Source organism: Dendrobates tinctorius, unplaced genomic scaffold (assembly GCF_039654945.1).
Source record: "Dendrobates tinctorius isolate UK_male_01 unplaced genomic scaffold, ASM3965494v1 ptg000065l, whole genome shotgun sequence".
In the NCBI taxonomy this organism is placed as follows: domain Eukaryota; kingdom Metazoa; phylum Chordata; class Amphibia; order Anura; family Dendrobatidae; genus Dendrobates; species Dendrobates tinctorius.
The window spans coordinates 35,683,174-35,755,262 of NW_027361733.1; the positions used below are offsets into that span (position 1 = coordinate 35,683,174).

The 72,089-nt window shown below is 41.5% G+C and overlaps 1 protein-coding gene across 2 annotated transcripts; it reads left to right on the forward strand.

Annotated features, from left to right (window-relative positions):
• Positions 1-10,502: 10,502 nt before the first annotated feature.
• On the forward strand, positions 10,503-51,124 carry GATA5 (GATA binding protein 5). 2 transcript variants are annotated; one of them, XM_073580936.1, is made up of 8 exons: positions 10,503-10,572; positions 10,896-11,504; positions 34,018-34,187; positions 36,417-36,566; positions 48,950-49,075; positions 49,186-49,267; positions 49,954-50,075; positions 50,251-51,124. In XM_073580936.1, the coding sequence occupies exons 2-8, from the start codon at positions 11,003-11,005 to the stop codon at positions 50,398-50,400; spliced, it is 1,302 nt and encodes a 433-aa protein (XP_073437037.1). In that variant the 5' UTR covers positions 10,503-10,572; positions 10,896-11,002; the 3' UTR covers positions 50,401-51,124. The 2 variants fall into 2 exon arrangements, with proteins under 2 accessions (XP_073437037.1, XP_073437038.1); XM_073580937.1 differs by lacking the exon at positions 36,417-36,566.
• Positions 51,125-72,089: the final 20,965 nt, after the last annotated feature.

Here is a 72,089-nt window from a genome sequence, read left to right on the forward strand (position 1 = left end):
TGGCCTGACATATTCCGCATATCCCTGAGCTGTAATAAAGTGGATACCTTTTATAACTCTATGGAAAAAGTACACTGAATGATACGGGATGCTATGCCTAGAAGAAAAGTCGTCCACCTACTGTATGTATCATTTTTCTTCTCTGTTTATAACCACATTTTAGACTTCATATGTATCTGACCAAGATGCTGAATAATTATTACTTCAGTAGAATCCTTATTACTTCCTGATTCTGTGTGATCATGATCTGCGGAAAAACAGATTTTACTTTTTGTGGTGATAATATTGTCTAAAGTATTGTGGAAAGCTGTAAAGTAAAAAAGTGCCCCTTCCCCTTTCCTATGTAAAGGTGATGTTGATGTTGTGGAAGTACCAGTCTGTGCCAAATCTACTGCTCCACTGTATTTTGCATAAATAAGGGATGAAGACTAACCAACCACAGAATTGTATTTCATTTGCCCCCACAATATAAAAAAGGCATATCCAATGTCATTCTCTTCCAGTGACCTAACAGCTGCAGCAAATCACAGCCCTCAGTGGTCAGATGACTGAGGAATGGACGCCACCTTCTTGTCCTGCAGACGGGCCAGGGGTTAGAGTCGGCACCCATGCCACATTTTGTTGCTTTAAAACCTGACCTGCCTTTTTAAATATTTTTTTAGAAGTTGAAGAACCCTTTAAATGTCTTTCCTGGTCTCAGTTCACAAAGTGTAATGAAAATGGTTAATATTTCCTAGGATTTTTTAATACAATATCTGTATCATCTTTAACTATTCTTGGCTTTTCAGGGCTTTCTTGCATTCATTTAATGTTGACTTTTTAGAATGTTTTAATTTTCATAAGACCTGAATTTTTCCTATATAGTTTTGATAACTGTACTGTGTGAATAACACAGTAGTGTATTAAGTCTTATTGGCATTGCCTCACAAGATATACATTACTTTCCTACACTCCCACCACCACCTAAAAATGCCAAAAATTCCTGCAGCTATTATTTATTTTGCTTACTTATATAGCACCATTGTATTCTGCAGCACTTTACAGGCATTATTGGTACTGTTCCCATTGGGGCTCACAACCTAAATTCACTGTGAATATGGCTTTGAAGTGTGGGAGAAAACCGGAGACCCCGGACGAAACCCACGCAAACACGGGGAGAACATACAAACTCCTTGCAGATGTCCTTGATAGGATTTGAACTTAAGTCCCCAAAGCAGTAGTGCTAACCACTGAGCCACTCATCATTAAAGTGAATCTGTCACCCCATTTTTGGAGTATCAGCTGCCGGCACCACCATCAGGGGCTTATCTACAGCATTCTGTAATATAACTTGTTTTTCTTCTCTTTCAAGTTACATTGGGGCTTATCTACAGCATTACAGAATGCTGTAGATAAGCCCCTGATGGCAGTGCCGGCAGCTGATACTCGAAAAAATGGGTGACAGATTCCCTTTAAAGGGAACCTGCCAACAGTTTTTTCCAATATAACCTAAGGTCACCACCTTTCAGTCCTGTGTTACTTTAAGGGGGTTTTACACATAGCGATATCACTAGCAATATCGCTAAAGCGTCACCGATTTTGTGACGCAGCAGCGATAATGCTAGCATTATCGCTATGTGTGATACTTACCTCCGACCGGCTCCCCCGCTGTCTGTCGCTGATCGCGCGAGATCGTGCAGGTCCATTTCTCGTCGGGCGCTTCCTGCTGGGCTTCCTGCTGGCGCCGACGAGCGATGCGTGGACGCGGACAGAGAACGTCATGGTCGCCGCGTCTGAAAGGTAAGTAACGACCGCTGCTGTGTCGCTAGTGAAATCTGCCTGTTTGGCAGCTCACTAGCGACCATTTAGCGATGTACCAGCGATCCTGACCGGGTCGTATCGTGGTCGGGATCGCTGGTGCATCGCTAAATGTAAAGGGGCCTTAAGTCTCTAAGATGCCCTAAAAAAAAAAAAAAATAAAGCTTTTACTATACTCACCTATTGAGGGGTCGGGTCCGATGGGCATCAGTGGTCTTTGTCTGGCGATCCTCTCTTCTGAGGCTAAGTGCAGACGTACTTTTTAGCCCTGCGGACTTTTCCGCGCAGAATTGAAGAAATCCGCAGGTCAAATGACCTACATTTTTCCTGCGGATTTCTTCTGGTTTTCTTGTGGTTTTTGTGCGGTCTTCCCCTGCGGATTTGGAGAATGGAGCAGGTGGAAAACCACACAAAAGAAGTGACATGCTGCATATTTTGAACCACAAGAAAACCGCATGGAAAAATCTGCAGCGTCTGCACAGCGTTTTTTTTTTCTATTGACTAACATGCTACTGTACATCACAATGCGGATATGCAACGTTTCTGCGCAGTAAAATCTGCTGCGGATCCGCTGGATATCTACATCGTGTGCACATGGCCTTATGATGCTGTCCTGTTTCTCTGCTTTTGTTTGGATGAATCATCCTACATTACCCACACAGTGTTCCCCATCTCGCTCCTGTAGAGGCGCACCTTTATCTGTCCTGCTGAGGGTACAGCAAAGCACTGTTCTGCGCATGCGCAGGGAAAGGCCAATAGAGCAAAGGCACATCCACACTACACTACTTTACTCTGCCCTTACCAGGGCAGAGAGAAGTGCGCCTGTGGAGGAGCGCGATAGGGAAACACTGTGTGGATGATGTAGGAGATGTCATCCACACAAAGCAGAGAGGGAAGATGCATCACAAGAAGAGAGGAGGCACCAGACCAAGACCAGCGACCCCCCATGGGACCGGACTGCTCCCAGAATGCTGTAATGCAGGGCTGAAAGGCAGTGGCTGTAGATTATATAGGAAAAACCTGCTCTCATGTTCCCTATAAGTTATTCTGTTGGAACAAAGGAAAAAAGTGACTCTCCACTGTAGGACTGAAAAGTGCCTTTACTTTTCCCATCTGTAGTCACCCTACCTAGTACCCCTATTTGCCTCCCACTGTTTCCTCTGCTCAGGTTGGCATTTCATATCCTTCTGCTTTCAAGACTACCTCTGCGGTGGCATTGGGAATACAGTGGTAAGAGTAAACCACAACTTCCCTGCCTCTCTTGCGTTGTAGGAAAAATAAAGCACTCCATATGTGCACCAATCAACCAAGTGAATTGGGACAATGTGAATGGTGCTCACCTAACGAGGTTGTCCTCACCATTTTTTTTCTCGTTAGTTTTTGTGTCATTGGTTGGGTAACAATCCATTGTATTTTAAATGTCAGAATTCTGTAAACTATATGCTGTTATTTGCTAATTAAATTTGTAATAATTGAGTGACCAATCAAAATGTATTTGTATTGTGATGTCCCCACCTGACTGTATACAGGCTGATGGTGATCTATGGCCTGTTGAAGAGGATGGACAGTCCTTGAAACGCGTAGTGGAATAATAGGCTTTATTCTACCCGGACCTGCCTTGTCTCCTCCTTGCAGTACCCAGTTGATGCGGATTTCCTTTTTCTTTTCCTTCTTTCCTGTGTTGTGGGATAGGAACGGCTGGACATGGCTTGGTTTAGACTTACAACTGAACTCCGCATGGCACTGTGACAGCCATTTTGGAAAAAGGATGAACGGAACACCGATCTGAGCAGCGGAGGCAGCAGGAGGCAGATTGAGAGCACAAAATTGTGCGACTACAGAGAATTCTGTAGTTACTTTATAGTCCCAGTGTGTATGGTCACTAAAAGGAGTTGTCCTACCTTAGGGTACAAGTATGCTCTCTATGTGACTGCAGACTTGTGAATCCTCACACTGCACGCACTGCACACTGTGAGGATTTTCCGGGGTCGGGAGCCAGCAGACATGTGACCACATGTATGTGGTTTGCATACTTCCAGACACATTCCAACTAGACTTGTCCAGCCTCACTCAATACACTTGCACTGAGTGAGGCCACGCACGTCTAGTCGGCATGTGAACACATGTATGCAAATCACATACGGAGAATCCTTAGGGTATGTGCACACGTTGCGTATTTGGCTGCGGATTTTTCCATGTGGATTTGGCTGAATCCGCAGGTAAAATGACCTGCATTTTACCTGCGGATTAAGTGCAAATTTACTACGAATTTTCTGCAGATTTTGTGCCGATTTCACCTGCGTTTTTACACTTGCAGATTCCTATAATTGAAGAGGTGTAAAAACGCTGTGGAATCTGAACAAAGAATTGACATGCTACGGAAAATAAACCTCAGCAAATCTGCGCGGAATTTTCTGCAGCATGTGCACAGAGGATTTGGTTTTCCATAGGTTTACATGGTACTGTACACAGTACACCGCATGGAAAACTGCTGCGTATCCACAGGGTCAAATCCTCTGTGGATCCGCAGCCAAATCCGCAACGTGTGCACATACCCTTACAGCACATAGCGCCAGCACCGGAGAATATTCACGTGCTGGGAGGATTCACAAGTCATATAGAGTGACTGCATACTTGTACCCCTAGGCAGGACAACCCTTTTAACTCTGCAATTACCCTCATAGGCCCTTATTTACTATAATGGGGTTTAATTGTTTTTTAATTATGATGTCCATCTTTTTATTGAACAAAATAGTACAGCATGTTGCATATTATTTACAAGAATTTTTGACAGAATGTGCGATGTAGGTTCAGGACAGCACGTCCAAAGAAGATGTGAACAAAGACTAAAGAATGTATTGCTTCATCAGGCTGTATCCCCAAAAAGATAAAAATGAGGCAGGTGAAAACCCAAACACATGGAAAAAAGGAACATTTCACCTACCACATTTTAGATAATATTAGTCTAAAGAAAAATATAAAATCTGCGTACAGTGTTTTGTCTGTTGATGTTTTTGTAGCATTTTTGGGGATCACTGATGGTTTCTTTTTGAAGGAGAAGAATAATCAGCTGAATTTGGCATTTTTCTGGCTTTTTTGTTATTTTTTACTTAGTTTTTGATTATGGGCATTTTTTCTGCTTCAATTGATTGAGCAGTCACATTTTAAGAGTTTTTTTTTATATAGCAGAAATGCCTTAAGGATTGATAGTTTTTTTTTTCCATGTGGAAAGGAACATAATCATGTGCACTGTAGGCATTTTTTCATTGAAATTAATAGGAAGTTTATTCATGCAGTATTTCATTTGTCATGTGGATTTTTTTTTTTTAGCAAAATCTGCTCTAAAATCCATGTTAAAAAACATACCCTTAAATTTATTTACCAAAAAAGGGTTAAAAATGCCGTTAGTCGACCCTTACACACCATTTTTTGCAGTAATTATATAGATAATACTATAGAAAAAATTCTATGAATATTGTGGTTTTTACCACCTTTTTTGTTAATGCTTTTTCTTGTCAAATACACATGCTATTTCTTTTCATTTATTTGTATAAATAAGCAAAAGTGTTTTTTAAAAAAAAAAGCTACAAAAGTGCATAAACATGGCAAAATCATTTAAAATACTGTTTTGTTTTTTTGCTTTTTTTTAAGGTTTTGTGACTTGAAGTTTTTGACAAGGATTTGGGGGCAGATCCTCAACCAAATCTACATCAAAAAAGTGCTTTCTATTGAATGGGAATTTGCACCTACAGTGCATTACTCACATTTTAATGTTTGGTAGAAAAAGCATCATTTTAATTCTTTTAGTTCTCTGAAAACTCAGCAAAACAACTCAATGTGAACACACACTTAAGGGTTTTTTGGACAGAAAAATACAAGTAAAAAATTCCTTTAGGCCAAGTTCCCACAATGAGGATTTGCTGCAATAACAGGAAATATTGAAAACATGGCAATTTTCTTTAAAACATATAAACTCCAAAAGGAGACAAGAACTGCAGCAGGAAAAAAAAAACAATAAAAATGCATGTAAAAAAAAAATCTCAAAAACGCAATAAAAAAATGAAGTTAACCTAATTTAGTTCATTGGTGCACAAATGCTACATAAAATCTACATCAAAAATGCACCAGATATTCACCCAACTTTTAGCCTTGGGTTACTTATGTTCACAATTAGTTTTTTATGATGTTCTAAAGCAGATTCAACTCCAAAATCCACATTAAAAAACTGAAATATTCTTTGAACAGGCTTCCTATTCATATCAATTGAAAAACATGCCTATAGTTCACATGATGCTGTTTTTACCACTTGGAAAAAGAAGCAATTTATGAAGTGATTCTGCTTGAAAAAAAAAATCTCCAAACCGTCTGAATCAATTGAAACAGAAAAAGAAACACTATGCACACAAAAAAACACACCCAAAAATATTTTTATAGCTTTTTTTTATAACTTTGACTTATAATACTAAAAATCCACATCAAAATACTGTGTGAACATACACTTATAATTAAAAAAAAACACAAAAACCTTAACAGAAAAAAAAGCATCAAACGTTTGTAGTCCCAAAACCAAACAGAAAACCACTTGTTTTGTTATAAACCATTTTTATGATAATTTTTCAGCCTGAAATTTTTTTCTTAAAAAAGCAAGAAATCTTTGTGAACATCTCCTTAAAATGCTGGAAAAAATGGATTGTAAAGGACAAGGAATTCCAAATTTGCTAACTATTGAGTTACCTCTCCCCCCTAAATGTTACTACATTACTATATAACTCTACTAGCAAATATGGATCTATAAGTAAAAGACTCAACTTCCCCATAAATGAGGGGATGGCCGCCCCAGGACCAATGTAATTAATAGATATAGGAGATTATTAATTAGAAACGTATTGTCAGGAAAAGTTGTTGAGAACTAAAGAATGTAATAAATGTAGCCCTATAGAGAGAGATGGACTGGTCAAATGCCATATGGACTAATATTTATTATTAGTAAGAAGATTTGTACTTTTATTATTATTTACTTAAGTTCTCTTTTTTTTCTTACTATCCTTTTTCAGTGAAACTACAACCCCCAGCATCTCTTGACAAGACGCATCTCCTCGCCGCATTGTGCGATAGATCAACCAGTTTTGTCACTTGCGGCTTTATTAGGAGTGATAGATAAAGTGATATATGGTTGTCTTTCCATACTGACATCTCTCTATATCACAGATTAGAAAATGTGGTTCTAGATGCAAACTAAAAATGTATCAGAGCAGAAGTGACAAGGAGCAGAGCTGGGCTTCTCCTGATTGGAAATCAATAGACAACTGAGTCAGCTCTGCTGTATGTGACAAATTCAGCTCGGCTGTATGTGACAAGGTCAGCTCTGCTGTATGTGACAAATTCAGCCCGGCTGTATGTGACAAATTCAGCTCGGCTGTATGTGACAAGGTCAGCTCTGCTGTATGTGACAAATTCAGCTCTGCTGTATGTGACAAATTCAGCTCTGCTGTATGTGACAAGTTCAGCTCTGCTGTATGTGACAAATTCAGCTCTGCTGTATGTGACAAATTCAGCTCTGCTGTATGTGACAAATTCAGCTCTGCTGTATGTGACAAGTTCAGCTCTGCTGTATGTGACAAATTCAGCTCTGCTCTATGTGACAAATTCAGCTCTGCTCTATGTGACAAATTCAGCTCTGCTCTATGTGACAAATTCAGCTCTGCTGCTACTTCTTAGTTCTCCTAGCTAAAGACTGAGACTATAGCACTGGCTGGTGGCACAAACTAGTCCTGTGTCTCCATATAGCACTAATGCTTTATGGCAGAAGCCTGTGCCAGCCAGGAAACCCACCCCCCATGCACAGGATTCACTAAAGTCATAGTATCATACTATGCTCAACATTAATACATAAGATGACAGCAATAATAAGTAATGGGGAATAGCATTTCCGAATGGTAGGAAGCATGTGTATGTATACATATATATATATAAAAGACATACTGATAGGGAATTTAGATTGTGAGCCCCACTGGGGACAGCAATAATAATGTGTGCAAACTGTAAAGCGCTGCGGAATATGTTGGCGCTATATAAAATAAAGATATATATATATAACAAAATGATGACTACTACTTAAAATACATGATTTCAGACATACAGAATGACTATTTTCTGGCATTAATTAATCATTGCACCAAATAATAGTAATAACGCATATTAGCAATGAATGCAGGGTGCTTGGAGCTGTCCCCCTCTCGGAATAGGACTCCTTCTCTTGGGGGTCACAGGAGGTAAAGATCTCCCGATGTGGGTCTCTCGGGGTGATTGGTGGAGGAGCAGGCAGCTCTGATCCCGGGAGTAGAGGGTCCTCCATTACCGCAAACCGCCCCAAAAGACAATCCTGGAAGGTAGGAAGGGGCTGACCTCAGCATTGCCCCTCTGCCAGCATGTGGCCCCCTCCCCAGAGAATGGCAGCTCCATATACTGGGGGGGGCAGCACCCTGCTCTCCTTATTTATATATGGGCCAGTGACTGGCTGGAGATAAACCCCCGGACTGATAATGGCCATTATTAGATTACACTGTCTCCAGCTCATCTGCATGGCTAATGGCGCCTTCTTCATCCCCACTGTGCACAATGAGAGATCAGACTCTGTGTCCCGGGGTCTTCTCCCCGGGAATAAAAATACAAGAGGGGGCCCCTCTGCAGTGATGTTTGACAGGGGGCAGCTGGAGACCCCCAGGAGGAAATGTCTCTCTGGACTCTTATTCTGATATATATATATATATATATATATATATATATATATATATATATATATATACATACACACTATCTTATCTATATATATATATACACTATATCTATCTATCTATATATATATATATATATGTGTGTGTATTTTTGCTATTACTCTCCAGAGTAACCTCTAATAATAAAGTAGCTAATTAAATATTAACTTGTTATTTACCTATTGACCTATTCATCTCCTCATTAGACAAAATATTAATGATCTCCAAGCTGTGCTTCATCAGCTGTTTGGAAACTACAATTCCCAGCACGCCAAAGATTAGAGAATAATTTATTAAGAGTAAAAATTACCAAAATGTATAAAAATCGGATAATGTGAAAAGTTCCTCTCGTTAAAGAAAGGGAATGCCATTATTAGTTATTGGTAAGTAAGTGGCTATACACGTTCTATAGTGCATTGGTTCTTCCATCCCCAGACAATGTAGAGTAGACCTAGGAGGAAAGTCCAGCACTTCTCGGATGCTCCCATAGCTAATGGACAGATTCTCCTACTTTCGGCAGCTGGATCCAGGGCTAATGGTGCAGTGTATACAGAGTTACATGTTGTTAGTTGTTACAATTTTCACCAAAAGGGTTTTCTATTGTCTCATGGACTTATTCCTTATACATTATTACACAGAAATTACACTGTGTATTATAGTTTTCTATCTATGACATGTGTTGTTACAGTGTACTCTGAGCTCATATCATTGTGCTCAGTGATTATGTGCTGAACTGGTGCATTTGGTAGAATTGAGCCGAGTGTTCACAACAGTTCCATGTATAATGGGAGCGCACCCAGTGGTTACAGGGATGCAGGGAGTCAAGCTCGTTACAGGGTATTTGGTTGCATTGTATTTATACGTTTTTTGTAAATTGTATTTCGTTCACATATTGTAGGTTATACAGCTTTCTGGAGAATACACATTGTTTTGTTACACTTGATCTGGCTAGCTGGACCTATGGAGTCCAAACCTGGTTACATTGTATGTGTTGTGTTATGACCTAGGGAATAGGCAATGCAGGCAGTTGTCCCCTTTATTGGTGGCACCTGGTGATATACTGTGCCCTCTGCAGGTCACACACTGGCTCCTTGTTACATTGCACCTGGGATTACTGACACATTTTATCTGATGCGGTTATTACAGGTCACACACCAGATATTATGTCCCTCTCACTGTAGGTTATTACCCCTAACATTAGAGCAAGATCATCTCTCTCATAGCGCTAACAATAATGCTGCTGCTGCTATTAATAATAAGATATTATCCTGCCACACATCGGCTTGGGAGATTCAATTATCATTTGTATTTTTTCTATAATTATGGAGGGTTTTCTATTGATTGAAAAAGCCTGAAAATCCTGTATCTGCCGCCCATTTATTTATCCTTAATGTCGCATAATAAATCTGAGCCTTGTGGAGTGACAATGCTGCCCACAGGCAGGTGACATGTAGCCTGAAACCCCTGGTGTCTGCGATCAGTGGGTTTCCCCGGAGCCGGACACATCCATAGCGGAATGGTCTCCAGCAGGTGCCCAGGTATGTTATAGAGCAATCGCACCAAATGTATAGACCCCCTATACCCCAGCCCGAGGCCTTCTACGAGATACCATCACCCTGCACACGTGACTATATTCCGATCATACAGCAGTAAATACAGACTCCGAGACAGTATGAGATGGGCACAGGTACACTGGTCCCTCACACACATACATATGATCCTATCACTGTAGATAGAGAGCTAATAGATAGGACCCAGACCCATCACATCTGGATGGAGCTGTGCCCACACATTTGGATGGCAGCAGGGTGCACACCGGGTTACCACTTGCTGGCCAGAGGCTGCCATGCTGGTGCAGTCACCAATCCCCGGGGACGCCAGGTGCTCCTCTGCGCGTCACGTGACTCTGCCCATACAATTGCCCTGCAGTAACGTGTGGCCGCCAGTCAGTCGCTCCCAGGTCGGCGGCGGCGGCGCTGCTCTGCTCCTCTCCCCGGACCGTGTGAGTAGCTGCTCTCCCCTCTCCTCCCGCCGGTATCTCGCAGCTCTCCTCCAAACCCGGGCAGGTTTATACTGGGGTGGCAGGGCGCGCTCCCATATAGCGCCTTATCGCTGTCCAAATGTTTGCGCTTCATGCCCTCACTCCACGCGAGATTTATACCCAGGGTTATCCGGAATCTCCCTGAGGCTGGCACAGGGCTGCTGCTTGTAGCGCCTGCCTATAGGTGTCCTTCATCCTCCGCGCCCCCTCCCACCCCAGATCTCAGCCCCTTCCCCCTCCTTGGCTGCACTACTCAGGTTTCTTCACTTGTGTCTCCTCCACAGTTCCAGGTACTCCAGAAGTGCAGAGAGCAGGAGGTCGTCACTGTGGACCCGGAGCAGGATCATCGCCGCCATCACCCAAGCCTGGGATTTGGATAGAAGCACTGACCATGTACCAGGGCCTGGCGCTAGCGCCCAACCACGGCCAGTCTGCCTACCCTCATGACTCCGCCAATTTCCTGCACCCCACTGCCAACCACTACATGCAGACGGCACGTGTGCCCACTGTGCTGCAGCCCCTGCCCTACCTGCAGAGCTGCGACAGTGCCCACCAAGGCCACCACCTGGGCAGCCACCCGGCCTGGACTCAGGCGGCCAATGACAGCCACGCGTTCAATGCCAGCAGTCCTCACACCCCCACGGGCTTCTCCTACTCGCACAGTCCACCCGTGGGGAACAACGCTGGGAGGGACGGAGCCTTTCAAAGCCCCCTGATGACCAGGGAACCGTATGGAAACCCGCTGGTGCGCTCAGTGAATGGCTCCTACTCCAGCCCCTACCCTTATGTCAGCCCAGAGATGCCACCCACCTGGGCAGCGGGGCACTTCGACAGCAGCATGTTGCACAGCCTGCAGAGCAGACCGGGTCTACCAGGGAGGCGACCCAGCCTGGGTGAGTGGCCGGCGGCGGCTGAGCCTGAGGCTTCTATATATGTATGTAGGTATATGTGTGTGTATATATATATAGTATGGAGAGGAGAGTCCACCTATGCTAGTATGTAGTGTGTATGTATATATATATATAATATATGTATATTTATACAGTATAGAGAGCAGAGTCCCCATAGAGTGCGTGAGTATATGTATATATGTATATATATATATATAGTATGGAGAGGAGAGTCCACCTATGCTACTATATAGTGTGTGTGTATATATATAGAATATATGTATATTTATACAGTATAGAGCGCAGAGTCCCCATAGAGTGCGTGAGTATATGTATGTATGTATATATATATATATAGTATGGAGAGGAGAGTCCACCTATGCTACTATATAGTGTGTATGTATATATATATATAATATATGTATATTTATACAGTATAGAGCGCAGAGTCCCCATAGAGTGCGTGAGTATATGTATGTATGTATATATGTGTATAGTATGGAGAGAAGAGTCCACCTATGCTACTATATAGTGTGTATGTATGTATATATATATAATATAATATATGTATATTTATACAGTATAGAGAGCAGAGTCCCCATATACTACCATAGAGTGCGTGTGATTATATGCACAGTATATATGTAGATAGATATAGAATAGATAGATATGAGATAGATGCATTTTTATATTTATATACCGTATGGAGAGCAGAGACCACATATACAGTGTGATCGTGTGTATGCATATATATATATATATATATATTATGGAGAGCAGAATCCACATATACTGCCATATTGTGTGTGTATATATATATATATATATATATATATATATATGTAGTGGAGAGCAAAATCCACAATCCACATATGCTGCTATATAATGTGTGTATTGTATAGGCAAACGCGTGGGTGAATAAAGGCCACAGTTTTTTTACTATCTCAGTCATACGACCATATAGTATGTGTGCCATTAGTAATGGCAGTACAAGAAAAATATATGATTAATACAGAAAACAATGTGCCCCTCCTGCCCATGTGCCTACAGTTCAGAATTATATATATATAGAGAGAGAGATAATATCTTCTGAATTGCAGGGGGTGCACTGTATTTTGTATTTGATACCATTAGTATTATATTTCATATCATCTCTCGCTTTGTGTTAGTAACTTTATGGAGGTAAATTGGTGAGGTCTCTGGAGGGTCTCAGGAAGGTGTCAGGAGGGTCTCCACATTGTTATAGGGATTGGGTACTTTATTCTGTTTATCTAGACGGTTCATGTTGCACTTTGATCATTGCTGCTTTTAAATACAGCGACTGCTACTGAGACTACAGGATATAAGCAGGACATTGTTAGGATATTGTGTGCAGCATGGCCTTAGCTCAGTAATGGAGTGAAGTGATGGGTGAGAAATGGAGAGGAACATAGCAGACAGATTGATTCAAAGAGACCGATCTATAGCTTGATACATGTTAGACTGATGTATATTAAATAGATGGATTGATACAACACACACAGAAAGATGCAAAATAAATAAGAATATATCTTAGTTAGAATCACATAAATAAATATGGATACAATTAATTCTAATGTTTCCCAGTGTCGCTTCAGTCTATAAATCACACCAGTAATTGTACATTGCATATATTTATAACTATTGTATATCAGTCTTGTAGAATAACATATAGGCAGAATATAGCAGGATAAGGGAAGTAACAAAGATAAATTGCAAAATACATAATGTAACAAAACAGTATTAAAATACCTACACTGACAGATATCTGGTGGTGATACGTTCATATATATTCCATTATATAATTCTATAATTAACTGCGAATATAGAAGCATTTCGTTGTGCATTTATGTATGTGTGGTGAATAGATTTGTCATACAATAAATATATATATATATATATATATATATATATATAATGTGTGATTATATATGAACATATGTGCTTCTATCTCACTATTGAATGGCTACACTTTTCTTTTCCTTGTCCTGTTATTTCAGAAAGTGATTACTAATGGATTGCTGTGATAACCTCTTAGCAATTGACATCTGACATTAGTTGATATACCTGATATTTACTGCAGGGATCACAGCAGATAATCTCCTCATTCACACTTATTACACTTGGATGATAATGTTCCCTCATATCAGAGAGCAAAATAATAATCAGATACTATGAGCATTACTATAATGCTGGGAGATGGATCTGTCAATAATTTTGTCAAGGCCTAGTCATAATGTCAAGTGGTAGTAATAGATGGTTAATTGATTAGATACATGCTATATTGTCATACAGTAATACCTTATTGGTAATATAAACCTCTTTGCACCCCTAAATGATAGTTACGCAGATATATTATTTTAATTATTATTACTGTATTACACTTCTACTATTATTATTAATAATAACAATAATAATAGTGATATTTAGCTTAATCAAAAGTTCCAATATTAACACATACAATTACTACTATATATAAATTAAAACACTACATGATATCTATCTACGTAACTGGTGGTAACATGAGGTATTTAAGAAGATATTTAACTATAGTAAATAGTAAATATATGCATTTCACATATTACTATTGTAGGTATGAACTAAATATATCACCATATATAAATAGTAATATAATTAATGAGATGTAAAAATCACATTAATAATAATTATCATTATTATTCATCAAAATAGTGCAATCACGATCTCTGCTAAACTGTTATGATCCCGGTAGTGATGATCATAATTCCATTAATATTCTTATAAGAAGAAGGTGCAGTGCTATTATTTTATGTTATTATTCTTATAAGTATGCATATTTACAGCTGCTAAATTTATGCTGACTTCTAGTGTTTTAATTAATTATTTATGTATGAGAATATACTGAAAATCTAATAATGATAGTAAACATAATAACAAAAACATTGAACTATACAATAGTAATAGCAGCAGTGGTACAAATAATAATCACTATAATAATAATAATAATTTAATAAATCCCATTGTCATACATAACCCAGCCATGACTCTCCTTCCAGCTCTGTCCCCTGTACTTCCATATACAGAAAATCACTGTATGATTGTGATTATTATTGGTCCTTGGTTATTAGCAGTAATGATTATTATGGCACAGAGAATATATGATCATTTATATTATTATCCTCAAATAATCATCAGTGTGAAATCATTTTCAATAGGGCAATAAATAATAGTGATCTTAGAGAACAGGGAGGACGATTACTTTTTATTATGTGGATGATTCTAACAAATTAGATCTTCTAAAATCGCCTATTATTGATGATATTAAGGCAAATGACAGCACAGGGACCCTTGTTGGGACCACCGCCCTATATACGCCCGATGCTCCTGGTAATGATCATTCTCCTATGTTGCAGTCTGATCCTACCGAAAACCACAACTGTGTGTCAGTGACATGGACACACTGTAACTGTAAGTGCGACACTTGTGGTGAAGTGACAGTGTGGGGGAGGGGGAGTTACATACCCTGGATCTGACAGTCGGGGGTCTGCTCTGATGTGGGAGCTACACTACACTACCCTGGACTGCTGCTTTTTAGGGATTGCCAGTCATGTAGAACTACAAATGCCAGCATGCCCTTTAATCAGAGTGCTGTGGCTGAGTTGTATCAGTGACTTTCTGGCTGTGCTGACACCTGAGCATTCAGCAGTAGTACAGGATCCTGAATATAGTGGTAATAATATATTTCAGCAGCAGGAATCAAATGGGTGATAAATGAAGATTTTTGTGGAGTTCACAAAGTACTAAACTTATTGGTCCTAAGCGTTTCTCTTATAAAAGTGGAGATAACTTGCAAAATGTACATAAAAAAATGCAATATGTGTAAAGCTGTGCCCCCTGCTGATCCATAATATAGACCCCCCTCCCCTGGGGGGTCATCATAGATTCAGAAAATGGAGGGTCACACAGCCTCCATATGACAGCTCATGGATTAAAAATATAAATGAACCTTTTTTATTCCAGATGTTGGCTCAAAGTAGGAAGTGCAAACTGCAGGTTGTTTTTGTTTAACCCTCGTGTTTTTGGGGGGCAAAGGAGTGGTGGTGGGTCCTTGCAGTTCTCTCAAATGCTTTAGTTGTACAATTTTTTTGTTCTCATAATTTTTTCTATAGGAAAAAAAATGTGTGTGAATAAAAAAAATGGGAAAATGCTTTTGGAAAATTCTTCCAAAAGTTAGTAAGAGTATGTGCTTTTTAAAGAGTAAGAAAATATAGAAAAATTTATATGTACCGTATATACTGTATATATATATATATATGCGTGTGTGTGTGTAAAAACACATATACATGTGTATATGTGTTTTGTAGGCAATTTTACATAAAAATTCACAACAAAATCCACGTGTCGCGTGTAAATGCTAACATGTAATCAGCCTTGCTGCTATGTAATACGCTGCAGATTTTTCACCTGCAAATCTGGACTAAAAAATCTGCAGCATATTCGCCACGTACACAAAAACATATCTGTGAGATTAGCTACCGATGTGGGTTGATGGATCCAGATAATTTGGTGGGATCTATCGGTGGTGTATGGTGGAACATTGGTCGTGATGCCGCAATATGGTAGAATGCTGTGTGTGCATTCATCCTTAGGCTACATTCCCACCATCAGTATTTGGTGAGTTTTGTGACACTGCAGATTTTCAGCACCATTTCTGCACCTATTATATAAATTAGGTTACTTGCATTTTTGCATTGCATTTCTGAGTAGGTGTTTTTTTTATTATATGGGTTTTTATCATTTTTTTACACTGTGTTTTTGTCTCTTTTTGGTATGTCATGTTTTAAGAAAAGCTGCTTTGTTTTTGACATGTCCTGGTATTTGGCTTTGACAATACTTTATTGATACAATCATGTGTGGACTACATGCGTTTTGATGTGTGAAAAAAATGGCCTGATTTCCAGTGTTCTGGGACACATTATCATCAGTCTTTTGTCTGTGTGTCAGTTTTTACCATCAGTTTCAATATTTTTTCACTTTGGCCAAAAATTGCAGCCGGTGAAAACAGACAGCACTAGGATGCATCTAGGAAGCCATCAGTGTGCTATCTCAAATCTTCATGAACCCTTTTAGGTTTGCATTGGTGAGTTTGATCTGTGACTTGGACCAAAAATGAACGTCTCCATTTTTTTTTAATGTGGACACCTGGTCTAAAATCCCCCACTGGATACAATGACAACTCCATAGACTATAACGGGAAAGTGTGCAATCAGTGAAAAACATCAGCTAGAATATGTATGTGAAAACGGCCATAGGCCGGGGTCAAACACGGGAATGAAATATAGTCCCATTTTGATCCCAAATACGTGGACAATTTTCATCCGTGTCCGTATTTTACATCAACAGTTTAAATGTCCGTGATCAAATATAGTTTCATAAGCATGTGCATAGACACGATTCTCAAAAAAAATGTAACCCATCTACTATAATAGCAAAAACAACTTGACAGAACGTGTACGTGAAACGTGGATGTCTGCTGAATAAATTGCACATAATGAGCATTGATAATATAGCAAGTCTTCCTTCATTTACTCACATTTATAATTTTCAATAATCATGAGGTTTTCATCTAAGCAAACGGTAATTTCCCCTCCCACCATATAGTTTCTATAAGAAGTGAGATCCCCAGTTTAAGGCCTCATACCCATTTGTGAGAAAAAAAATGGTCCGATTTCCGGACTGAAAAAACGGATGAGTATCATACGAGTGTCATGCAAGTACGATGCGATTTTTCTCACAAATCATCTGTATGACATCCGTATAACATCCGAATGACATGCGTATGCATTGCGCTTTTTTTTCTCTGCAACTATTTTTCTACAGTCATTTACAGGACCATTTACAGTGTTCTATGACACAGAATGGTAATGTATCTGTAAACAACGGACAGCATACGGATGGTCCATATTCTGTGTGATTTTTTTTCTCGCACCCATTGACTTGCATTGGCGAGTCTTTTCCGAGATACGCAGCATGCTGCGATTCTTTTCTCAGTCCAATTTCAGCTGAGAAAAAAAATCGCTAATGAGATGTCACCCACTGAATAACATTGCTCCGAGTGCAATCCATTTTTTTAACAGATTGCACTTGTCCGTATTTCTCGCAAGTGAGTATAAGTCTGTATAAGTGGGTATAAGTCCATACAATCAGGGCAACTGTTACCACCTACCTTTCGTGTCTACCTCTTTCCTCATAGACTGTAAGCTGGCGAGCAGGGCCCTCATTCCTCTTGGCATCTGTAATGATCTATATGATTATTGTCTGTACAAGTCCCCTCTTTAATGTAAAGTGCTGCGGAATATGTCGGCGCTATAGAAATAAAATTTATTATTGTTATTATTATTATTATAAGTCCTAAAGGAGGCAATGTGCTGATGATGAACAATCGGCATAAGGCTCTGTTCACATGTTAGGCCTCTTTCACACTTCAGTTTTTTGCGTCAGTTAAAATCCGCCAAAAAGGCGGACAAGCGGATCCGTTGTTAACTGATGTGAACGGATGCCACAGGATCCGTTTTTTGACGGATCCGCAAAATGAGGAAATTTAAAGGAACCGCTGGCCGGGAAAAGAGAGAGAGAGAGAGATTTTTTTTTTTGTCGGCACCCAGACAGAATTTCGGGTTAAATCAGTGTCTGGAGGATCCGCCGGCCAAAAAAACGTTGCAAGCTCCGTTTGGAAATCTTTGAGGATGTTGACAGACAGCAACATTATGGCGGATCCGCACAAAAACGGATGCAACGGACGACAATCCGTCAAGATCCGCCACTAATGAAAATCAATGGGGAAAAAAACGGATCCGCAAAAAAATTTTGCGGATCCGTTTTTTTCAAAACCTGGCGGATTTTGACTGATTGTAAAAAACGGAAGTGTGAAAGAGGCCTTAAGTAATCATCATCTTTTAGAACGGATCCTGCAGCAATCAGTTGACAAAAAAGTTGTGAAGACACAACTTTTTCTGTCCGGCTAAAAAAAAAATATATATTTCTACCAGATCCATTTGTTTTAACATTGAAGTCTATGGGAAAACTGATTGGTTATATGGCCAATTATTTTCTTCCATTTGTAACTGATCCATTAAGCAAAAAACAGATCCGTTTCCCATAGACTTCAAGGTTAAAAAAATGGTTACAGATGAAATCTTTTTTTCTTTTTTTTTTTTAGCCAGACGGAAAAAGTTGTGCCTTCACAATTTTTTTTTATTTTACGGATTGCTGCTGCATCCATTCTAAGCCCACATTCACATGTTCAGTATTTGGTCAGTGTTTTTACCTCAGTATCTGTAAGCCAAAACCAGGAGTGGGTGATAAATCCAGAAGTGGTGACGTGTTTTTATTAGGCTACGTGCACATGCTGCGGATTGCAGTGCGGATTTGGCCGCACAAATTTTGTAAAATCCGCAGGTAAATCTGCAGGTCAAAAGACCTGCGGTTTTACCGGCGGATTGCTCTGCGGTTTTGCCCTGCGGTTTTTCATCTCCACAATGGAGGAGATGGCAAACCGCAGCGGAATCCGCAGAAAGAATTGACATGTAAATTCTTTCTGCGGTTTCAAAACCGCGTGGAAAAATCCGCACCATCTGCACTGCGTTTTTTTATTCCCATAGGGAATAATGGTACTGTACACCGCAGCAAAAACTGCTGTGGACCCGCAGCGGCCAAATCCGCTGCGGAACCGCAGCAGAATCCGCAGCGTGTGCACACAGCCTTATACTTTTCTTCTGATTGTTCCACGCCTGGTTTTGACTTACAAACATTGAGGTAAAATACTGACCAAATACTGAATGTGTGAACGTGGCCTTAAAGTGTGATCCAAAAGAAGGTTGTGTGTTTTCGTGCGCTGGACGTGTTCAGACGGTGACTGTGGCTGTTCAGATATGGTCATTGTTTAGTAGCAGTATTTTGAAATAAGCACAGGGGGTTATAATGGGAAGATTTTATGTATTTGTTTCCCTTTTTCTCCTATGTAGCTCTTTTGTTGCTCCTGGGAAAAGTGTCAGGAGAAGTATCTGGTGGCCACTTGTCCGGACACTAGTAGCTAACCCCTACTCTCCACTTAATGTACATTAATGATGGAGTCGGGAGCGATTCTTTAGCCCGCCCTTTGACTGACCGTTCTTACAATTTCAGTTTAGTGTATGAGTAGCATCTGAGTATAACATATTGGTCTCCAACAGATATGGCAAAACTAAAACACCCATTATTGCCTAAAGGCTATAGACTCTCAAGACCTGATGGCAGTTGTAATTTTTAAACAACTGGAGAGTCAGTGTAGAAATGAACCATGTATAGAAGCTGCTGCAGTCTGGATAGTTAGCCCATGCCTTTCCAGCATTTGCGGAACTACAAGTTCCAGCATGACCCTCTAGCACGTGCTGAGCTGTAATATCTGGAACATCAGCAGGAGGCACACAGCAGCTGAGGCCTCTGGATAAATCTCTCTGTATTATAGTCCCCTGTGCTGCCTGGATCTTGTTCTGGAGCTGAAAACTTTGCTTGATTTGACAGGTGAAGATAAGGGAATGGCTACAAGTTCAGTTATCAGTAAATGATCACTCCATGGGAGTAATTGACCCTAAATATTAGCAATGTCAAAGTGATCACTGTGCAGAAAAGGTTACACAAGCTAACGGACAGGCCTGGTTCAATCATCACGATTTATACAATCGCCATTATCAGCAATTGCCATATTTAACTCACTGTTTGCAAATTAAACCCTCTTTAAACTGAAGCAGCTGGAAGTTTCTATCATTAATCCCCTGTCAAACCGCAGAAGTAGTATGTGCAAGGCAAGGACGATGGGGGTTGTGTTATTTTATATAATGAGAGGCCGTCTTATCACTGTTTATTCTGCATTGTCTTGAGTTGTGGTAAGATAACGCCATGTCATTTCTTTTCCATCATTTTTTCATGTTTGCAAAAAAAAAAAACACTGATGGAAGTTGTCTCCTAGCTTCTCCTAGCAAGCAGTTAGCGGAGAAAGGACAGCACAAGGATGCAGCTAAGGCCACGTTCACACATTCAGTATTTGATGACTTTTTTTTACCTCGGTATTTGTAAGCCAAAACCAGGAGTGGGTGATAAATACAGAAGTGGTGACGTATTTCTATTATACTTTTCCTCTGATTGTCCCATTCCTGGTTTTGGCTTACAAATACTGAGGTAAAAAACTCATCAAATGCTCAAAGTAGAATGTAAAAATATTCAGGATTGAGAGTCCTCAGTAGTTGATACCTTTTAATGGCTAACTGAAAAGATGGTAACACATTGCAAGCTTTCGAGACTACTCAGGTCTCTTCATCAGGCTAGACTAATACAAAATCTGAAGTCACATATTTATGCACAGTATGTGACTTCAGATTTTGTATTAAGGGCATGTCACACTAAGAGATATCGCTAGCAATATCGCTATAACTTGTGACGTTATAGCGATATTGCTAGCGATATCTCTGTGTCTGATACTTACCAGCGACCGGCTCCCCCGCTGGTTATCGCTGATCGCGCGAGAACGTTCAGGACTGTTTCTCGTCGTCAGCTTCCTGTGGCGCTTCCTGCTGTGAGGACGAGCGACGTGTGGAGCCGGGCGGGAGGACGCAGGATCGCCTGGTGTGACAGGTAAGTAGCGACCCCCGTCCCCAGAGATGTCGCTGGTGAGATCTGCCTGTGTGGCAGCTCACTAGCGACCACTTAGCGATGTACCAGCGATCCTGACTGCGTCATATCGCTGGTCGGGATCGCTGGTACATCGCTAAGTGTGACAGTACCTTTAGTCTAGCCTGATGAAGAGACCTGAGTAGTCTCGAAAGCTTGCAATGTGTTACCATCTTTTCAGTTAGCCATTAAAAGGTATCAACTACTGAGGACTCTCAATCCTGAATATTTTTCTATCTACTGGCTAACACGGTACAAAGATATACATCTTTCCTGTATCAAAGTAGAATGTGGCCTTGAAAGTGAACGTGTTTCTGTTTTGTTTGTTAGGCCGGGGTCACACTTGCGAGTGTGATGCGAGTAACTCGCGCATCAATACCCGGCACTGCCGCCGGCATTCAGGACCGGAGCGTTCAGCTGCATAGGAATACATGCAGCCACACAATCCGAACTCGAGTGCCGGGTATTGATGCAAGAAACTTCCGCGAGTTTCTCGCATCACACCGGCCTTAGGCTATGTTCACATGTTCAGTATTTGGTTAGTATTTTACCTCAGTATTTGTAAGCCAAAACCAGGAGAAGGTGATAAATACAGAAGTGGTGATGTGTCTCTATTATACTCTTATTGTTCCTCTCCGGATTTTGGCTTATAAATACTGAGGTAAAATACTGACCATATTCTGAACGTGTGAACGTGGCCTAAGGGCGCATTCAGACTTCAGTGATTTTTCTCCTATGCAAAAACTGTTCTGAGATTCATCAGTGTTTTATGGTCAGTGTGTCAGAGTTTTCTCAGTTTTTATCTGAAGAAAAATAAAACTGACGGAGGTTTCTCCAGCTTCTCCTGTCAACCAGTCCATAAAAAACAAGCAGAACACTGGTTGCATTCCGAGTGCTGCCCCATTTTGGGATGGACTCATAGACTTGCGTTGGAGAGTTTAATCCGACACTAGACCTAATATTATCCAACAGGCCAGACCGCATATCAAATGTAAGGGTTGGGGGTCACTTGGGTAATAGTGATCACAAATTTATAAGTTTTCATGTATCCTTTAATAAGATGTGTAGTAGAGGGGTTACAAGGACACTAAACTTCAGGAAAGCAAATTTCCAACGGATGAGAGATAATCTTGGTGCAATTAACTGGGATGATATCCTGAGACATAAAAATACACAAAGAAAATGGGAGACGTTTATTAGCATTCTGAATAGGACCTGTGCACAATATATACCATATGGGAATAAACATGCGAGAAATAGGAGGAAACCACTATGGCTAAATAGAGCTGTAAGGGGCGCAATAAGAGATAAAAATAAAGCAATTAGAGAATTAAAGCAAGTAGGTAGTGATGAGGCATTAACTAAATACAGAAGATTAAATAAATTCTGTAAAAAGCAAATCAAAACAGCAAAGATTGAGACAGAGAGACTCATTGCCAGAGAAAGTAAAAATAATCCCAAAATATTCTTTAACTACATAAATAGTAAGAAGCTAAAAAATGATAATGTTGGCCCCCTTAAAAATAGTCTGGGTGAAATGGTGGAGGAGGATGAGGAAAAAGCCAATATGCTAAATGACTTTTTTTCGACAGTGTTTACACAAGAAAATCCCATGATGGATAACATGATCAGGGATAAAAATTGTCCAATAAATGTCACCTGCTTAACCCAGCAGGAAGTACGGCGGCGTCTAAAAATCAATAAAATTGACAAATCCCCGGGCCCGGATGGGATACACCCCCGAGTACTGCAGGAATTAAGCACAGTCATAGATAGACCATTATTTTTAATCTTTAAAGATTCCATAATAACAGGGTCTGTACCACAGGACTGGCGTATAGCAAATGTGGTGCCAATATTCAAAAAGGGGACAAAAACTGAACTTGGAAATTATAGGCCAGTGAGTTTAACTTCAACTGTGGGTAAAATCCTGGAGGGTTTTCTAAGAGATACTATACTGGAGTATCTGGATAAGAATAAACTTATGACCCAATATCAACATGGGTTTACAAGGGACTGTTCCTGTCAGACTAATCTGATAAGCTTTTATGAAAAGGTAAGTTCCAGACTGGACCAAGGGAATGCAGTGGACGTGGTGTACATGGACTTTTTAAAAGCTTTTGATACGGTGCCACACAAAAGGTTGATACATAAAATGAGAACAATGGGGATAGGGGAAAATATGTGTAGGTGGGTTAAGAGCTGGCTCAGGGATAGGAAACAAAGGGTGGTTATTAATGGAGCACACTCGGACTGGGTCAAGGTTAGCAGTGGGGTACCACAGGGGTCAGTTTTGGGCCCGCTTCTTTTTAACATATTTATTAATGACCTTGTAAGGGGCATAGAGAGTAGAATTTCAATATTTGCAGATGACACTAAACTCTGCAGAGTAATCAATACAAAGGAGGACAATTTTATATTACAGGAGGATTTATGTAAACTAGAAGCTTGGGCTGATAAATGGCAAATGAGCTTTAATGGGGATAAATGTAAGGTCATGCACTTGGGTAGAACGAACAAGATGTATAATTATGTGCTTAATTGTAAAACACTGGGCAAAACTGTCACTGAAAAGGACCTGGGTGTATGGGTGGACGACAAACTCACATTTAGTGGCCAGTGTCAGGCAGCTGCTGCAAAGGCAAATAAAATAATGGGATGCATTAAAAGAGGCATAGATGCTCAGGAGGAGAACTTTATTTTACCTCTATATAAGTCACTAGTGCGACCACACTTAGAATACTGTGTACAGTTCTGGTCTCCGGTGTATAAGAAAGACATAGCTGAACTGGAGCGGGTACAGAGAAGAGCGACCAAGGTTATTAGGGAACTGGGGGGTCTGCAATACCAAGACAGGTTATTACACTTGGGGTTATTTAGTTTGGAGAATCGAAGGCTTAGGGGTGATCTTATTACAATGTATAAATATATGCGGGGACAATACCAAGACCTTTCTAATGATCTTTTTACTCTTAGACCTGTGACGGGGACAAGGGGGATCCTCTACGTCTGGAGGAAAGAAGGTTTAAGCATAATAACAGACGCGGATTCTTTACTGTACGAGCAGTGAGACTATGGAACTCTCTGCCATATGATGTTGTAATGAGTGATTCCCTACTAAAATTTAAGAGGGGACTGGATGCCTTTCTTGAAAAGTATAATATTACAGGGTATATACACTAGTTTCCTTAGTGTTGCGTTGATCCAGGGAGCTAGTCTGATTGCCGTATGTGGAGTCGGGAAGGAATTTTTTTCCCCAATGTGAAGCTTACTGTTTGCCACATGGGTTTTTTTTGCCTTCCTCTGGATCAACATGTTAGGGCAAGTTAGGATAGGATATGGGTTGAACTAGATGGACTTAAAGTCTCCCTTCAACCTTAATTACTATGTTACTATGTTACTGGTATTAATTTTATGCAAGTCTCCATTCTTTTGAATTGATCAAAAATCAGACATGTAAACTACCTCATAGCCTATCATAAGTACGGGGACTATCCATGAAAGGATGGCTGCAGACAGGCATTTGAAAATTTTTCTCAGTTTCATCCAGAAAAGTTGGATGATTTTTTTTCTAATTTTCATCAGAATTTCATCCATGGGCTGTCCGTGTGTCCGTCTTTTTTTTTACGTCCCTGTGACATCCGTATTCACACAACTACATTAAAATATGTACATGATCACATACAATTTTCTACTTTTATAATAGAAATCTATCTGTAAAAATCTGATGGTCTGTATGGGATCCCGTTTTTTCCACTCACCCATAGACTTGAATGTGTGAGTCCCATCCATGCTGTGATTTTTTTTTTCTCATGGTCAGTCGGACCGAGAAAAAAAATAATTTGAACAGCGCTATTGAATAACATGGGTCAGTGTGCTTTCTGATTATAAATCAGATAGCACACATGTGATTAAGGGTATGTGCACACATTGCAGATGTGCCTGCAGAATTTTCTGCATGGAATCTGCATCTCTTGGCAGAAAACGCAGGTAAAAATCAGCGCTTTTTTTGCAGATTTTGTGCTGGTTTTTTGTGGATTTTGTGCGGATTCTTTGCGGATTGGCATGCGTTTTTAGCCGTGCAGATTTCATTAATGGAATGGGTGTAAGAACGCATACGGATCCGCAAAAAGAATTGACATGCTGCGGAAAATTTACTGCTGCGAATTCCGTGTGGAATTTTCCGCAGCGTGTGCACAGCTTTTTATTTTCCTATTGAATTACATTGGTTGGTCACACGCTTGCAAATCCGTGTGGAAAATCCGCTGCGGATCCGCAGCAAATCCGCAACATGTGCACATACCCTTATACACTCGTCTGCATGAGCCCAAATACAAAGAGAGCACTTGTACGAGAAAAAGTGATGTCTGAATGAGCCCTAAGGTGCCAGCGACACGCGGTTAATAGTGTCAACCTCTCTTCTTTTTCTCTTAAGCGACAACAACATTTTACCGACAACTTTTTTGTAACTTTGTATCACTTCTTGATACAGTTATTCTTGAGCCACCATGTTAAATGTAACTTCCATATCTTCTTAAAGTATAAAAAGTAATTCAGATGCACCTCAACAAACTGTATCACCATTAACAAAAGCAAAAAAAGATGCTGGGTGTCTCATAAATCACATAATCTCCATGGTAAATAATTAAAAAACCTGTTTTGTATATGACAAGGTATCTAAAAAAAGAGGAGAAAAACACTAATTGAGGAAAGAGTGAGTAAAACAAGAATAAATAGTCGGGTACGCTACCTAGAGAAACAACATTATGGTCTAAAGAGCAAATTTGCAAGACAATTTTGTCAACTAAGTGCAGCAACAGCAAATGTAAGCTTGAGTACTAAGAGAATGTTTCCAACTGCATATAGCTATATAAAGCTGTATTGATAAATATAGCATAATGTGCAAATTCAAGAAGCACATTGGTCAAAATGAGGTTTATAGATAACAAAAAAATAGTTATTTAAGATGAATATGCATAGTATAATAATTGACATAACACAGTTCTCCTCTAGGCAACTGTCTCTATGTCCCAATGCGCATTTCACCATGCTTCATCAGGAGTCCATTTGACAAATCAGAGCAGAACGTGCTTTGGGGTCAGGGTCACAGGCCTAGAACACTATGTTATGTAAGTTATTATATAGGTATATTTCCTTTGACTATCTAGCTTGTTCTATAGTTTTCCATGAAGTTACAGCAATAAGAGCTGCATTTCATTCCTTTCACTACTGGTGCTGTTTTGCTAGTTAGCGCACCTGGCTTACTTATTCTTGGTTTACTTACTCTTTCTTCCTTTAGTGTTTTTCTCCCATTTTATTAATATACATTTCAATGTACAAAACATGTTTTTAAATTATTTACAACAAAAATTATGTGACTTATGAGGTATTCAGCACCTTTTTCTTTTTTTTGTTGGTGGTGATATAGCTTTTTGGAGACTAAGCCAAATGTAGGACCAGTGGAAAAGGCAATGATATAATTTCATATAATAAAGAACATAATGTAACATCGTGCCTATTCTTTAGATTCCCTATTCCCTTTGAATCCACTTAAAGTGTTGGCAAAAAAAAAACTGCATCAACTGTTCTTTCTTTAAGGTGATTTCACACATATAATTTTTAGAAAAAACTATTTTTTGCAGACATTTTTTTTAAACAATGTGTTCATATGTTCATGTATGGGATGTCTGCAAGAAAACCCACAAAAGCATATTTTTTGTGTTTCCTTTATTTATTTTTTTTGGTGTTTTATGGACCAGGAGTGTTATTTTCAACATGCATTATCTTAAAAGTTTGAATATAAAACAAAGAAATGCTTGAAAAAAAATGCAAGAAAATCATTATTTTTTACAAGCCACAAAAAATGTGAGAGAAATAGGTCTAATGAAGATAAAAAAAATTATTAAAGTCCCATATCAATATCACATAAAAGTTGAAAAAAAAAGTTTGACTGACAAATATCTGTCTTGCCCCAGCCAGCATGGTGGCACAGGGGTTAGCACTGTACGGTGGCTCAGTGATTAGCATTGTTGTCTCTGATTTCCTCCCACACTCCAAAGACATACTGATAGAGAATCTAGATTGTGAGCCCCAATGGGGACAGTGATGATGACGTTGGTAAAATGCAGTGGAATTAATGGTGCTGTAACATCACAAGGACACTCTTTTTTGGGATGTGTCTGATGGCATATTAATGTGCGTCAGGAAAATGTCACAGTGTATACATAAAGCCCAAACGTGGTTTGAACTCGTGTTAAGGCCACATTCAGACAGCAGTGATTTTTCTGTTACTCAAAAAATGGCCCAATTTTCATCAGTGTTTTTTTTATCCACTTTTTATCAGTATTTTGTCAGATTCTTACCATTAGGCTGGGGTCACACTTGCGAGAAACTCGCATGACTTTCGGGTATCAATACCCAGCACTGTCGCCAGCGGTTTGGACCGGAGCGTTCAGCTGCATAGAAATACATGCAGCCGCACACTCCCCGAGTGCCGGCGGCAGTGTCGAGTATTGAGAAGTGAGTCTTGTGAGAGTTTCTCGCAAGTGTGACCCCTGCCTTAGCGATTTTCTTGCATGACAAAAAAAATCCAAGCTTTTCCTATCCATTGCAATGTTAAAAACGGACATAAGACGGACTGCACATGGATGGCAATGTTTGCTGCTAATTTTTCATGGACCTATAGACTTATATTGGTAATTTTGATCCGTGACTTGGATTCAAAACGGACATTCCATTTTTGTTGTAAACCACTTGGTCTGTAAAAAAATACAAACCTAAGAACAGCCATGTAGACTATAATGAGCAAGTGTTCTGTCTATGAAAACACTGATAGAACACATGTGATTTAAGGCCCCGTCACACACAGCGATATCGCCAGCGAGATCGCTGATTTTGTGACGCCACAGCAATCTCGCCAGCGACATCGCTGTGTGTGACAAGGATCAGCGACCGGCCCCCCTGCTGGGTATCGCTGATCGCGCTCCATCGTCCTGGGCCATTTTTTGATCGTTGGTCTCCCGCTGGCCAGCACGCATCGCTGCGTGTGGCAGCGAGAGATCAGCGATGCTGGTTTCCAATGTAAACAGCAGTTATCTAAAGGCCCCGTCACACATAGGGACACACCAGGGATCCCGACAACGATATGACCTTGTCAGGATCGCTGGTGTGTCGCTACATGATCGCTGGTGAGTTGCCAAACAGGCAGCTTCACCAGCGATCAGCACCAGCGACACGCGGGTAGCAAGCGACACACATCGCTTAGTTACCCACTGTGTACCTTAGTTACCAGCGCGCTGGTGCAGGAAGCTGGTAACCAAGGTACACATCAGGTTTCTAAGCGGTGTGCGACACTTAGAAACCCGATGTGTACCTTGGTTACCAGCTCCCTGCACCAGCGCGCTGGTAACTAAGGTGCACATCAGGTTTCTAAGCGCTGCGCGCCGCTTAGAGACCCGATGTTTACCTTAGTTACCAGCGCAAGCTCGCTGATCGCTGGTCTCCCGCCTGCCACAGCGATGCGTGCTGGCCAGCGGGAGACCAGCGATCAAAAAATGTCCTGGCCATTTCAGGACGATCAGCGATACTCGGCAGGGGGGCCATCCGCTGGTAAGTGTCACACACAGCGATCTCGCTGGTGAGATCGCTGTTGCGTCACAAAACTTCTGGATCAGCAGCGATCTCACTAGCGAGATTGCTGTGTGTGACGGGGGCTTAAGAGCCGCGGCTCTTGGATACCCGCTGTTTACATTGGAAACCAGCTTGCTTGCTGGTCCTGATCGCTGGAGGGGCTGTCTATGTGACAGCTCACCAGCAATCAGCCTAACGATGTCCCAGCGATCTCATCCATGTCGGATCGTTGATGGGATCGCTGGGACATCGTTATGTGTAACGGGGCCTTTACAGACATGTGAAGGAGGCCAAAGTAAAACAATCTAGTCATTCTAAAGGTGGCGATATGACTTGGATATCTGTCGGGCAAACGTTTCCTACTATATGCATGCATTTTTGATGTGGAGAGGGGATAAAGCTGCTGCCAGGTACCCCTGTCCCTTCTAGACACCTCTCTGTCCCCCTAAGGACACTTTTGGCAACAGCTTATCTCTCATGAGAATAATGATCAGGCATGTTGAAATCCAACGGCCCAATCCTTCTTTCCTGAAACTTCTGTCATTGAGGAGAGAATCAGGACACAAAGGATGCACATCAGATGATTTTTTTTGGTCCTGACTAAACTTGCTTTTTCAGCCTACTTTTATCAATATGTATGTCCACCTTTAGGCCGGGGTCACACTAACCGGCGCAAAATACGGTCCGTAGTTTACAGGCGTAATACGCATGAATGACCCCTAAATAGTGCTCCGTATGTCATCCGTAAGCAAGGTGTGGTCGCGTATTTAGCGCATGTAAGCATCCGTATGCAATCCGTATGTAATCCGTATGGAATCCGTATGCTGAGATTTTCTCGCTTGCAAAATGGACATATAATGGAGCCCTATGACAGGTTTTATAACACAAACTAAAGAATAGATATAGACACATAGAATATATGTATGTGTATATATATATATATATATATATATATATACATGTCATTGTGACAAACATATATATATATATTTGTACTTCACAGAGTTCTTCATAGCACAATAGCTGCTAATTAACTTGTCGGCTTCTATGAAATCATTCCCCAACCCGACATGAAATGACACATGGTTTACATTCAGTAAAGCATTTCATTTCATGTTTTTTTATATGTCCTTGACTAATAATTAGATGAGGGTTTGTGTGCACAATTTGGGAATTGTAGTTTTTATTTTAAGGGGTTAATTCGTTGTTAAAAAAATGCGTGGGCTTCCCATTGCCCTGTAGCGGTGGCGAATGGGTTAATCTAACAAAGGGTTAATGTCACCTTACAATCGAATGGTGACATTAACCCTTTGTTAGATTAACCCACTCGCCACCAATATAGGGCAATGGGAAGCCAACGCATTTTTTAACAAAGAATTAACCCCTTAAAATAACAGCTACAACTCCCAAATTTTGCACACAAACCCGCATCTAATTATTAGTCAAGGACATATAAAAAAACATGAAATGAAATGCTTTACTGAATGTAAACCATGTGTCATTTCATGTCGGGTTGGGGAATTATTTGATAAGAGTTAATTAGCGGCTATTCTGCTATGAAGAACTCTGTGAAATATAAATATATATATGTTTTTCACAATGACGTGTATGTGTATATATATATATGTATTCTATTGTGTATAGAATCATAGAATCGTAGAGTTGGAAGGGACCTCCTGGGCCATCTGGTCCAACCCCCTGCTCAAAGCAGGATTCGCTAAATCATCCCAGTCAGATGTCTGTCCAGCCTCTGTTTGAAGACTTCCATTGAAGGAGAACTCACCACTTCTCGTGGCAGCCTGTTCCACTCATTGATCACTCTAACTGTCAAAAAGTTTTTTCTAATATCTATTCTGTATATATCTATTCTTTCTTTCTTAAACCTGTCAGTGTGAGTTTACTGTATCGTGCACTGAATTGCAGGCTTTTCTAAAAGACACCGGGTGCGTATTTCTCGCAAGTCACACATCTGGTCCGTGTGTAATCCGTATTTTTTGTGCACCCATAGACTTGCATTGGCGTATTACGGGCGTAGTACGCTGACAATCACAGCATGCTGCGATTGGCACGGACCGTAGAATACGCCCGAGAAATATATGGCTGTTGGGAGCAAACTCATAGAGAATCATTGGTCCGTGTGTAACGCGTGCTTTTTACGCCTCTCACTCATCCGTATTCCTCTCTAGTGTGACCCCGGCCTCAGGCTTTTATATCTGATAAACTCAAAATGTGATTTATATATATTTATACCGTATATGGTGCGGATTTAGACTTTGTTCACTTTGATGCTCTGTCTGCTGCTTTTTTTCAGCATAGATCCATTATGATCTAATTTGAGCTTTACCATAACAGATCCCTATGGAACCCATTGACTTCTATCTGTCTGTCTATCTTAGCCTCTGGTAAAGCATTGTCTACCTGCGGAGGGCAACCTGTACACTCCATTTCTACTCTTCCCTAATTTGGAAGGTGCTGTGCCATTTTGTTTTTCACCTTAGGCAGCAATAAAACTAGGCAGACTGCTGAATGCTTCCATAATTTCTCTAAGATGAACACCAAGGTGCCTATTCCATCTTCCCCTGCACAGCGCTAGTGTCTGTATACATCAAAGTGTCCATTTCATGTACTCATCTATCTCCATGTCAGGGTTGTCCTCAGACTGGAGGATGCTCACAACTTTTTGGATTGACTGGGGAATCTGCCCCCCTGCCCCTTCCTCCCACTCTCAGGGTCTGCCATTTGTCAACTGTAAAGTCTGGGTGATAGATTTGTATTGTAGGAGCTGACCAAAAACTGTCCAAACCCTGAGCTGTGAGCCATAAGCATTCCATCAGCCCCCAGCCTGCCTGTCGCCAGCAGTCAGCATGGAAAACTATGTGATGGAGTTCAGGAAAGTTTCCAAGCCCCCTCCTCCTTTTATCATCTTACAATAACATTGCACTAATCATTTATTGTCCATCTCTATGGGGGCTGCTGGGAAAGGAAGCACAAGTCTTTTTTTGGTGAGAAAGGGTTAATCTTTTCAGGTATGCACGAAAGAGTTAACAAGACTGCCTCAATCAGTCTTCATTTCCACCCCCTCTTCTCTCTGAAAATTCACCCTTGTGCCAGTGGGGAGCTATGTATCACTCACACAAATTAATACATGTTAGCGTGCACAGGGCTTGGCAGCCATACATTACACATAAAATACTGTCCTCCTGTACATTAGAGGCAGGTCACCGCCAGCACACCCAAATAGACATTACAGCATTTAACATTAAGCCGAGTGCAGCTGAAATGTGACAAAAATGTAAAATGTGCCAGTAATAGAGAAGGCCAGATCAGAAAACAACACCGCGTATTAAACATTAACCCACGCGCAATAGCGTCGCTTGTGCAGCACAAAACAAGGCGACCTCCATTCCACCAGATCCCAGAATCCAGTAACATTCCCATGTCACACAGTGATCCTTCATCGCCCTGAACTCTGATGGTTCATGTAACACTGTACTGCCATTGAACACATAACATTCATTTTCCACCCTCGGCCAGTTTTGTTGTATATTCCCTAGAGGGGTTACTCTGGTCCCTGAATATTTCTCCGCTGCTAAATGTCCCATAATATTTAAAGGGAAATTTTACCATTGCTTATATTTGCCAGAATTATTTACGATTGGGTTAGAAATGCAACCTAGACCTGCAGGTAATGTGGAGGTCTGTGGTACCAGAAAGAAGTATCTATCTATCTATCTATCTATCTATCTATCTATCTATCTATTATCTATCTATATATCTATCCCCTATCTGTCTATCTATCTATTCCATATATATCTATCTATCTATCTATCCCCTATCTATCTATCTCATATCTATCTATCTACCTATCTATTTCATATCTATCTATCTCACATCTATCTATCTCTGTCTATCTATCCCATATCTATCTATCTATCTATCTATCTATCTAATAAATCAAAAAAAGGGCAGCACTACCAAAATTAAATAGTTGGTGCAAAACCTATTCAGCAGTGTCCAAACAGCCAAATTAACAAAAGTAAAAAAAATAGGCAGCACTCAAATTAAATGTGAAAAAAAGTGGATACTTTACTGATCCTCCAGTGGCAACGTTTCAACGGTGACCCGTCTTTATCAAGCTTGATAAAGACGGGTCACCGTTGAAACGTTGCCACTGGAGGATCAGTAAAGTATCCACTTTTTTTCACATTTAATTTGAGTGCTGCCTATTTTTTTTACTTTTATCTATCTATCTATCTATCCCATATCTATCTATCTATCTATCTATCTACCTATCTATCCCATATCTATCTATCTATCATCTATCTATCTATCTATCTCTACAATATATCTATGTAACTAGTTTTTATAGATGTGTGAGAAATTGTTTAAACATTTACAAATAACTAATTGTTCTTGTCTACATTATTTTCTGCAAATGTGTAATAACTTTGTAGTGAGGAATCTGATCAAATGTAACTCATAGGTTCTGAATAATATTGTATATTGTACTTTTGTGTGTTCACCCCTTTGTTACTAATGTGGAGGACTTGTTCTCAAATAAACATTGTGTTCATTTTGTAACTTCTATTTTTATTCCACTTTGTGCTCTGTGGAATGGACAGTAATTTGCGATCAGGAAATCTTCATGCTGATGCTGGCTGTTCATTTTATTATGTGTCTGTATTCAGAGTGCATTACAGTGAAGTGAGTAAATTGAGGGTCTTTTGGGCCCACCTTTCATTATAACTTAGTCATCACCTAACCTAATAATGTGACATCTTTGTAATTTGTTCTCAGGGACATGGACTCTCTTGTTGGGACCTGGAAGCTGTCTCCGTTTAGTACTTTTGGTGCATTATGGTTTCATACTATGAAGAAGTTCAGATAAATCCCCTCTAGTTAATTCTTGGTTAGGAGCATCTTCACAGCTAACCATTTCCATTTCTCACAGATCTTTCCTCATTAACGCTACTATAATGTTATTATATGGTGGTTTTAGTGGGCAATATTGTAGGGTCTGTATTACGGCCATAATACATAGACTTCTCTGGTGATTTAAGTTCCCTTCAGTAGAACAAGGTCATGGTGGGATCCAGATTAGTATTTAGCTTGGTAAATCTTCATACTTTTACCCATCTACTCATTCTTTTTCATTTATCAGTAATTATCGCATTTCTGTCCACAGAATACCTTGAAGATTTCCATGCAGAAGGAAGAGAATGCGTGAACTGCGGAGCAATGTCCACCCCTCTGTGGAGACGAGATGGCACCGGGCACTACCTGTGTAACGCCTGCGGGTTGTACCATAAGATGAATGGAATCAACCGGCCACTCATCAAGCCACAGAAAAGACTGGTAAGAGATTCAATTCAATCATTTTTTTTATCATCTTAAGTAGTAGTCTCCAACATATGGCTTACCAAAACTACAAGTCCCAGCATCCCCTAACAGCCAGAGGGCATTGATTCCACTGTGTCCCTTTACCTATTTTTCTTGCATCAATACTACCGCGAAAATTCAGTATTTCATCCTCTTTATTAAAATCAATGGCAAAATATATAATACATGGTAGTGCAAGTCCTACAGATCGAAAACTGCTCCCTGCTCTTCTTCATGTATAGAGTCAGGACTTCACCTGTGTAATGTCCGCATGATATAATAGACATGTGAACAAGGGCACTGACATACAAAGAGGACAGATAAAAATAACCGTGCTTTTAGGTGCTGGTTTACTCCAGCACCCATAAACGCCTCAAAAAGAGGTCCTAGGGCATTCATTCCACTTTCATGACCATATGCAAGGGACAAGAGCATCCTGGATTGGGATGTCTCTCTCTAGATGCAATTGTCCCATTATAGACAGAAAACCTCTGTAATACAGAATGTGATGGAAATCAGACACACAGATATAACATGGACCCTAGATTTCTATAATTTCCAAATCCATGCATTTCTGTAATATGGTCGGGTGCACGTTCGCTTTCTGTCGTCTTCAGAAACTTTTTCTTTTAAACACCATATGGGGAAGCCATCGGCCATAGACCTTTTATAGTGCACTTGCTTTTGATTAACACCAAGAAATCAGATTTTCTGCGAGGTGCAAGATCTGAGATCTCCATGGAGCGTGATGTGTGAGGATAAAGGGTTATTGGGGGCCTCTGCTCAGGAGTAAGCCGCATTCTCTGAAAGCGGTTAGTTGCGTTCTCTCCGGAGTATTACTGGCATTAATATCAGCTTCTGGAGAATCCATCACAAGATAAAGATTTACACAGCGGAGGCATCTGCAAGAAAAATCGTACATTTAGTCTCCATTTTTTAATTCTCTGTTGCTACTATAGATGAGATTCCCTTAAAAGGCTCCACTCAGTGGTGAGCTAGCACCTACAGTGGATATGGAAAGTATTCAGACCTCTTTAAATTTTTCACTCTTTGCTTCATTGCCTCCATTTGGTAAATTCAAAAAAGTTCATTTTTTTCTCTTTAATGTACACTCTGCACCCCATCTTGACTGAAAAAAGCAGAAATGTACACATTTTTGCAAATTTATTAAAAAAGAAAAACTGAAATTTCAGTTTTTCTTTATTAATAAATTTGCAAAAATGTGTACATTTCTGTTTTTTTTCAGTCAAGATGAGGTGCAGAGTGTACAGTAATGAGAAAAAAATGAGCTTTTTTGAATTTACCAAATGGCTGCAATGAAACAAAGAGTGAAAAATTTAAAGGGGTCTGAATACTTTCCATACTCACTGTATGTGTTTTTCTGTATCGTCTCTCTCCTATCCTTCGGGAACACATTTGTCTGTATTAGAGCTGGATGCACACATTTATTTACTTTTGGCCACATCCATCTTTAGGGCTTGGGCAGGCAATCTGATCATAAAAATCAGAAGAGTGCTATCCGTCATTTGACTGGTAGCACTTGCTTCCATGTTATTCTTTGAATCCATGCATATGTCCGATTGTTTTTTCTCGGACCTAGTGGACCAAGGCAAGGATTCGAAGCATGCACAAGTTGCTTCCGATTATCGGATTGCACTCATCCATTCATGTCTATGGGTCCGTGCAAAAAATTTGGACCATTCTCAGATGACAAGTGTGAGTCTTGGGCTGTATAGAGAAGAAGATGTTTTGACAATCTCCTAACATCATGGCTGTAGTCCCATCCTTCACTTTTATTAAAGGGGGTTTTTGCTATGTTTTTAAAGTTATCAGTGGGAAGCTTCACTGCTAAAAGAGAAAAAGAAATAAAGCATAATTGCTAGAGATGAAAAAATTGATTCACAGGATCTTGGTCCAGCAGCCAGGTCAGTTTTCAATGGCCGCTGGATGGGAGAACCGAAAACCACCTCCCATATTTCCAGCTCCTCTTTTGATTAGCTGGCCTCCTGTGTGTGTCACTCCGCAAAACAATGTTGTCATGCTAGGCCAACTAATCAAGAGAAGAATCCGGGATGTAGGTATGCCGTGGTTCGCGAGTCTCCCGTCCACCGGCCATGGAATACTGGCCTGTCGGCCGGACCAGGGTCCTGCAAATCAATTTGCTCATCTATAGTAATTACCATTGCAATCTGTACCCCATTCCAGCTGTCTGTCTCCGCCGGACCAGAAGAGATGACATCGCAACCACAACAGTCTCTGATTGGTTCCATGGTCAGGTGGTGTTCAACACGTCATGACTTCCGGTCCAGCGAAAACTGTTGGAGCAGCAACACTGGAGGGAGGCAGATTACGATGGTAAGTATGCTTTCTTTATATTTCTTTCAGTAGGGTGGTTTCCCAGTGATAACTTTAAAATACAGTGGAAACTCCCTTTAAAAAACCCTTAGTGACCACCAATACAACTTAAAACTGACCTGAGATATATGTGAATAGTATCCCGCGATGGGTGAAAATGCAGCAGCTGTACCCAATAGTTGGCACCCAGTGTTGACACCAACCATAAGTGTTTAACCCTTAGATGTTGCCGTCAACAGGGACTAGGCATTTAGATGGTTAATAAGAGTGTGGGGCTCCCTCTTTAACCTCATCAGCACCCTGAGATCCTGATTGTGTGGTCCTGATGTCTGCCATGGCAATTCAACGGCCAAATATCAGCCTTAGAGTCTGAAAGCTTACAGTGACCTGTTCAGAAGTTAGAAACATTTAGGTGGCAAAAATAAAATTTTTCATACCAGTCATGTCACTTTGCATTATTTCCTGGAAAGCACCCTAACGGTTAATAAACAATATGACAGCATTTTTTTAATATGTTGAGGGAGGGGTGCTATTTTTAAAATTGTCTCACTTTTGTTTTTTTCCAATCTATAGGTCCCCCCAAAGTCAATTCAAAACTGAATATGTCCCTAAAGAAATGTTTTGTAAATTTCCATGAAAAAAATAAAAAATTACTGCTACAATTTTAAAGTTTTTAACAAAATAAAAGAGCACTTTAAAGATGATGCTGATGTAAAGCAGAGATGAGAGAAATGTTATTTATTAACTATTTTGTCAAGTTTGTGCTATTTTTTATAAATAAATGCAAACTAAAATTACCCTTATCATAAAATATATCGTGTCACGAAAAAAAGTCGCAAATTCACTGGGATATGTTGAAACATTCCAGAGTTACTGCCACATAAAGTGACACATCAGATTCGAAAAATTTGGCCCGGTCACTAAGGGGATAGGAAAAGTTATAGCTATACAGCCCAATTCTCACACTAAGGGTGCAGTCAGATCGCCGTATATAAATTGGACCTTGACAGCTTCATGTATTTCTATGCAGCTTTCACACTCGGGTCGAGGAGCCAACGGCCAGTCCATGCACTGCGTTCCGATCTTAGACCGATTTATGCAGATGTCTGACTGCGACCTAATCAGGGATGTAGCAAAATAAATATATAAAAATACACTACAGTTGTGTGTATACAGATCCTATACAGACAAATGTATCTTCATGGTAAAAGACTACATACATGCAAAGGATACCCAAAGGATAGGAGATGGAAGAAGTAGAGAAACACAATGTCTGCTAGCCATGGGGACACAAAGGTCTGCATAGAAGCTGGAGTCACAAGTTTTTTTTTTTTATTTAAGACTTGCTAAAGTTACTTTTTTTTTTTTTTTTTTTTTTTTTACATTTTGCACATCTAATAGCTTCAGACTTGTGGCTTAACAAAGTCATAAAATTCTAGCCATAGTCCCATCCCCTGATGATGCTGCATCTGTGGAGAAACATGTTGGGGGACATGTGCTCTAGGAAAAACTGTCCTGTTTGCCCTACAATGTTGACCTCCCGGGGTGTCACTAAGTGATATTTGGAAATTGTCTCTACATTATATTAGAATTGTTTAGGCAATATAGGGACAGAATGATTCATGTTTAGTTTTACCACACTATTTTAATCCATAATAAAAGTTGAACTTTAGGACTTGTCAGTGAAGGTTCCTATTGGGTCATCCCAAATTGTACAGAGTTGTATTATATAACCCTCCCAAGCCCTTACAAGATCTCCACACTTTGCACATTGAAAGCCATAAAAGTTGAATCTCGACCACCTTGCACACATGCATGCTCAGTTTAACTAAGCGTACTTTTGTTTTCAACGGGAAGAGTGGAATAAGCTTCTGTTCACACAGTTCTCACAGCAGCTTATCTTCCCTGAGAACAAAGGATCAAGGATGAAATTCAACATGCCTCATCTTGCTTTTCCCTGACATCATTTACGGAGGGCTATCAGGAAATCCCTATACACATTAGAGAGATGATCATTCTATTGAAAGTATCGAGTTTGGCAGACTTTTCTCTGTATATACAGTGCCTACAAGTAGTATTCAACCCCCTGCAGATTTAGCAGGTTTGATAAGATGCAAATAAGTTAGAGCCTTCAAACTTCACACAAGAGCAGGATTTATTAACAGATGCATAAATCTTACAAACCAAAAAGTTATGTTGCTCAGTTAAATTTTAATAAATTTTAAACATACAAGTGTGGGTCAATTATTATTCAACCCCTAGGTTTAATATTTTGCGGAATAACCCTTGTTTGCAATTACAGCTAATAATCGTCTTTTATAAGACCTGATCAGGCCGGCACAGGTCTCTGGAGTTATCTTGGCCCACTCCTCCATGCAGATCTTCTCCAAGTTATCTAGGTTCTTTGGGTGTCTCATGTGGACTTTAATCTTGAGCTCCTTCCACAAGTTTTCAATTGGGTTAAGGTCAGGAGACTGACTAGGCCACTCCAACACCTTGATTTTTTGCCTCTTGAACCAGGCCTTGGTTTTCTTGGCTGTGTGCTTTGGGTCGTTGTCTTGTTGGAAGATGAAATGACGACCCATCTTAAGATCCTTGATGGAGGAGCGGAGGTTATTGGCCAAAATCTCCAGGTAGGCCGTGCTAGCCATCTTCCCATGGATGCGGACCAGATGGCCAGGCCCCTTGGCTGAGAAACAGCCCCACAGCATGATGCTGCCACCACCATGCTTGACTGTAGGGATGGTATTCTTGGGGTCGTATGCAGTGCCATCCAGTCTCCAAACGTCACTTGTGTGGTTGGCACCAAAGATCTCGATCTTGGTCTCAGCAGACCAGAGAACCTTGAACCAGTCTGTCTCAGAGTCCTCCAAGTGATCATGAGCAAACTGTAGACGAGCCTTGACATGACGCTTTGAAAGTAAAGGTACCTTACGGGCTCGTCTGGAACGGAGACCATTGCGGTGGAGTACGTTACTTATGGTATTGACTGAAACCAATGTCCCAACTGCCATGAGATCTTCCCGGAGCTCCTTCCTTGTTGTCCTTGGGTTAGCCTTGACTCTTCGGACAAGCCTGGCCTCGGCACGGGAGGAAACTTTCAAAGGCTGTCCAGGCCGTGGAAGGCTAACAGTAGTTCCATAAGCCTTCCACTTCCGGGTGATGCTCCCAACAGTGGAGACAGGTAGGCCCAACTTCTTGGAAAGGGTTTTGTACCCCTTGCCAGCCTTGTGACCCTCCACGATCTTGTCTCTGATGGCCTTGGAATGCTCCTTTGTCTTTCCCATGTTGACCATGTATGAGTGCTGTTCACAAGTTTGGGGAGGGTCTTAAATAGTCAGAAAAGGCTGGAAAAAGAGATAATTAATCCAAACATGTGAAGCTCATTGTTCTTTGTGCCTGAAATACTTCTTAATACTTTAGGGGAACCAAACAGAATTCTGGTGGTTTGAGGGGTTGAATAATAAATGACCCTCTGAATAAACTTTTCACAATTTAAAAAAAAATTAAACAAAGAAATAACATTCTTTTTTGCTGCAGTGCATTTCACACTTCCAGGCTGATCTACAGTCCAAATGTCACAATGCCAAGTTAATTCCGAATGTGTAAACCTGCTAAATCTGCAGGGGGTTGAATACTACTTGTAGGCACTGTATATATGTAAGGTATGGACAGGACTGTAGTCGTGACCTGTATTACTGTAGCAGCTGTGTTCAGTCTTTCCCCTACATGAAACAATACTCTTCTCCTCGGCATACTTGCATCTCCAGATTCAGCCTCACCCGGGCACTTCCCGGGCCATAATGGTCCCTCTTCTAGGCGACCCTGATTAATGGAGACACAGTCCGAGACAACTTTAATACTTTCTTTACTTAGGATTTCGCACGTTACATCCACAGTTGGTACATCATAACATTTGCTTGCTTCCTCATCTTTCCCTTGTTTGCTGTCACTTCTGTGCATTACATGCTCGAACCGGACCGCTTTAGACTGCTTCCCAGTTCCTTCCTAGCCTGACCTCGCTATAATGACATTTCCTTCAGCCTGTTTCGCCCCAGACATGAATTCATCAGTCACTACGTTTGATGACCCCTGGTGAAGCATGCGGCCCGTCTGTACTGATCTTGTCGAAGCTCCAACTCCCTTCATCTCCTTAGTCCAGCCAACTTCTGCCCTAAAAGCATTGACCCAGGTGATCAGATGCCACATCTTCCTTTTCCTGTACTGACCCACTGCTAAGACTTGCAGTGGCTGTGGGTAACGTGGGCTATAACGACTTAACGTTGTGTGATTGCCTAGCTGTCCGGGCCTATAGCCCATGTGGACACTTGGGCGCCCTGGCCCCATCAGACTAAACTGCTCTTCAGCACTAACCTTAACTCCCAGAAGCCCCTCCTACAATGAACCCTCTATGAACATCCTATCAGGCCCCACTAGTGTGCCCCCATCTAGTGGCCCGCAACATCATTACATCTACCCGGTCTATGGGGGAACTATGTACTAAGAGTGCCCTCCTCTAATGTCCCAAGAAGAATGCACTAGCTTACCCTAACTATACATAGAGAGCAGACACATAATATTATACAATACACAATGGTAACACGTACATGTGGCAATAACATTAAAGACTGGCGATAATACATATTTCTATGTAGCAGTACCGCAGACGTTAATCAGAAACATTATAATACAGCAATATATACAGTACATAGTAACATAGGAGGGATAACTCTGAGGGAAGGAAATAAGAAAACATCACTTTTCAACTTCTTACATATAGACTGTTTACAGAATAAAGACATGAATGCAGAATTATGTTATGTATTTAGATGGAATGGATGTAATGATACCAGATATAATGTATATAGATAGATGCCTCCAGCACTTCAGGGATAAGAGGAATCGGAGCTCGTGATGCATATAATGCACAGTCATCGGCAAGCAGAAAGCGGCTTTAACAGAAGGGTAACATGCGGCTCTTGTGTAATATGGAAGGAATCATACATCACAGGTCGTTTATACATCATGGCTTTACTTACATACAGGGTGCAGCCAGCCAGGGCTGACACAAGCCGAGCTATTAGCACGGTACATTATAAATGGCTGCAACATGAATAGAGCAGAACTTTGTACCCGGAGAATTCAGTAATGTAGAAGGCAGCACGTGATATTGACTGGCTGAGAGAATGGGGCTGTGGTGTCTGAGGATGGTCCGGAGATGGCAGCAGTGTTATAAAGCCGAGTTCACACTCAGGAGAATTTGATGACTGAGAAAGATCCTGCATAACTCTATGGGATCAGCAATGAGATACCAAATGACGGTATAGCTTTTACGTGTTTACTTTGCTGAGGATTTGCGATGTATTTCATCCTTTTAATTATTTTTATAAGGCTATACGTATCATGAGGAAAGACACGGCAGCTTTTATAGGACTCGTATATAAGGTGAAGGGGGTTCCCACCCCTGGTTAGCACAGGATGTTCTGCTTCCCAGTGGCTGATGGGCTCCTCTTCTCCGTTAGAACTGTTGTTGTTATTATTATTATTAACTGAAGAGCCCGGCGTTGCCCGGGCATTGTAACTAACTGTGGCTAGTTATACCAAATTATAATGATTATATCTATATATATATATATAAAGCTGAGTGTATAGCCCTGCCCACTCCGCATAGCCACATTCACTATAATATTCCACATCATCTCATAAGCCAGAGCCACCAGACTACTATCCCTAATATCCCACATCATCCCGTCAGAGCCACCAGACTAATACCCCTAATATCCCACATCATCCCGTCAGACAGAGCCACTGGACTACTACCACTAATATCCCACACCATCCCGTCAGAGCCACCGGACTACTATTCCTAATATACCACATCATCCCGTCAGCCAGAGCCACCGGACTACTACCCCTAATATCCCACATCATCCTGTCAGAGCCACCGGACTACTACCCCCTAATATCCCACATTATCCTGTCAGCCAGACCAACCGGACTACTACCCCTAATATGCCACATGATCCCGTCAGAGCCACTGGACTACTATCCCTAATATCCCACATCATCCCATCAGAGCCACCGGACAACTACCACTAATATCCCACATCATCCCGCCAGTCGGCAGTGTGTGGCGGGATGATGTGGGATTTCTCTGACCTTTCCCGGCGCCTGCGCACTGCAGTACTTTGCTCTGCCCTCAACAGAGCAGAGAAGTACGCCTGCGCAGGAGCGCGATGCCGGGAGCAAGGAAGCAAGCAGGAGAGCGGCATCACATGAAGATGGGAGACACCAGACCCGGACCTGCGACACCCATCAGACCGGACTGCATCGGATCGCCCCCCGGGTGAGTATAATAAAATGTATTTTTCTTATCTTTCAGGTCGGACTGGGGGCTTTTCTACAGCATTCTAGAATGCTGTAGATAAGCCCTGAAAGGGGGCGGCCGCATCTTATAGCGGCCAAAACTGCTGACAGGTTCAATTTAAAATATTATGAGCAAGGTAAGAAATAAAAGCTGAGTTCTGATTGGATGCTGTGGGCCCCAATTTTTTATAAGAATTTTAATTGTCCCATTATATCTCTGTGTAATCAGCATCCCTATAATGAATTATATTGCGTTAATTAAGGTCAAAACTTGTGTAACCCCCCAGTTCCAGATGCTGGACAGGCTTACCACACCACATCTTTAGATTTTCATCCATCCATTTAATGATCCTCTTAGTAATAAAGCTCTTTGTGTTTTGGCCTCGACTGTTCGTCTTCCATTTCTGTGACATCTGAAATCGCTTAATAGGAAATAATTTTTTACTTTGGAAATATCTTTGGCAAACGAACTTATTAATGCGAAGCAATTTCTAGTAGAGCGTTCAGATCTTCACATTACAGTACCACTCGGCTGACGGATGGTCCTATACCGTGCAGGGAGACCAATGACCTTTCGACTATTTTGTAGGGGAGGGGATCATATTCGAAGGGTCGTTCACAGAGGGTTAGTGCACGTTCAGTGATGTCTTTGGTTCATTTATAGATGTGTATTTATAGTCATCGTTCTGGTATCTTGCTGATTCTGAGCGAAACATTTCACTCCGTGTTACACAGGATAATATTTTTCATACCCACTGCAAGTCCATTGTTGAGAAAAAGGCAACAGTTCAAATATAAGAGCAAATGCCCCTTTACACTGGCCCATAATCAGCATTGTAACACTACGCATTCCCGATCACTGGGCAATGGAAACATGTTGGCCATCAGCAGATGAGTGACCAAAATGGATTTCTTACATGGGCATAAAATCACTGTTGCCAGATGCGAATTTGCTGCCGATAACATGCAAACTATATGCAGACTGAATGATAATATTATTATTATTCTCCTCTATACAGTTTACATTGGCTTGTGTATACCTGCCTTAAGTGATCGTCGATTGATTTGCTTTTTCATTGATTGGCGCTCGATATGGGCAGAAATCTACCCAGCTCTGCTCAATAACAGTGACATGGATCATAGGCAGCTTAGGTTAACCTCTTAGTCTTGGTTCACCCCACGTTTTTTATGTTGTAAGCAAAAAAAAGCCTGATCTGTTCTAAAACTTTTGCAAACAGATGCATTTGAAACAGAATCTATTAGTAGGATCAACCCTTCTAAGTCATCTATATGGCATGTAGGTCATAGGAAGCTGAATAAAATGATACCTTTATATCTGCTATCCGATATCTTATTCCAAAGAAATCCACATCTTTCTTAATATGTAAATGAGCTGTTCAGATCTATAGACAGGACACTGATCTGCATGAGAGTCTGCCTCCAGAGATTAATAAAATTAAAGGGGGTGGGGAGAGATACCAGTGTGAGACATGTAGTTCTCACACTAGCAAAGCCTCCTTCATGTAAAATAAGCTCTGGAGGCAGATTCTCAGGGAAATCTCCATCCCACCCATAGATCTTAACAGTTCATTTACAAATATTAAGAAAAATGTGGATTTCAAGGTATTCAAGCTATCAAGGTATCATTTTATCTAGCTTCCTATGCCCTACATGCCCATGTAGACTGCTTAGAATGGTTGATCCCTCTGCCAGATGGCCTTTAAAGCAGGTATGGTATATCTGAGTTACTGTTAACATACAGTCATGGCCAAAAGTATTGACACCCCTGCAATTCTGTCAGATAATACTCAGTTTCTTCCTGAAAATGATTGCAAACACAAATTCTTTGGTATTATTATCTTCATTTAATTTGTCTTAAATGAAAAAACACAAAAAGAATTGTCCTAAAGCCAAATTGGATATAATTCCACACCAAACATAACAAAGAGGGTGGACAAAAGTATTGGCACTGTTCGAAAAATCATGTGATGCTTCTCTAATTTGTGTAATTAACAGCACCTATAACTTACCTGTGGCACCTAACAGATGTTGGCAATAACTAAATCACACTTGCAGCCAGTTGACATGGATTAAAGTTGACTCAACCTCTGTCTTGTGTCCTTGTGTGTACCACATTGAGCATGGAGAAAAGAAAGAAGACCAAAGAACTGTCTGAGGACTTGAGAAACCAAATTGTGAGGAAGCATGAGCAATCTCAAGGCTACAAGTCCATCTCCAAAGACCTGAATGTTCCTGTGTCTACCGTGCGCAGTGTCATCAAGAAGTTTAAAGCCCATGGCACTGTGGCTAAACTCCCTAGATGTGGCCGGAAAAGAAAAATTGACAAGAGATTTCAACGCAAGATTGTGCGGATGTTGGATAAAGAACCTCCACTAACATCCAAACAAGTTCAAGCTGCCCTGCAGTCCGAGGGTACAACGGTGTCAACCCGTACTATCCGTCGGCATCTGAATGAAAAGGGACTGTATGGTAGGAGACCCAGGAAGACTCCACTTCTTACCCCGAGACATAAAAAAGCCAGGCTGGAGTTTGCCAAAACTTACCTGAAAAAGCCTAAAACATTTTGGAAGAATGTTCTTTGGTCAGATGAGACAAAAGTAGAGCTTTTAGGGCAAAAGCATCAACATAGAGTTTACAGGAGAAAAAAGAGGCATTCAAAGAAAAGTACATGGTCCCTACAGTCAAACATGGCGGAGGTTCCCTGAAGTTTTGGGGTTGCTTTGCTGCCTCTGGCACTGGACTGCTTGACCGTGTGCATGGCATTATGAAGTCAGAAGACTACCAACAAATTTTGCAGCATAATTTAGGGCCCAGTGTGAGAAAGCTGGGTCTACCTCAGAGGTCATGGGTCTTCCAGCAGGACAATAACCCAAAACACACTTCAAAAAGCACTAGAAAATGGTTTGAGAGAAAGCACTGGAGACTTCTAAGGTGGCCAGCAATGAGTCCAGACCTGAATCCCATAGAACACCTGTGGAGAGATCTAAAAATGGCAGTTTGGAGAAGGCACCCTTCAAATATCAGGGACCTGGAGTAGTTTGCCAAAGAAGAATGGTCTAAAATTCCAGCAGAGCATTGTAAGAAACTCATTGATGGTTACCGGAAGCAGTTGGTCGCAGTTATTTTGGCTAAAGGTTGTGCAACCAAGTATTAGGCTGAGGGTGCCAATACTTTTGTCCGGCCCATTTTTGGAGTTTTGGGTGAAATGATCAATGTTTTGCTTTTTGCTTCATTCTCTTTTGCGTTTTTTTATTTAAGACAAATTAAATGAAGATAATAATACCAAAGAATTTGTGTTTGCAATCATTTTCAGGAAGAAACTGAATATTATCTGACAGAATTGCAGGGGTGTCAATACATTTGGCCATGACTGTATATGTTGACTCCATTTACATCCATTTGAAAAAGAAAATGGAAGTGCCAAGAAATCAAATGACTTTCTCAGACGAAAAACATGAAAAAATGGATGAAAATTGATGAAAACATACAACAAAACCTTCCATATACTGCATGAATATCAACAACAGATACTTTTTCCATCTATTTGTTTTTTTTAGAATAAAAAAGCACAATAGACCGTGTTTTTTGCATTCTGAAATTAAACCAATTGATGGAAATATGTGCACAAACATAGTCAAAACGGATACAAATTTGACAAATCTTTTTCCATTCATTATATTCTATTCAAATAAGTATCCTTTTATTTGTTTTTTTTTTACAGTACAAACAGATGCGTCAACTACACCACAAAAACATGGTGTGAAACAGGCCTTACCGCTAAAGCTGGGTTTACATATGTCAACCACGGCTGTCAAATGACCACCGATCGGCTACATGCACACTAATTGGTAGTGACATAACGGCTTATTTAGACAGTCCTCAGTTCTGCGTGTACAGCTAATATGATTGTTTTGTGCGCATAGAATATCATTCTCTCGGCAGCACGTCTCCATTTTGCAGGGGGCAATGTGCTGATGATAAAGATGATTTTTAAGCAAGTTTAAAGATGTATTCTCAAGTTTGAAAGTTATCCCTTATCTATTGCGTAGGAGTTCTCCTCCTGGTCCATGGGGTCCGACCATTGTGACCGCCACCAATTTCGAGAACCACGCCCTGGCATTGACTGACAGCCAACTTTAATTCTGAGCTGGCTGTCAGTCAGTGTCAGGGCGTGGTTTCAGCTGCTGCTCACTATGCACTGAGCGGTGACTGAAGCAGCGCCGGCCCACCCCTGTGACTGAAAGCCTGAGGCTGCCAGGAAAAATACAGTACATTTCCTCCTGGAAGATCCTGGGATCTAAGTGCTGGTGCAGGTTCAGATCGCTATTAACCTTCAGATTAACCCCATATCTGCAGGCTAATAATGCTTTTTTTTAGATGACAGGTTCCCTTTAATCAGTTATTATTCATCTTTCACTGCCTCAATTATTATAATTTTTCCATACGGACATTATGAGACTGTCTTGATTCATCTTTAGATGTGAGGTGCTTATCTTCTTCTGAAAGTGACCTACAGTATGTGGTTTTCAGGTAATTTAGTCTCTGATCATCTCATTATTATTTTTTTTTTACAAGAAATGTTTTTTTCTGTACATACACATACTGTAGAATTACTCCATAAACCAAAGATAAAACAGAACACTGAAAATCCTCTTCCGTGGTGAAACATGGCGCTGTTCTCTTCTATATAAATAAACCGCACAGTTCAAAGTTTGGGACTGAGGTTGTTCCAGACGAGGTCAGGACGTTGCCAGGGAAATGTGACCGGCCCCTTTCATTTAAAGTAAACTGAGAGGAAATTAGGAGTAAAATATCGTTCTTCTCCTGTCCTTGACAAGCCCCTGGGCCTTGCAATCGTCCATCACTAGCGCTCAAGATTTAGGATTTAGGGAGGAACATTTTCAGAGACAATATTTTTGGAAGCAGCTAATGGAGACTCTGCCTTTCTCTGCCTGTCTCCAGCTCTGGAGCTGCCAGGAAATAATGACTTAACCCTTACTGGGCAGGGAAGTATTGCAGACCTTCTAAGATAAAGAAAAGAAATAAACACCACAATCATTTCACTACATTGTCCATTACTGTCTTAGCCACACGTTCCACCCATTCATGGACCCAGTAATGAATTATCATTGCTGTTGGCTATAGTAAGCACCTACAGGAACAATGTATAAGATTTTTACCATGTCGAAACTCTGGCAAAAAGCTGGAACCCTTACATCTACACCATTACATCTTTAAAGGTGATTTTTGGGGCCTATTACAATGTGTTATAGTAACGCTGACCTACATGGTGGCCTCCTCTTCACATAATCTTCATCTGTACTTGGTCACCTGGGGCCCGATTCATCCAGAATTTTTCGACAGTTTTCTGAAGCAAAATTTTGGGCAACTCAAAGTCAGACGGGATGTGGCAAGGCCTGTCCTTCAAATTCATCAAAAGTTATCTGTGGTTAAATGAATGCAGATGGAGTAGAAAAACTCAATTCTTTACAGTTCTTTAGTTACTTTTATTTTGCTCCATTTCCACTGCAGAAAAGATCTCATCCTTAACTCCTTAGCATCCCACCATTGTTTAGGGTCACCACCATGTTTCTGGGTGTTGCCATAGCAAAATCACATAGAAAAATTAGGTGCTAGAGTGTTACACAACTGCTGAGGGGATTTTTCTTTCCCTCCTCCCTACCACCACCACCATCATTTTTTCCAGTCTTATGATGGACACATCCATTAAGTCCTAATTACTTATTTCTTTGTGATCTTTTATAAAGGCCAAAAATAATCTACTTCAGCGCTTAGTCTTTTTGAGCACTTTGTGCTTTTATCAAAGAAATGCCAAAGTTATGGGCAGTTTCCCCAGTTTTCTTCGCAACGTATGTAAAATGTATTACACAGCAGGTGGTGACAGTGAGTATGTGCACAAAAAAAAAAAAAAGTAGTAGTGATACTTATAAGAAAAAAGACTTTTTTGTGACCCAGACCTTACTCTTTCATTGCAGTCTTCCTCCAGACGGGCTGGACTTTGCTGTACAAATTGCCACACAACCACTACAACCTTATGGAGGCGAAACTCTGAAGGGGAACCTGTGTGTAATGCGTGTGGTCTATACATGAAGCTGCATGGGGTAAGGACAGAATCCACAGTATTATTTCAAATAAAAGGTTCAATGATTATAAAACAAATGGAATATAAATTATAAGTAGCAATAAATAATTGTCTTCTGTCTCTGTCTAGGTGCCTCGTCCATTAGCCATGAAGAAAGAAAGTATTCAAACTCGAAAGAGGAAACCCAAAAATGTTAAAGGGAAAACAACAGGTAATAAAAGACTGACCACAACTAGTAGTTATAGAACAATTCCATAGACCCAATGAATAAGGAGTGGTCCAAAATAAAAACTAATTTTAATCCTAAATACCTATTTAATCCTAAATCTATTTAATGTCATAATTTAAATTTTTTTCTAATACACGTTAATTAAAAATTCCCTATCTTTCCCTCTCTACATTATCTAACTGCTTTATTTTTTTTTTACTACTTCCTCTTTGATACGCTTTCTTTGAGAATCCATGTGCATGCTGGTATACTCAAAGGAAGCATCATCAGGGGGCAGAGGCTGCTATCACTACCACGGCCTCTGCCCCCTCTCTGAAATGATGCGTCATCATTGACATCTGTTTCATGGCCTGGGCTAGTCCCTGCAATATTGAACATGCGTCAATTGTCAATTACAACGTATGCTTAGGAGATTCTTGTCACTATCTACAGTGACAGTGCGCTCTGTCACCAGCTCAGATCAGAAGTAATGAGCCGGTAAGAAAGCGCACTGTCGGCGCATGTTGTAAGAAAACCCAATGTTCAGAGACCAGCGCAGCCCCACAAATGACATCACTTGTGAGGGGCAGTACAATTAGCTTTGAGAGTTATCGTAAATGTATCATAGTAAAGTATAAAGTGTTTATCAACTCACATCCATGGTTTTATCATGTTGGCATCTCTTACAGGGCCAAACACTTCTGCAAACAACTCACCATCATCCGTTACAACAGACACCACTCCAGTATTAAAAACAGAGCCAACACTATCTGCACAGTACCCCGGACAGTCAATAGGACCCAGCTCCCAGGTAAGAAAAAAATTCACTGAGTGATAGGATGGTAACCTGTGGTCCAATAAGGAGATCACGCAGGGTCTGTAAGGTGGAACCCATTGGGCTTCTTAAACACCATTGGAAAACCGTTCCAACTACTTTCTGGACTGGTGGTCCCCCACTCTCATGCATTGTTTTGTTTCATTTCTAGGGTCAAAGCCATGCAGATGAAATTGTATCCGGGTCTCACGAGCTAAAATATATTTCTGATGAATATCCGTTTAGTCCGACACTGAACCAACATTCGGGACTCGGCATTCCTCTCCGTCAGGACTCATGGTGTGCGCTTGTTAATGCCTAAAATTCAGAACTTTCTTGGAACACTTAGAGACAGTTATCTCTACTTGCTGTAGTAAGCAGATGTGTGGAGACGAGGCTTCTCGTCACATTGCCCGGAGGACAAAGAACTAGACTGGCACTTTTCCAGTCAGAGACTTTGAGCCTGAACCCTTGTGTTCTTAACGTCCGTCACCTCAAGAGAAGAGGACCACTATTCTTAGAGGTTGCTGCATCTCACATGAGATCCAAAAGGTGGTGGGACAGGGTCCAGATGAGAATGGTGGACTACTTCAAATTACTTGTGTTCTTTTGGAAGCCTTCATACAGCTACACAGGTTTTTGCTTCTTAACCAAAATCGTTGTTGCCTTTGACAATCAGAAGAAACTCCAACCTTCATTGTTCAGATAAACCAGAGACTGCTGACTGCTAAGCGCGACCAACCGGGAGAAGAAAAAAGCATAAAAATACAAAAAAAAAGAAAAAAGAATCAAAAACATTCACTTTGAAACAAAGACTATTGAGAAATTGCCAAATATTGATTCCTTCCTTTCCTATTACCTTAAGTGCAATTGGTTCCACCCTTGAATAAAGAGTGATAACGTGGCACAAAGAAAAATAATGAATAACGTTGGCACGATTTCCAGTGCACCTTTTTCATGTAAATTATTCTGTTTATTTTTTCTGCTTTCAGATTTATTATAAGAACTAATTTGATAAAATGCTTGTTTCAGGCAAAGTCCAGTTACTTTTTGTGAGGTCTTTATTATTCATTATTACACTGTCTAAGCAGTCTTATGGCGGAGGCCCAAAGCCACTGCATGGTCAAAAATTTGTCTCATCTGATCTGTCTGTAAATTTCACAATGCACACTGCTTACATTATTAAATAGATTTCTTATACCGGATGAGGCTGGTGTACTTGCTTTGAAAATCCATGTCAGAATGGCTGCCTAATCTTTTAAGAACATTGAAATTCAATCTTCACCCACTTAGCCTGATTGACAGCTCCTCAATATCCCTCCTGCTGCTGAAATCTTATGCTGCTCAGTACAAGCTGCAGCTGTCAGTCAGGCTATAGGGGTGGGGGGAGATTGAATTCTCTTTAATTTATGACATGGATTTTCAAAATCATTTCACCAGCCTTATCAGGTCTAAGAAATCTATTTAATAATGGTTTCAGTTTTTATAGTAAAATCTGTTAAATCATCTGTAAAGAGGATCTGTCTCTGGGTCACTTTTTATTCCCACTGTTCCCCTGAGTATTAATTTTTTTTAAATTATTTTCAAGTCTGCATTACGATTCCAGAAATACGAGCCTTTTTATTTGCAGTTAATTTTCATGGGGTACAAATGGGGTATTGCTGACAAATTAAAAAATGCAGAGGAGCCTAAAGACACACCCCTAGATGATCCTGTGAGCCACGCCCTCTTGTTAATTTATCCGTAAGCCCATAAAAATTACCAGTCAATAAAAAGGCACATATCTCTGGATCCATATGGCAGATTAAAAAAAAAAAGGTAAAAAAAATTTAATCGGCAACAACAGGGATAACATAAGAGCAAATCCTGGCCAATTTTCTCTTGGTGACAGGTTTTCTTTAAATGATAAAATTAAACCATCTTCAACCACCACTATAGGGAGCTCAGCAGCTTCCTGCATACTGTTGTTCCTCTGCACTCTTTAACATTAGGGGACATTTGCTAAGCTGCATGCAAAAAAAAAAAAAAAAAAAATTGCCATTCACCACATTTATTAAACTTTTAGACACTTTACCTGTAATAGTGTAGCCTTGAGGAAAAGGTTTGGAGTGACATAAATGTGGCAATGTTTCATGAATTTTGAACTCCATTTCCTACCATAAAGTAAGACAAAAATAGGTAGTGGTACCAGACAAATGTATCTTAAAGGGGTTTTCTCACAAACAAAGTATTTTTTAATCAATAGATCTTGGAATAAAAATAAGTTCATCAATTGGTAAAAAAAAAATGTTCCTGTGCTGAGATAATCTTATAAATATGCCCCTGCTGTGTACTGTGTAATGGCCATGTCTGATTGTACACAAATATGGTCTTATCATACCACAGCTCCTGGGCAGGGGAGGAAGCAAAATAGTGTACAGACATTACAGCATGGGGATCACAGCTGATTCTTTCTGTGAGGTAAAACCTTTCCCTGTCTGTTTTTAATCAATGTTTAATCTCAAAGAAAGAATCCGCTGTGATCCCATGCTATAATATCTGTATACTCTTCTCCTTCCTTCCCCGCCCAGGAGCTGTAGTATGATCAGACCATGTACCTGTACGGTCAGACACGGCCATTACACAGTACACAGCAGGGACACATTTATAAGATTATCTCAGCACATGGACATTTTTTATAATCAATTGTAGAACTTATTTTTATTCCAACATCTATTGATTAAAATTAACTTTGTTCATGGGAAAACCCCATTAACAGCATGAGTCACTTTGAAAAATTTGGTGCATTTTATGACTGTGTAGTTTTAAATGCGTGGTCCTAAATTAAAGTTTATTTTAATTATAAATGTGTATATATTTAATGTAATAATCTAAACTCTTTTATAATATACTTAAAATGTCCCTACCGTTCCCTCTCCACTCTCTACCTGTTTTATTTTTGTTTTTTTTAACTTGTTTTGATGACATTTTGTTTGGGAATCTCCTGTGCATGCATGGACACTAAAGGAGACAACATCAGGTGGTGGAGGCTGCAGTCACTGCCGTAGCTGTTTTCCCCAACCTGAAACCAAATTTCATGAGTGTGGTCTGTTTCAGGGGCTGGGCTAGTCCCCTACTGAGCATGCATTTGTCAATTCCAAAGCATGCTCAGTATGAGCTCACTGTGTGATATTTCTTTTCAATGTGCATTGACAGTGGGTTCTCTTGCTGGGATATGATAAGCCAGCAAAAGAGTGCACTGTCAGTGTGCATTGTGTAGAAGAGAAGGTGGCAAGCAGGCAGAATAGTACCAGCCCCACCCCAGCACATAATCGTTGGCATCCACATCGGGCTGGGCTGATCACTGCTTTGCATTCTCTCCTTTACAATGTGCACTGCCATTGTGCCCTCAAGCTAGCACACTCTCACTACACTGCACACTGAAAATAAGTATTGCATAGCAAGTCCATACTCAGCATGCATTGGAAGTGAAAACTGGCACATGCTCAGTAGAACAAGGACTAGCCCAACCCTTGAAATGGACGTTACTGATGATGCTTCATTCTAGGGTGGGGAAAGCAGCTGCGGCAGTGACCATAATTCCACAACCCTGATAACATCCCGTTTGAATATCCCAGCATGCACTGGAGGTTCTCAAATGAAATGTCATCAAAACAGAATTAAAAAAAAGCAGTGAGAGAGCGCAGAGGGCAACGGTAGCAAATTTTAATTAATGTATATTGGAAAATGATTAGATTATTACATTAAATAGATACTACAGACATTTAAGATTAAAATCAGCTTTAATTTTGGACCACCCTTTAAATTTAGCCTGTCTATTAAATTTGCCCAATAGTATATAATAAGCTTTCAAAGTTCAACTGCGCTTTCAGGTGACTCTTCAGAATGAGTTTTCATGTGTGTGCATGAAGAATGCCCAGTATCCTTCATTCTTTTTTTTTTAATTTTACCTGAACGAAAAAATAAAGACATTACACATATGCAATCACAGTAGAAGCATGCTCATCAGTATTTTATAATCCTGCATTATTTAGCAGCTTTCTTATCTGAAGGCTCCAGTCATTAGAAGCTACAGCAGCTACTTTTTGTGTGATCTGTCTCTTTCTCTCTCCAGCTTCACCCCTTCACCCCATTAACTATTATAGGAAACAGGTGATATTTTAACACTCACTGCAGACAGAACAGTAGACAGATTTGAGCAGTTTTTGATAATGGTTGATCTGTGCAGGAGATAAAAAGCAACCGATTAGTGGAGAAAAAAGCATATTTCTCCAACAAGAGATATTACAAGGTTTCTCTCTCACCCATGACAGCACCACGGAGAGAGGGGATCCGCCCATCGAGGACAGGAACCTACAGATAAAAAGGCGGCACCTCTCCTCCGCCCCCAGTTGAGTTCCTGTCCTTGACGGGTGACCCGTGGAACCAGTAGCAGCTTACCTTGAAGAGGAGTCAAGGGCCGTCCCGTCCGTAATGCTGGCAGCGGGGAGGCCCCTGTCGCGGCGGGGTCTGTTCCTGAAGCCGCCACCACTGTAGCCGACGGGCTTGGCAGGGTGAGTGGGGGGGAGAGGACCGAGCCGCTGCTCCAGAAAGGAGGTTGGGGCTGGGGGAGGCCCAGCACACGCGTGGGCAGCGCCACGGTACAGAGGTGAACCAATATGGCCCTGCCCCGGAAGTGAAGGAGACGACTTCCGGGTCCCCGCGGTCGACGCATGCGCACTGCGCGCTCCCCGGGGCACAGAGCGGAGCAGGCTAGGAGAGGAAGTGACGTCAAGGCCGGGAAATTTAAAAATGGTACGCTGGAACTACTTGCTGGAAGCGTCCTGTAAGTATGGAGGACAGCGACCAGCACGAGGAGCAGCCAGAGCAGCAGCCTAAGCAGCAGCACAGGCAACACCACCATCACCGGCAAAAGGATAAGGACAGGCGCGAGGGCCGGTCCAGTAGCCACTCCACGCAGCGCAGCAAGTCACCTTCCTTGGATCAACCCGTGAGGGATCTGAATCCACCTCCCGAATCGGTACCTGCAACCGCGCCTACTGGGGTGAGTGATCTACGTGAATGTTCCCCATTGTAATAGACTTCTTTCCCTTATTAGGGAAAGAAGAAAGAGAAAACATAGAACAGGGAATGCCCCACCTGTAGCAGACCACTACCAGCTTCTTGGGATAAAAAGTTCTGCAAATCCTGCATACAGGAAGTTCTTTGTGATGAAACCCCGGATTACGCCTCGGAGTTTCAGAGTGCCTTTTCATCCCTAAAACACAAAGGGAAAGCAAAAAAAAGGGATCTAGTAGCAGGCTCCCAGTCAGACGTCGAGACGTCAGGGGAAGTTACCTTACAGACTTCGAACACCGACTCGTCATCCTCAGACGAAGAAACGGGGGGCCGTCACTGTTTTCCCCTAGATGAGGTAGACATGTTAGTAAGGGCAGTAAGGTCTACCATGGGGGTGGCAGACCCTCGGCCTGATAGATCAGTCCAGGACATAATGTTCGGGGGACTGGGCCAAAAGAAACGCAGAGTGTTTCCGCTAAACGAGAATGTACAGGGCCTGATAAAAAAAAGAATGGGAAAGACCAAATAGGAAGAACTCCACGGTCCTTCCCTTAAGAGAAAATATCCATTCGACGAGGGGGCGTCCACGTCTTGGGACAAAGCCCCGAAACTAGATGTAGCAGTCGCCAAGGCCTCAAAAAAATTAGCACTCCCCTTTGAGGATATGGGTACTCTAAAAGACCCCTTAGATAAAAAGGCCGATACTTTCCTCAAAGGCACTTGGGAATCAGCTGGGGGAAATCTTAGGCCAGCGATAGCGGCAACATGTACCTCCAGAGCCCTCATGGTATGGGTGGATCAACTAGAGAAACAGTTAAGGGAAGGTACACCCTGGGAGAAAATCCTGGAATCCATTCCAGTAATAAGGGGAGCGGCGGCCTTCTTAGCAGGCTCATCAGCTGATTCAGTAAGGTTGTCATCCAAAGCAGCAGCCCTGTCAAACGCAGCCCGAAGAACACTGTGGCTCAAATGTTGGTCAGGGGACTTACAGACTAAAATGAAGCTATGCTCCATCCCCCGCGAAGGAAAATTCCAATTCGGAGAGACGCTGGATGACATCCTCCAAAAGGCAGGGGATAAAAAGAAAGGATTCCCAAACCTGGGTCAAACAGGTTTTAAAAGACCCTTTCGAAACAAAAAGTTTTTCAGAGGAGACCCCCGAGAGAACAGAAATGGGACGACAGAAGGAGAGACAGGGGGTTCTTCTTCGGTAACTCGTCCCGAGACAAAAACCTCCAAGTGACTGTTTGCCCAGGGTGGGAGGGAGACTAAGCTTTTTTCTCCCAGCCTGGAGGAAAATATCTGATAGGATCAGGCCTAAGGATAGACTTTCTCTCTCCCACCTCAAAAATATGTGGTGACCCCACTAAGATCTTCAATAAGAGAACAAAAAGCTCTCGAAAAAGAGGTCCTAAGCTTGTTGAGCAAAAGAGTCCTCCAGGAGGTTCTCCCGCACGAGAGAGGCAGAGGGTTCTACTTCCCTCTTTTTCTAGTGACCAAACCGGAAGGTACCTTCCAGACAATTATAAATCTAAAGAGGCTAAACGATTACGTCAAAATACAAAAATTCAAAATGGAGTCAATCAAGTCAACCACCAAAATTCTCTTCCCACATTGCTTCATGACAGTATTAGATCTCAGCGATGCGTACTATCACGTCCTCATCCACAAAGACTCCCGAAAATACCTCAGACTGGCGGTCTCCATAGAAGGCGAAATAAGGGAGTTTCAGTACAGGGCCCTGCCATTTGGAATTTCTGTAGCCCCGCGAGTTTTCACGAAACTAGTAGCAGAAATGATGGCTCACCTAAGAGAACAAGATATTTTAATAATCCCATATTTGGACGACTTTTTAATAGCAATCAACTCGGCCCAAAGATGTAAGGAACAGAGGGACAGAGTGATGGACACTCTACAGAACCTTGGCTGGCTTCTAAACCTAAAAAAATCGAGGTTGGAGCCCAGCAAAGTTCAGGCGTTCCTAGGACTAACACTGGACTCAAACACCCAGGAGTGTTACCTTCCAAACCGCAAAAAAGAGAGAATTGCTCAGATGGAAGCAAGAGCGATTCAGAACCCTTCCATGACGCTAAAAAAAGCAATGTCACTACTTGGGTCCCTCTCCACCTGCCTGCCAGCGGTCCAGTGGGCGCAGCTCCATACGAGAGATCTCCAATGGGATGTATTAGCCAACCAGTTAGCATTAGGAGGTCACTTTGAAGGTCACGTTACACTAGACTCCAAAGCTATTCATTCACTAGCTTGGTGAAGAAACAGAGACAACCTATCCAAAGGGATTCCCTGGGTAATAAAAATCACACACATAATTACCACGGATGCCAGTCCCAAGGGATAGGGAGCACATATGAGCAACAAGGTGGCTCAGGGGGAATGGGGAGGTCCGGAACTAGAAGCCTCCTCGAACCAAAAGGAACTATTGGCAGTAGGTTATGCCCTAACACAATTCCTACCTGTGCTACGGGGTCATCACGTCCGCATATTTTCGGACAATCGGGTGACGGTGGCCTACATAAATCACCAGGGGGGAACCAGGTCCCGAACACTAATGAACACATCCTCCAAAATCTTCACCCTAGCCGAGACAAACGTACTACCCCTCTCTGCACTGCATATACGGGGAACAGAAAACCAGAGAGCAGACTTTCTGAGTCGCACCCAGTTATGCCAGGGAGAATGGGTTCTAAAACAGTGCATTTTTCGGCAGATTGTAAAAATGTGGGGAACCCCGGACATAGATCTGTTTGCCGACCACAAAAACAAAAAAGTAGAAACATTTTGTTCCCTAGACCCAAGGGGAAGTCCTCGGACCCTGGATGCGTTTATGCTTCCATGGACACAGGGCCTAATGTATGCCTTTCCGCCGTCCATTCTCATCCCGGCAGTCATAAGAAAAGTCAGAGAAGACAAAGCAAGAATGATACTAATAGCCCCCTTTTGGCCAAAAAGAACCTGGTTCCCCTGGCTGAGAATACTGTCAATAACTGACCCTTGGGTCCTACCAGATCTCTCGGACCTACTGTCTCAAGGACCCGTGTTACACCCTTGGGCAGTGAACCTCCATTTAACAGCATGGAATTTGAAAGGGCACTGCTGAGGGGGAGGGGATTCTCAAAAAACCTGGTTTCTACGCTACAAAAGAGTAGGAAACCGATCACAACTAGAGCCTATGGGAGAACTTGGAGGAAATTTCTGTCCATCTCCAGAGCAAGGGTTCAGGATGGAGACCAGATTGACAAAATTCTCGAATTTCTGCAAAAGGGTTTAGAGCAGGGGCTGGCGACTAACACATTGAAGGTACAGATAGCGGCCCTAGGTGCCCTGTATAACCAGGACGTGGCAGGCAACCCCTGGGTAGCATGGTTTATTAGGGCCGCAGCCAGGTCTAGACCAATAATTACCCAGAAATTACCATCATGGGATCTAAACCTAGTATTGTCTGCACTAACAGGGCCCCCATTGGAGCCCATCCAGTCAGCACCCCTAAAAACCCTGTCATTAAAAACTGTACTTCTAGTGGCCCTAACATCCGCTCGCAAGGTGAGCGATATTCAAGCTCTGTCAGCGATGCCACTGTTCACTAAAATCCTAGACGATAGAGTCATATTGAAACCTGACCCAGCATATCTACCTAAGGTAGCGACACACTTTCATAGGTCATAGGTCCCAAGAAGTAGTTCTTCCTTCTGCCCAAATCCTAGGAATAGGGGAGAGGAGAGATTTCATACCCTAGATGTGAAGAGGTGCCTAGTTCAGTACTTAGAGGCCACCAAGGGATGTAGGAAGGAAGGGCCTCTCTTTGTGTGTTTCCAGGGACCTCGGAAGGGACTCAAGGCATCCAAGAGTACCCTAGCAAGGTGGATAAGGGATGCGATTGCCCTGGCGTATTCATCCAGCGGGAATACCATCCCGGAGGGTTTAAAAGCTCACTCTACAAGGGCAATGGTGACCTCATGGGCAGAAAGATCAGAGGTATCGATAGAACAGATCTGTAAGGCGGCCACCTGGTCAACACCTTCCACCTTTTTCAGACACTATCATTTAGATCTAGCCTCTACGTCTGACCTGACCTTCGGGAGAAGGGTCCTTCAGGCGGTGGTCCCTCCCTAAGCTACCAATCTCTGAAATTCTCTCCGTGGTGCTGTCATGGGTGAGAGAGAATAGCTTAGTTACTCACCGATAACGGTGTTTCTCGGAACCCATGACAGCACCAGCTTATTCCCCCCCTTCACATGTGCGGTGAGCACGGTTTAATGTGTGTAGAGTGTTTTCGTTTAGACACGGTGCTTCTCCATAATATGCAATATTATAATATTATGTATATACTTTTGTTGTTAACTAACCGGGAGACCCTCTGATGCTCTGTAACCAACTGGGGGCAAAGGAGAGGTGCCGCCTTTTTATCTGTAGGTTCCTGTCCTTGATGGGCGGACCCCCTCTCTTCGTGGTGCTGTCATGGGTTCCGAGAAACACCGTTATCGGTGAGTAACTAAGCTATTCTTAACTTTGCTCGTACTTTTAATTTGCTAACTTTTTGGGATGGGGCGAGTGTAGCTTCTCTTTAAGTTCTATTTCTTGATGGCTGCAGGTGAACAGAATTTTAGCATTTATTCAACATTTACCAGACAGTTATGTCTACAGTACAGATGAGGGACATCTAGATAATTTTTTTCCATGAAAGCAAATTTGGGGATACACAGGAACAACTACAAGAACTCGGGTACAATGGCTTGGTCAGGGGTGGTTAGTTGATTTTATGAAACGTCTAGAGAACATTTCCCATGTTATATCATATAATATCATACAATCCTTTACATTATTGTTCTGTCTCCTGATCACCGTAAACGTCTGTATATTTACTGCCTGCACATATTTCCCATCACCAACAATTTCTACTCCAGATAAAAGTCGGCTCCACACTTTCACTAAGCGACTCACTAAAAGAGATCTTCAAAAGGACGACTAGTTTCTTATCCGTTTTATTAACTGTGTAAGAAAGAAAACAAGGTCCTTCCTTTCTCAGCCTTTGTTTGACCTCTGCACCAGAGAAATAGCTGGTTCTGTTCTCAGGACAGAAGATGTAATACATATGGAAAGGTGGATTTCATATAGAATTTATACGTTTGCTCTCACTCCGCAGGATAAATCAAACTGAATTAAGGTTACAAGTCCACAGAAATTAATGGCCGTCTTTCCTCCTGTGGCTCAGTAGCAGGCTCGCTCTTGATTTTTTTTTAAGGTAACAATAAAATTAAGTGTTGCTGTATATCTACAATGACACGATGGCTTCTCTCACTTTAAACCGTATTTGGTTTATATGACATAAGATTTATAAAACTCAATAAGGTACAATTATATAGGTACAAAGCACTGTGTTACCCTAGAACGGGCTCAAATACTCATAAAATCAATGTAAAATTCGATTTTACTGTTATCTGCGGCCAATACATGGGGTTGGAACAAGGTATTTTAGATTAAAAACTGTTGGCAAAATGTGCCGGAGTATTTAGACCAACCATAGCATTTTACATAAACTAATAGCCACCATAGTGACCATAAAAAAGTAGTATCCATACTAATGTATATACAACAGTATCAGTTTAAAGGGAATTTGTCACCATGTTTTTTGCTAACCAATCCAAGAGCAACATGATGTAGAGGCAGAGATCCTGATTCCAGTGATGTGACACTTACTGGGCTGCTTGCTGTCATTTTGATAAAATCACGTATCTTCTGCAGATCTAGCAGTTCTCTGAAGGTTGAGCTCTGTATACCCGACCCACACCTCTGATTGGCAGCTTTCTGCCCATGTACAGTGTACACAGAAATCTGCCAATCAGTATTGGGGGTGGCGTTATATAGAGCTTATCAATATGCTTGACTACCCGGCAGCAGGTTTACTAGTCCTCTAATGATAGTCTCCTGTAGATAAAGCAGTGATTTTATCAAAACTACAGCAAGCAGCCTAGTAAGTGACACATCACTGGAATCAGGGTCTCTGTCTCTACATTGTGCTGTTCTGAGATTAGGTGGCAAAAACCTTTTGACAGATCACTTTTAACATTTCCATGCACACATAATAATACCAGTCATAACATAATGATCCTCACATTATAGAATTGTCCATAATAATGTCAATGCAATAGTATCAGTGACCTCAATGTTACTACCACTCATTTAGTGACAGTTAGTGGTCGTAACCATGGATATCGGCCACGGCCTTTAGTAAACCTAAATTTGAAGCCATAAAAACAACAAATTATTCTTTATTAAATCAAACAAATAAAACCATAAATATAACTATAAATATAATTACACAACTTTCAAACGCAGCTTAACCCCATATGCTCAAGCTTGTTTACCATCAGAACCTCTGTCCATCCATTACCTGGATGACTAACCCCGGGCCGTGACAAAATATCATTTAAAGGGCGGGCAGGACAGCTCCAGGTATGAAATGCTGATGGTCAGACAGAGACCCTCAGTGCTGCACCCTCTTTTCCACGCATGGCCCATAATTACCAAATCACTTCAAATCCTCACTTCTCCCCCCAGGATAAGCCTTCCAGCCAACCACCACGCTCTGGGCAAGTTAGCCCAGGGCATGGAGATGGAAAAGTTTTGGCGGGAAAGCAGTTAACCCTTTCCATGTCATGTGATCCCTTCCTAAGGGTCTGGGGAACATCAGATGATACTGGGGGTGAGAAATATCCATCTTGTTGGATTTTCAACGGCCAATCATATTTTTTCTCAGGGAGAAAGCCCCTTACTGAGAAATGTGGCAGTGGTCCTCTCATAGAGAACACAGGAACTCTCGGCAAATCGAGTCTTCTTGTCTATGGAGTTGTTGGGAGGAAATGTATGGGGGTCGGCTCTTAACCCCCCAGAGTTTTAAGTTTTGTCATTTTCCCGCTCATTTCTAGGGCAGAACCAGTCACACAAGGAGGGCTGAGTTTTTCCTTGACCACAAGAGACAGAGGAGAATTGAGAGATTAGGTTTAGTCAGATAAGTGCTGCATTGAAGGCCCTTGAAGTGAAGGCCCAGGTACACCATGCGGACGGCGGCCACCCTTGTCTGGGCTACTGTGTGCCCTGGGCCCATGTCAGCGCCTTCTTTCCTGTCACGCAGCTGTTTTTTATGAAATCACTTGCAGCTGCACAAAGGTCTTCTCCCCTGGCGGCTTTTTACAACTTAAAGCCAGTGCGTCAGCTTTTATCCCTCTCCCACCACAGCATTGCCTCATTCCTTATTAAGCCAGTCCGCAGTGCAGTGGGCCGGGCCGCTGTCCCCTTATTAATGAGGACATGAAAGGGCACAAGCAACCACTTCTGGATTGTTATCCCTACACTCCATGTTTGGAGAGAACTGAACTTTACACTTTAACTGGCAGGTACAGGGGAAGGTCACCAGGTGAACTGGAGGGGAAGAATTAACCCCATGATATCCAGAGAGGTGAACTATAGGTCCCCGATAATCACCACCCCACCATCCCGGCACTGATTATATGGCATTTCCTTTTAAAAAACTGAACAGTGTAGCAGGCTACTGCATGTATATATGTGGGCGACACAGTGAGCCCCCTGTCTATTTTACCCACTGACAAGCAAAAAACATCCTAAGGGCTCGTGCACACGACCAATTTTCTCATATGAGTGCTATACACGGCTTTCACTGACAGCGCTCATACCTATGTGTGATGAAGCTCACCACTTTGAAGACCGCGGAGTTCAGCCGGACGGTGCCGTATCTGCTGGTGATAGCAGCCATGTTCAGACGTAAAAAAGGGATTCCATCAGCACAATCCGATCCGGTAATAAAACTATTAACAGTTTAAAAAAGTTTAAAAAGACTCCGAAGCCTGACTCATTTATGGTGTGGACAGACACCCTTTCTTCCGCTCATACCTATGCTATTCTATGGCACTGTGCACGAGTGTTTTTTTCCTCAGACTGAGCGGGACCAGGAATAAGTCGTAGACATCTCCAATTTTGATCTGAATGTTGAAACAAAATCGACAATGCAAGTCTATGGGTCCATGGAAAACATCCGACTGCACTCGGATGACAACTGAGTGCGGTCCAATTTTCACAGACTGTCAGTATGGAAAAGATGGAGAAAGAGAAAAACTGACAACACTGGGACCACACTTTGATTAAACTCTGATCAGAATAATTAGAGCGTTTTTCTCCGATAAAATTGTCATTTGACCCTACCCTTACCCTGATTCACATTGACCCTTAAGGCCAGTGCCATTTGTCTATTTGTATCTGGCACTGAGAAAGGCCATTCATTTGACCACGGTAACTTGGGTATAGTGCAAATGATCCCACCATGACAGATTGTGAAGGAGGTCCTAAAGATCTGACCAGTGTTCACAGCCATTGTCAACTGTACATCCATAGCCTGTGCTATAAGGAGATGTGACCCAGCACAAGTGCAAGAAGTTCAGAGACCAAATGTTGAGAGGATGGAAAATAGAATGCATCAACAATTTCCATTGTGGGGTTAAATGGGTTGTAGGAGATTACAAAAAAAACTGCTTTTTTTTCCAGAATCAGTACCCCTCTAGTGCTTGAGTCATGTCTGATACCGCAGGTCACTTGAAGGACACCTGGCTGCAATACCACACACAGCTCACAAAAAGAGTGGCGCTGTTTCTTATACAACTGCTTAAATTCACCACTTAAAATACACTTGGGTCTACTTGAAAAAGTAGTGATCACACGACTAAATACTATCTATTATAATATCACATGACCAAAAGAGAGGGAAGGCCGTTGAAATAATGTATATGTATTGCATCCACTTTAAAAAGACTCTGTCACCAGGTTTTCACACCCCTAATCTAAGAACAGCACAATATAGAGACAGAGACGGTGATTCCAACGATGTATCACTTACTGGGCTGCTTGCTGTAGCTTTGATAAAAATTATCACTAGAGGACTAGTAAACCTGCTGCTATGTAGTCCTCAGTATTCTTGAGCTCTGTATAACCCCGCCCCCACAACTGATTGGCTGCTTTCTGCCTATGCACAGTGTACACAGAAATCTACCAATCAGTGTTGTCTGCGGGGTTATACAGAGGTCAGCATTCAGTGAACTGGTAGATTGGTAGCAGATAAGCCAGTGATTTTGTTAAAACTTCAGAAAGCAGCCCAGTTAGCGACACATTGCAGGAATCAAGGTCTCTGTCCTTACATTATGCTGCCATTCAAAAAAAAACCTGGTGACAGATTGTTTTTAAGGCCAGTCCACTGCTGATATGGTTATAAAACAATTATAAAAACTTCAAAATGTAGGGAAATTCCTTTACTTAGACGGGGTCTGTTTTTATGGGGCCACATTTGTCCCTGAGCAAAAGTTAAAAGTGGTTCCACAAATGCTAACATATTGCATATCACACACAAACATGTAGGTTGCATTTACGTGAGCTGAGCTCAGGCCGGTCATAGGAAAGTACACTGATAATGCAGAACTGGGATTATCAACGTCGTTTCTACTGTAAATGCTAAGGAACCCTACCAAAGTGGAGGCCATGGGCAAGTGCCCAGTTTCCTCCCCCCTAATGCTGGCTCTGACTTGTACATTGCTAGAACAGGGTATATTTGTGTATTATTGGACAGTTTTAGATAAGTATATAATAATAGTAAGATAGCTGCTGTTGTGCCCTAATTATAAGAGTGATGTGAATATTACTCCAAAGGCCATGTGCACACATTGAGTATTTGGTCAGTTTTTTACCTCAGTATTTGTAAGCCAAAACCAGGAGTGGAACGGTCAGAGGAAAAGTATAATAGAAACACGTCACCGCTTCTGTATTTTTCACCCACTCACATTTGCACCACTTCTGCATTTTTCACCCACTCCTGTCAAGTACAGAGCTAGAGTTTTAGAAATAACCAAGAGTGACCTTCTAAGGGTGTGTGCACACGCTGCGGATTCTGCTGCGGATCCGTAGCGGTTTTGGCCCAGCGGATCTGCAGCAGAATTAGCTGCGTTGTACAGTACCATTATATCCTATGGAAAATGAAAACCAGTGCAGATGGTGCGGAATTTTCTGCGCGGTTTTGCTGCGGTTTCCAATCTGCAGAAAGAATTGACATGTCATTCTTCTCTGCGGATTCCGCTGCGGTTTGCCATCTCCTCCATTGTAGAGATGATAAACCACAGGACAAAACCGCAGGCTAATCCGTAGATAAACCTCAGGTCTTTTGACCTGCGGATTTACCTGCGGATTTTGCAAAATCCGCAAACCAATCCGCAGCGTGTGCACATAGCCTTAGAGACTGGACTTCCCAAAAAGGTGGTTCAAAATATGTAAGCTAGATAACTGGTGGTCTTCTAAAAGAGGTGGTCTTTGGAAAGGTAGAGTTTCTACAGGGCCTGGAGGGATTATGTTCATTTGTTCCTTCCATGCATAACATTGTTTTTTTACAAATCTTGAAATTTCCAGGCAGATCAGCTTCCAGCCAGCCAACATTAAGAGGGAATCCCCAGGTCTCAATGAGCAAATATTCATTCCCATTGGTTGCATTAATCTCAGCAGAACTTGCAGACCATCCTTTCTAAACAATTCCAAACTCCAAAGGTCACACCACATGTCTGACCAAAGGTGACAACATGGCTTGATTTTTGGATCCAGTGGCTCAAAAGAGATCTAAAGAAGAATGAAAGAGCCTTTCTGCTTTCTCATAAACCTGCCCTGGCAAAGCTGAAAAGCTTCCAAGAGATCCAGCTCCATCTTAGGGACTAGAACACAATGATCCATCAATGGTCAGCCGCACAGGGGCTAGTGATGGGGGCGCCGAGCCAGCACAGGACCAAGATAGCAGCTAGATGTACATTTCTGTGCTTTCAGCTCATCCCAAAGGACTAGCAATGAATGAGTCCATCGGGAGCCATCCTAGTGACAGGTTTATATAATGCAGATGGGCGCTGTCCCCAAATATGAATCTATAGGCAAATAAATTATCTCCAATCAGCATCGGAGCTGCAGTATCGATGCGGAGATCCGCAGTATAATGAGAAGGGTATCAGACCTACACGTGACAGGTTCATAGGAAGTCACATTTCTGCAAGAGGTGTGTTTTTGAGAAATGGCTCTCTATCAAAACGTCACTTGTTCTGCATTGCAGTCTCCTCATTGCAATGTTGTCTCTTGTCTGCAGTTCTCTGCAAGGACATTGGGAGGGAGGGCTGAAAAATGATGGCCTTGCTCGTGTGTATATGTACGGTATATATATATATATATATATATATATATATATATGTGTGTGTGTAGGATAGGTAGATAGATAGATAGATATGAGATAGATGCTAGATAGATAGATAGATAGATAGATACATAGATACAGTAGATATATACTGTAGATAATAGATAGATAGATGATAGATAGATGATAGATAATAGATAGATAGCTAGATATGGGATAGATAATACAGTAGATAGATAGATAGATAGATACAGTTGTGGCCAAAAGTATTGACACCCCTGCAATTCTGTCAGATAATACTCAGTTTCTTCCTGAAAATGATTGCAAACACAAATTATTTGGTATTATTATCTTCATTTAATTTGTCTTAAATGAAAAAACACAAAAAGAATTGTCCTAATGCCAAATTGGATATAATTCCACATCAAACATAAAAAAGAGGGTGGACAAAAGAATTGGCACTGTTCGAAAAATCATGTGATGCTTCTCTAATTTGTGTAATTAACAGCACCTGTAACTTACCTGTGGCACCTAACAGGTGTTGGCAATAACTAAATCACACTTGCAGCCAGTTGACAAGGATTAAAGTTGACTCAACCTCTGTCCTGTGTCCTTGTGTGTACCACATTGAGCATGGAGAAAAGAAAGAAGACCAAAGAACTGTCTGAGGACTTGAGAAACCAAATTGTGAGGATGCATGAGCAATCTCAAGGCTACAAGTCCATCTCCAAAGACCTGAATGTTCCTGTGTCTACCGTGCGCAGTGTCATCAAGAAGTTTAAAGCCCATGGCACTGTGGCTAAACTCCCTAGATGTGGACGGAAAAGAAAAATTGACAAGAGATTTCAACGCAAGATTGTGCGGATGTTGGATAAAGAACCTTGACTAACATCCAAACAAGTTCAAGCTGCCCTGCAGTCCGAGGGTACAACAGTGTCAACCCGTACTATCCGTCGGCGTCTGAATGAAAAGGGACTCTATGGTAGGAGACCCAGGAAGACCCCACTTCTTACCCCGAGACATAAAAAAGCCAGGCTGGAGTTTGCCAAAACTTACCTGAAAAAGCCTAAAACGTTTTGGAAGAATGTTCTCTGGTCAGATGAGACAAAAGTAGAGCTTTTTGGGCAAAGGCATCAACATAGAGTTTACAGGAGAAAAAAAGAGGCATTCAAAGAAAAGGACACGGTCCCTACAGTCAAACATGGCGGAGGTTCCCTGATGTTTTGGGGTTGGTTTGCTGCCTCTGGCACTGGACTGCTTGACCGTGTGCATGGCATTATGAAGTCAGAAGACTACAAACAAATTTTGCAGCATAATGTAGGGCCCAGTGTGAGAAAGCTGGGTCTCCCTCATAGGTCATGGGTCTTCAAGCAGGACAATGACCCAAAACAAACTTCAAAAAGCACTAGAAAATGGTTTGAGAGAAAGCACTGGCGACTTCTAAGGTGGCCAGCAATGAGTCCAGACCTGAATCCCATAGAACACCTGTGGAGAGATCTAAAAATGGCAGTTTGGAGAAGGCACCCTTCAAATATCAGGGACCTGGAGCAGTTTGCCAAAGAAGAATGGTCTAAAATTCCAGCAGAGCATTGTAAGAAACTCATTGATGGTTACCGGAAGCGGTTGGTCGCAGTTATTTTGGCTAAAGGTTGTGCAACCAAATATAAGGCTGAGGGTGCCAATACTTTTGTCTGGCCCATTTTTGGAGTTTTGTGTGAAATGATCAATGTTTTGCTTTTTGCTTCATTCTCTTTTGTGTTTTTTCATTTAAGACAAATTAAATGAAGATAATAATACCAAAGAATTTGTGATTGCAATCATTTTCAGGAAGAAACTGAGTATTATCTGACAGAATTGCAGGGGTGTCAATACTTTTGGCCACAACTGTAGATAGATAGATCGATAGATAGATAGATAAATAAATCAAGAAAAAAGGGCAGCACTAACAAAATAATACAGCAGGTGCAAAACCTATTCAGCAATGTCCAAACAGCCAAAAGGAAAAAAAATAGGCAGCACTCAAATATTTAATTCGAGTGCTGCCTATTTTTTTCCTTTAGATAGATAGATATGAGATAGATAATACAGTAGATAGATAGATATGGGATAGATAGATAGATATATATGGGATAGATAGATATAGGATAGATAATACAGTAGATAGATAAATAGATAGATATGGGATAGATATATATGGGATAGATAGATTGATTGATTGATTGATTGATTGATAGATGTATCAATAAGATGTACTTACAAAAATGAAGGTTCTTAGCGCATAAATTGGCCAATTCATGTGTGCCCATCAACCATGGCCAGGTGACCGCCCTCTGATGGGTCCCTAGTCTACTGTACATACCTCTTTTGAGCTATCAGCCTATAGTTAAATGGAGAAACTTGTCTCTCCTGGGCTATGAGCCTACAATTCAAATGGGTAAGTAGAACTTTGTAAGTTCATCTTACTGAGTAATAACACAGTTTAGATTCAACGTCTTCAGTGATTGCATATATCTTGGCTCATAGAGAGTGCTGCTGTGTTTTCTTTTTCTATATAATGCAGCTATCGCAGCTGGCACCTGTTCACACATAGGAGGTGCTGGTTAGGTTTCTCTCTAGATAGATAGATAACAGATAGATCTTTTTGGTGACTTTTTTATGATTTGCCTCGTCATTATCTATACTTAAAGAATTTTAAAATTTTGCAGATGTGTCTCTGGTCACTAACCCTAATATTAGGCTTTTCTGTACTGTTATTTTTCTGCAGTCTAACCGGCAGGATCACAGTGACAAGTAAGCTTACTTGCAAACCACTGAAAAAAAGATGAAGCAGAGTGCAAAGTTACAGACTTTGGACTCCATTTGTTTCACTGTACTATATAGTTCCATCTGTGGTGCATCTGCATCCTGTTTTTCTGGCCTTTAGACTGAAGCCCCTGACAGAGTCATAAAATAAGCCTATTTCGTGGCCTTACACTTGTCACATTTATATACTGGTAATAACACAGGATTCACCATTCACAATAGGTGATGTCACAGCTCACCTAATCCCCCTTCCTGCACAATAACCTCTGCTCAGATCACAGAGCATGGGCACAATAGTCTCTCCATACAACAGATTGTCATGCCCATATATCTACTGTGAGACGTGTCTAAATGGAGTTAATGGGACAATTTTCTTGTTTTTGTGTTTTCATTTTTAGACCCTTTCTTCCAAGAGCGATAACTATTTTATGTTCCCTTTTACAATGCCTTGGTGATTGTTTTTTGTGGAAAAAGTTGTAATTTTGAATGACACCATTTACTTTACCATATAATGTACTGGAAAATGGGAGAAAATTCCAAGTGAGATGAAATGGTGAAAAAAATTCTGCCATTGTTTTTTGGGGGGAAGTTTTGTTGAGTGGTAAAAATGTCCTGACAAAACAATTCTCCACATCAGTATAATTTCTGTACATTGACACCCAGACTCAGAGGTTTTTTTAATTACCATTTTAGTGGCTTATGTAAAGTCAATTTGTTTTGTGCCATCATTTTCCGTGGCCAATATCTTTTTTTATTTTTTCCTTAATAGAGGCTGTGTGAGGGTTTGTTTCTTCAGTGCTGAGATGCAGTTTTTATTGCACCAATTTGGATACATATGATGTTTTGATCACTATTTATTGCATCTTTGATAGGAGGTATGGCAACTGAAAAACAGCAATTCTGTCAGATCAATCTTTTAATTTATGGTATTTACATTATGGTTTAAGTCTTTGTATATTTTCATCGTTTTACACTTTTGGGCTGTATGCCCACGTTCAGGATTTTTTGTGCTTTTTTAGCGTTTTTCCCCTGCAAAAACGCTTAAAAAACGCATACATTAAGCATCCCATTTTTTTCCGCAAAAAAAACGCATTGCGGAAAAAAATGCAGCATGTTCATTAAATTTGCTGAAAATCTGCGGATTTGCCACTATGTTCGCTGTATTAGGATGGTCCAGAAAAAAACGCGAAAAATCCGCAAAAAAACACGCAAAAAAGCGATAAAAACGCGCAAAAAAAGCCAAAAACACAAAAAAATGCGGATTTCCTGCGAAGGAGTCCGGTTTTGCTCAGGAAAATTCTGCTTACTTGGGAACATAGCCTTACAAGCACATTGATAATGAGTGTGTTTTATTTTTATATATTTTGGGGTTTTTCACTATTTTTCAGTCATCTTGAACCTGCGGTCATTTGATCCCTTGTGCAATGAACTGTAATACTTCAGTACTGAGTAAATTACGATCTCCTATGAATCCCTGCCTGTCTTTAGCCAGTAGTGATCAGAGCAATCTCTGGTCGCTGCTGTTAGAGGCAAGTGCTGCCTGTACAACACAGCGATTCTCTCACTCTGGAGATCTAGATATCCGTGGCTTGCTCAGGATTAACCTTCCAGAATCAGAGGTTTCTCAGATCCCGGCCATTTCTACAGAGTGTGGCTCTCAAACACACCTTTGGGTAACTGGACAAGCACAGTGTGAATATATGGCGCTGGGCAAATGTGGCGCCCCCAGTGGCCGCAACAGTGGCATTGCCTTCCTCCAGGGAGGGTGATGTCAGGCTTGGAGGCAATGAAGGGTCTCTCTAGCAATTAACCATGTCATGCAATACAGTTCCCACTCCAGGCCAGCAGAGGGAGCTCTGAACCAGAATTGGGGGAGGAGTGCTCTCTGAGGGCCAGGAAGGGAAATGAGGAGTTAGTGTGTGGAGGGCAATGAGTGTAGACATGTGGAGAGAAGCTGGAGGTTGAGCTGAGGATAGGGAGCTCCCTCACAGTGAAAGCGCATGATCTGGAGCCTGGTCTCCATGGTTGTATGGATACTGAAGGTCCTGCAACAGAAACCAGAGGAATAGGAAGCTGTAAATGCTCTATTCCCAACTAAGACTCGGAGGCACAACAGCGACAGGTGAGCCAAGAGAGATAGAGGGCTACAGCTGTCTGCCATACGAGGTAGTTCTAAGAGAAGATAAGAAGGAGGAACTTCAGTGTAACACAGTACTGGATGTACCTCAAGCCAGCGCTAGGAAGGAGACTACACAACCCATCTGATAGAGAGATCCCTGAGTTGCTTCCAGGCTAGCCTGCTCCTGTGCCATCTGTAACCAGGACCCTGGACTGCGTTTGCCAAGTAAAGGTAAAGAAACTGCACCCTGTTGTGTCCTTGCCTCCTTCCTGTAACATCCTCAGCACTGCTACATCTCTGTGCCAAACACTGCACCCTCTTCCTAAACATTCACCTACTCTGACCTGGGACCAACAGCCCTACCTGTGGAGGGCTACAACATCATCGCTGCACTACACCATCTGTCCCAGAGGATCTGCTTGCAGCGTCGGCTTAACACCTCCCTTGCCGAACACCACAGGTGGCGTCACGAATCACTTATAAACTTTATTCCCAACTCAACCCCTTTTACATGGGCGCCCAGGGCCACGGACCGGGTCACCGCTGCTGTGACAATCCCCTCTGAGAGACCGGCCCGGTACCGAGTACCCCACAGCCTTGGAAGGGCGACCCACATTTACATCACAACTGCCAGTGCTATACATTAATGGTACAGGGTGGCAAGGGATTACATATAGAATTTTAGATGGAAAGTCCCATAGTTTTGGGGCCTCTAAGCTTTCAGCGACGTCACCATTCCTCCCATTAGGCCGAACCACTCTTCTTTGCTTGTACCTTCATCTTCTATCTAGAATTCTGT

Excerpts from the sequence above, each read along its gene's own strand:
- GATA5 (XM_073580936.1), top strand. The coding sequence starts at position 11,003 with ATGTACCAGGGCCTGGCGCTAGCGCCCAACCACGGCCAGTCTGCCTAC. Across the intron at positions 34,188-36,416 it reads TCAAGCCACAGAAAAGACTG|CTGTCTGTCTCCGCCGGACC; the intron begins GTAAGAGATTCA and ends ACCCCATTCCAG. Across the intron at positions 50,076-50,250 it reads CAATAGGACCCAGCTCCCAG|GGTCAAAGCCATGCAGATGA; the intron begins GTAAGAAAAAAA and ends TTTCATTTCTAG.